This window comes from Arvicanthis niloticus, chromosome 11 (genome assembly GCF_011762505.2).
Source record: "Arvicanthis niloticus isolate mArvNil1 chromosome 11, mArvNil1.pat.X, whole genome shotgun sequence".
Classification (NCBI taxonomy): Eukaryota; Metazoa; Chordata; class Mammalia; order Rodentia; family Muridae; genus Arvicanthis; species Arvicanthis niloticus.
Genome location: NC_047668.1, coordinates 33,588,716 through 33,660,804, shown reverse-complemented (window position 1 = coordinate 33,660,804; position 72,089 = coordinate 33,588,716). Strand labels below are relative to the sequence as shown.

The 72,089-nt window shown below is 41.2% G+C and overlaps 1 protein-coding gene and 1 non-coding gene across 2 annotated transcripts; one reads left to right on the top strand and one right to left on the bottom strand.

Annotated features, from left to right (window-relative positions):
* Window positions 1–15,604: 15,604 nt before the first annotated feature.
* Window positions 15,605–15,748, bottom strand: LOC117717388 (small nucleolar RNA SNORA48). The gene has a single exon (XR_004607885.1). It is a non-coding gene; the product is annotated as a small nucleolar RNA SNORA48 (small nucleolar RNA).
* Window positions 15,749–28,149: 12,401 nt separating this feature from the next.
* Window positions 28,150–68,091, top strand: Nampt (nicotinamide phosphoribosyltransferase). The gene is made up of 11 exons (XM_034514067.2): window positions 28,150–28,456; window positions 38,037–38,193; window positions 40,984–41,087; window positions 42,980–43,108; window positions 51,352–51,510; window positions 52,200–52,336; window positions 55,787–56,012; window positions 57,584–57,703; window positions 61,295–61,435; window positions 63,001–63,135; window positions 65,094–68,091. Exons 1-11 carry the CDS (start codon window positions 28,400–28,402, stop codon window positions 65,202–65,204), a joined length of 1,476 nt encoding a protein of 491 aa, XP_034369958.1. The 5' UTR covers window positions 28,150–28,399; the 3' UTR covers window positions 65,205–68,091.
* The last annotated feature ends 3,998 nt before the right edge of the window (window positions 68,092–72,089 follow it).

Here is a 72,089-nt window from a genome sequence, read left to right as displayed (position 1 = left end):
TTATCCACTTATGTCTAACATGTTCTGCTTGGGGTCAGGGTGTATTTACATCTAAAAGACCAGCAAGCACTGGAGTGGTCCTTGGCACAGGAAGATGACCACACTGAGTATATGGACATGGCGACTATGCCTGGCTGAGAGAAGATAAAGCACATGTCACTTGCCTCCATGTGACCTCACAGCCTACAGTAGGCACGATAGTAGCTCCTTCCCTTTATTCAGAGCACTAAGAGCTATTCTCAAAAGGTAGAGGAAAGAGTGGTTAGTGAGGGGGGTGTTTGTAAATGTGTGAGCAGAGTTAGGGAAAGCAGTACAGTGCTGTGAGTCCTTCACCATGATCAGGCACCCCAGGACCAGAAGTAACAGCAAAATACAGTTTCTAGGGAGAACATGAACATACCAAGTATGAATCTCTTTAGTTCCTGTGGCACTAAAAAATGTTCTAGGGTCAAGATCAGATGTATCTTGTTCTCTCCCTACTAATTATTAAACACTACTATACATTTTAAGTTGCATATCTGGATTCTGACTTTGGTAGGATATTTTGTGGTTTTGATCGCCAGAGATTTTATGAGAAGTACCCCCTTCTGTTCCATATTATAAGTGAGTTCTGGCCTCTTACATGCACTAGCTATTGCAAGAGATTCATCCCATTTCTCTTATTGAAGAACACTGGTATCTCTGTTTTTATTTGGACTTCTTGCCTTCAAAGCCAGTGGAAAAAATGCCACTCTGAGCTTTCTCCTGGAGAAGCTAAGTAAATTGAAAAGGTAGCAATGTTGTCTTTCAAAGTACTCAATCATTCTACTTTATTCTAGGATATCTTATGTGATTAATGTGGAATAGGCCCTTAACTTGTCTTATTTGCTTATAAAGATAGGGCACCAATCTTCAGTTGCATAGTATTCCATCTTTAGATGTACTTACTCTAAAAATTCCAAGTCTTCAATCACCCTGAAGGAAGATACACTCTTGGCAGAGTGTGACTCTATCCTACGACAGGCTGCCAGCATTCACCATTTGGACAGATGCTACAACCACTGCTTGCAGGGTTAACAGTAAAGATGGTGGTGGTGCCAGATGAGATAGTCACAACGATGAAAAAGTGGGAACTGCCTGTACCTCCTCTTCCCCACTTATCTGAAATCTGAACCTGACATCAGCTGAAACACTGAATCCAGAAAAGAGAGCTATGGGAGATATAAAACAGTCTGAGATGAAAGGACTTCATCCCCTAGAAAGAACATGACACAAATGTATTTTAAAAAGAAAAGGGTCTTGCACACAGTGTTAGCATAACGATGCCAAGAGCAAATGACTTAAATGGACCTGCTCCACCTCCTTTCCATTGGCTGGAACAAAACCAGTAAACGAGACAGCTGTGGTCAATGCATATTCACCTAGGTAAGGTTTCAGAAGAAATTATGAAGCAGAGAGACATTGAATATGTGAGGACAGTGCTTTTTAGGGAAGAATGAAAAGAGGTCACTTGAGAGGAGAGCGGGCCTGCGTCAAGAGCATCACAGGGGGCCAGTTAACAAATGTCTCCTACTCTAGACCCAGATTGATTCTAAGAGCTTTCAGATATAGACTACATGAAGGGGGCTCCCAGACCAGAGTCAGCTACTTTTCACCTGCCAATGCTTACACTGATCAGAGAGGGATGCTAGAGAAACTCTCACAGAAGAGACATGAATACCAGTACAGTGTATGGTTACAGACGTTTCCTAGCCCTTCAGCACAACCCAAACTTCAATATGTTCCTCAGGAGACTTTCTTCCTCTCTACACCACAGAGATTTCAGATCTTCTTGCTCTCAATGACTGTTCTCTTTCCTCTATCTGCATGTGACATTGGTCTGAATTTTATCTTATATTTATTTATTATTTTTGCATTTCCTAGTCAAAGCTCCAAATTTGGCCTCGCGTTCATTGACCCACACTCTCTGTTCTCCCCTGGCATTTATAACACTGGGGTCCGTCCTCCTTGCCTAGGCCCACTGCAGTCTATATATATAGCCCAAATTCTTTTGATGTTGCTGTTATTGTTTTTTCTTTGGTTTGGTTTGGTTTGGTTTGGTTTGGTTTGGGGAGTCATTGAGACAAGGTCTTATGTAGCCCTGGCTGGCTTTGAGCTTCCTGTGGTATTTTGAAGGAGAATGTCCTCCATAGACTCATATGTTTAAATAGTTGGTCCCCAGTTGGTGGAACTGTTTGGGAAGGGCTGGGAGGTATGGCATTGTTAGAATAGACATGTCACTGGAGGGCGCACAAACCCTTTGAAATGGTGAGCACCAAATAAACTCTTTTTTTAAGTTGCCACGATCCAGGTATCTTATCACAGCAATAGAAAAGTAAGACAGGGCTTGACCATTCTAGCCTTATCTCTGAGCTCTAGAGTTCTATGATTACAGGTGTGTACCACCATACCTGGTCCTCAAGCCAGAGTCTTTAATTGGTTTTTCTGGATTTTTGCAACATGTTCAACTTCTTATATTAAAATAATGATCAAAGTATTATGGCGCACAGTCCTAGAATCCCAGAATTCAGTGGGGCAAGGCTGGAAGATGGTGAGTTAAGAGACCATCCTGAACTATATAGTGAGTTCCAGGCCAACCTAGGTTAACTATCAATAACTTGTCTCAATGATATTAATAGTAATAGTAATAATAACTACAAAAGAAAGGAGAAGAAGGAAGGGGTCAGGGAAATTTAAAAAGAGAATGAGAAAAAAAGTACAAGGAAAAAAGAAAGTCATTTTGAACTCACTTCTTTCACTAGAGACTCCCTTTTATCTCTGGACTCATGGCTGGGATTGATTGCATCTGCTTAGAACAGCCTCTGACTTCCTAACTTTCCCGTTGTTGTTGTTGTTGTTGTTGTTGTTGTTGTTGTTGTTGTTGTTTTGAAAATATAGTCTTCTCTCATACAATTCATTCCAACACAAAGCCTCCACCGACCACCACCCCAGCCCCACCTCCCCACCTCCATTCTCCCTCAATCTCCTCTTCAGAAAAGAGTAGGTCTCCAAGAAACAATAGCCAAATAGGACAAAACAAGATACAATAAGACAAATTGAAAGTCATCATATCAAGGCCGAACAAGGCAACCCAATAGGAGGGAAAAGAATCCCAAGAGCAGGCAAAAGAGTCAGAGATAAACCTGGGCCACTATTAGGAGTCCTGCAAAAATACCAAGGTAACAACCACAACATGAATGCAGAGGACCTAGTGTAGACCCATGCAGGCCCCTTGACTGCTGCCTAGTCTCTGCGAGCCCATATGAGCCCTGATTGGTTAATTCAGTGGGCTGTGTTCTCCTGGTGTCTTCTAGCCCTTCTGACTCCTATAATGTTTGTGCCCTCTCTTCTGTGGGATTCCCCAAACTCCAAAGAGAGGAACCTGATGGAGACCTCCAATTTAGACTTTCTCCACACTGACTGGCTCTGAGTTTCTGTACACATTCCTATCTGCTCTCAGAGGAAGCCTCTCTGATGACAACCAGACAAAGCACTTAACTATGAGAATAGCAGAATATCATTGGGAATCGTTTCATCACTATTTTTTTCTCTTGTCATGTTTGGTTCTACCCTAGGTCTCTGGGCCATCCCGTTTCTCATTCGTGGCCATCTAGGCAGTGTAAGGTATGGACTCCTTCTAATAGCATGGGCCTCAAGTTAAACCAAACATTAGTTAGCTGTTCGCACACGTTCTGAGCCACCATTGCCCCAGCACATTTTGCAGTCAGGACAGGTTGTACATCAATGGTTTTGTGGCATTCAGGTTTCTCTTTCCATAGCCTGCAGAGCACTTTCACACCCCAAAGACACTAGAATGGACGAATAACGGCTGTAAGCCTGCATCAGAGTGACTTCCCTACACAAGGAGCCATGTGGAAGTTGTCCTTGTTTATGGAGCCCTGCTCTCAGTTTTCAGAGAGTATCCTTCTATCAATCTGCGTTGTTTGGGATCTCAACCAGACTTCCTTGACCAACAGTTTATCCAAATGTAATCCAATCCAACCACGGGAAGCCTTGCCTGGCTACAAAAGATGGCCAGTTCAGATTTCACATCCTCCACTTCTGGGAGTCCTCACTAGGCTCACTCTCATAGAGTCGAGGAAATTTTCCCTGCAATAGGTTCCCACACTGCTCCCCAAATGCTCCCCAAAACCACTTGTCTCTTCCTACACTCTCTCCCTCCACCACCCTCAGCCCCCCGTCCCACATACTCCCCTGCTCTCATCCCATCCATTCCTAGTCTACCTGCTAAGTCTATTCTATTTCTCCTTCCCAGAGATATCTATGCTCCATACACACACACACACACCAGCTAATATCCACTTAAAATGAATACATACCATATTTGTCTTTCTGGGTCTGGGTTACCTCACTCAGGATGATTTTTTTTTTCTAGTGTCTTTGTGGTAGAATGAAGTGTACTTTGTGTATACTCCCATGAGTGGTTGGTATAGATGGGTAGATCAATTCCTGATTTTCTGAGAACCTGCCATATTGATTTCTATAGTGGTTGTATAAATGTGTACTCCCACTAGGAATGGAAGAGTGTTCTCCCACAAGGAGTGTTCCACATCCTTGCCATCAGGAGCTTGTGTTTTGATCTTAGCCATTCTGACAGATGTAAAATGGAATCTCAACGTAGTTTTGATTTGCATTTCTCAAGTAGAAACTTAAGGGTTCTTTGGAAAGTCCCTTGTATGGTGTTTTGCTGGGGCAAACATGTGAGGGAATGTTTAGCTGAAGTGGACACAGGTAAAAGACTAAGGCAGACTCATAAAGGAATGTTTCACTGAAGCAGACACAGGAGAGAGGATGTTCTGCTAAAGCAAGCACGTGAAAAGACACGTGATGAAGGATTCTTTGCTAAGGACACTGTGATGTAGCTTCTTACCACTTGCACAGACTTGGGCTATAGAACTGTGAGAGGCAGCCTGGTTTCTGGCTGAGCGAGATTTAAAACCCTGGTGATCCCGAAGGTGACCCCGCAGGATCCCCTGCAAGGATCGATAGGTGTTTTGCCATGCTCCTGGAGAGCCTCCATAGATTTGTGTCCTTCAGTCACTTAAGGGTAACATCCCTACTAGCCCACAGGTAGACAGATCTCCATATTAATGAGGTACCTAAAGGCCATGAGGGCTTAGCCAATTAAGTTTTCCTTCCCAGACCCTCCTCCCTGCAAAAGGTATTTAACCTCAGGCCCACCCTGAGAAAAGGGGGTACAATCTCTCAATCTACTTTCTGCCATGACAATAAAAGCCTTAAAACCATGGACTCTTTCATTTCTCTTTCATTGGGATCCCCCCGTGGGAGGCAATGGAGAAGGCCTTCACCTACAGAGCCACCATCTAACCTCCCGCAGTAGACTTCTCAGCCTTCCCAGCCACAGCGACCACCAACCCAAGCCAGCCTACCACTGCGGTAAGCCAACCCCCCCAAGCCAGCTCCTGCGGGCCCCCTCAGACTGTGCACCCCCACCCCCAGAGTGGGGTTACTATGGCTTCAAATAGCCCTACTCCCACCTGGCACTGGTGTAGGGTGAGTACAGTCAAACTTACTGCATCCTGTGTCCTGCCTCCCCAAGCAGTGGCCCTAGCCACGCCTCCTCTCCCCCCACCCCCCACTATAACCCAACATTGGGCTGCTTGGCAGAGTGATGTTAGCTGAGACAGATACACATGCTAAGGCAAGACATGTGCTGAGACAAGACCCATGTGATGTTTGGAGTATAAAAGGACTCATCAGACAGTGACAGAGGCTGAGCTAGGGTTGCTTATAGAGCTAGCTGTGCAAGGCTTGCTTATGGGTCTCTCATCTTTGCTGATCCTGAGAGAGGCACAGCCAAGAACTTTTCCTGACATTCCTTCTAGTCCCTCCTGCTGACTCATGCTGAAACAGAGGCCTGGCCGTCTCTGCTAGGTCTTGCTATCACTGCTAATCCATGTTCACTATTCCAACTCTACCAAACTGAACTGCTGGTATGTCAATGAGGTGTTTGTGAGTGGATCGAGCTGCCACTCCTGACCTGTGAACTGAACTGCCCATTTCCAGACAACACAGCTGGGAATAGCTCCAAAGAACCTTTCTGAATAGGTCAACTTCCCCTATATCCTTTCTTTTCTGCTACCTCTGGTGGGTGGTGGGTAAAAGGGAGGTTAAAGCATTTAAGAACCATCATTAGAAGTAAGACTTTGAAAAATTAAAGCTACACATTTCCCTGGCGGCTAAGGATGTTGAACATTTCTTTAAGTGTTTCTCACCCATTTGTGATTCCTCTATTGAGAATTCTGTTTAGATACATACTCCAATTTTTAATTGAATTATTTTTAACTACCTAGTTTCTTGAGTTCTTTATATATTTTAGATATTAGTCCTCTCTCAGTTGTGGAGTTGATAAAAAATATTTACCCATTCCATAGGCTGCCAGTTTATCACATTGACAGTGTTTTTTGCCTTACAGAAGTTTTTCAGTTTCAAGAGGTTCCATCTATTAATTGTTGGTCTTTGTGTCTGTCCTACATGTGTTCTGTTCAGAGAGTTGACCCCTTTGCCAGTACATTGGAGACTGTTCCCCCAGTTTCTCTTCTATCAGGATCAATGTGTCTAGTTATATGTTGAGGTCTTTGATCCACTTGGAATTGAATTTGTGTAGGGTGATAAATAAGAATCTATTTGCATTCTTATAGATGTAGACATCCAGTGTGGGAAGCCATGGCAAGGCCTTGCTCTTGGCAAACGCTCATCCTTGCCTCTCCTATCTACTATTCTTCTTTCTGCTTACCTTCCATGATTCACTTGTCAGTTCTCAGAACTTCAAACAAGGCCTCATAGCAACCCACCTTAGTAACCCTTCCTCCTGATCTCTAGATTTAGCCAACATCTTGCTAGATAGATGTTTTTAGAACCCCTGATAATGGAAAGGCTTTGTGAGAACAACAGGTAGTTAGGCCCCACACCTGTAGGTAGCTTCCTCCACCTGCAAATCCCTCTTTCCTTTCCTACCCCTCCCCATATCCTGTTTTCATAGTATATAACCTGTGTGAACAATAAGATTTTTGCCAGCTTGATCAGACTTCTTGACTTACTGTGCCGTTTTGTTTTGTTTTTTGTTTTTTCAAGACAGGGTTTCTCTGTGTAGTCCTGGCTGTCCTGGAACTCACTCTGTAGACCAGGCTGGCCTCAAACTCAGAAATCCGCCTGCCTCTGCCTCCCAAGTGTTGTGATTAAAGGCGTGTGCCACCACCGCCCGGCAACTGTGCCTTTTATTTTCTCAGTCCTCTCCACAGGGTCTAAGTGTCCCACTTGATTGTCCAGCTGGACTGGAAAATCCAGTTTGACCAGTACCATTTGTTGAAGATGCTTTCTTTTCTCCAGTATGTATTTCTGACTTCTTTTTTTAAAATCAGGTGTCCATAGGTTTGTGAATTTATGTCTGGGTCTTCAATTCCACTCCATTCATCAATGTGTCTGTTTTTATGCCCATACCATGTGAGTTTTTATTACTATAGTTCTGTAGCACAACTTGAAATTGGGGGTGGTGACTCTTCCAGCAGTTTTTGTTGTTGTTCAAGATTTTATTTTTGTAGCTATCCTTGGCTTTTTGTTTTTTCATAAAAGTTGAGAATTGTCCTTTCAAGGTCTGTAAAGAATTGTGTTGAAATTTTAATGGGGATTGCATTGAATCTGTAGATTGCTTCTGGTAGAATGAACAGTTTTACTATACTAATCCTACTGATTTAAGAGCATGGAAAATCTTGCCACCTTCTAATATCTTCTTCAATTTCTTTCTTAAAAGGCTTGAAGTTTTTAGCATACAAGCCTTTTAATTGCTTGGTTAGAGTTATCCCAAGATATTTAATATTATTTGAGGCTATTGTGAAAGGTGTTGTTTCCCTGATTTTCCCCCAGTCCATTTGTATATAGGAGAGATGAATTTTTTTTTAAGTTAATCTTGTATCCAGCCACTTTGCTGAAGGAGTTTCATAATAGAATTTCTAGGGTCACTCATACATACTATCATATCATCTACAAATAGCAATACTTTGACTTCTTACCTTCTAAACTTTATTTCCCTTGATCTCCTTCAGTTGACTTTTTGCTCTAGCTAAAACTTTAAGTACTATGTTAACGTGATATAGAAAGAGTAGGCAGCTTTGTCTTATCCCTGATGTTAGTGAAATTGCTTTGAATTTAATTTAATGCTTTGAGTTTCTCTCCATTTAATTTGATGTTGGCTATAGGCTTGCTGTAAGTTGCCTTTGATATGTTTAGGTGTGTCCTTTGTGTCTCTGATCTCTCCAAGACTTCTATGATAAAGGGGTGTTGCACTGTGTCAAAGGCTTCTTTTTTCATTAGACGGTCATGTTTTCTTTTTCTTTAGTTTGTTTACATGATAGAATACATTTCTTATGTTGAACCGTACAACAACCAACAACCTGTATCTCTTGGGTGAAGCCTACTTGATCATGGTGAATAATCTTTTTAATGTGTTCTTAGATTCTGTTTTCAAGTATTTTATTGAGTATTTTGCATCTATGTTTTTAAAGAAAATTGATCTATAATTCTCTTTCTTTGTTAAGTCTTTATGTAGTTTTGGTATATTGGTGGCTGTGTCTTCATAAAATCAATTAAGCAATGTTCCTTTTGTTTCTACTAGTGAAATAATTTGGAGAATATCGGTATTAGCTCTTTTTTGAAAGTCTAATAGAATTCTATGCTATGACAATCTCACCCTGGGCTTTTTCTGGTTGGGAGACTTTTTAATGATTTCTTCTATTTTGCTAGGAGTTATAGGTTTATTTAAATTGATTTAACTTTGGTAAGTGGTATCTATCAAAACAACTATATGTTTCTTTTAGATTTCCAGTTTGATGGAGTACAGGTATTTAATGTGTGCCTTAAGAGTTTGTGTCAATTCTCATTACTCAAACGAGTTGTTTAAGGAAAAGACATTTGGAGCACTCTTTCATTCTATGGGATCAAGGGCTTTCCAGCAACCTCATCTAAGGCTAGAGACCCTGCATAAAGACAGAGAACAGAGGAGAGGTGGGAAGGAAGAGGAGACCCCTGCCCTTGGGGAACTGTTTTGTGCTTTTCTGGCAGATAGTCAAGATTTTCAACATAACTGACAAAATTGGCATTGCTGATATGGAGACCACATTCCCCTTTCTAGGAAATTACAAACAAGAGTCTTAAAACAGTAGATGAGCCATGTTTGACACCAAGATGTGTATGATCTTGAATTTATCACTTTGCGCCTTTGTGGCCCTGAACACTGCAGCTCCTTAAACGCCTACTTCACTTACTACAGGAAACTTCAGGAAAAACAAGTAAACCATAGCATGTTTTCTTACATGGTCTCAACTTGGTTCAAGTTTTCAATCTGGTTGTAAATTACATCCTTTGAGACACTCAAATGCCACAAAAGCACATACCTCAGTCAAGATCTCTGCTTCATCTGAATAGGAAGGAGTCTTTTAAACTCTTCCAACATGGTGCATAGCTGAGACAAAAGCTAGAATATCAGAAGTTCAAGGTCATCCTCAGCTGTAGATTCACCATGTGACCCTTAATAGACATTGTTCTCCAGTACCAAACCAACACTGTCTCTGAAATCCTTTGTGTGTCTAAGGAAGTTTTCTTGTTCATGCTACAACCCGTGATTTTCCACCTCTCTCTCTCAGCTCAAACTCATTTTCCCTGTTATGGTTTATTATTTTCACACTTTTTTTTTCTAAGTATTTGAAGAAGGGAAGCAAGTAGCTCTGCTTTACTGAACCCTAACAATTTAATTTAAAGGACTACATTTCTTTGTCCTAATAGACTGTTGTTCTTTTACTCCATTCCCCCACCCCACCCCCAACCCCAGTTTACCTGTAGTATCCCTTATTAGAAATTTTACCTTCCATGTGTTCCTGGAAATTTTGTGTTTTGGGAACTAAATCTGACAATACAGAGGGCCCAGCATAGAACTCCCAAATACCTTTTGGTCTAGTTCCTAAAACATTCATAAATATGTCATTAGAAATTTTATTCTTATTTTTTTTTCTTTTTCTGAGTCCTTTTGCTATGCCTAAGGCATAGAATTAATAGTGCTCTTTATTTCTGTGGGTCTCCTCAACAGTCCAACCATCACTGACTTATTATTTATTTAGCATTTACTCTATGCCAAGTGCTCTAGTCAGTGCTAAGGCTGCAGTGGGGAGGCTGTGCCACAGAGGAATCATCTAGAAAGAAATAGAATCCATCATCTTTTGAATAGCAGGCAATAGCAGTAATATGAATAAAAGATACCAGAAGTTACTTTAACATCTAAAGGTGACTTAAACTTAAGCTGACAGTCCTGAGGCTGCTTCCCTGAAGAAGTATTGAACTGAATCCAACAGAGGAGGAGAAATTAACTAGATAAAGGTGAAGGTAGAAGCATAAAGGGAAGAAGAATCATTTGTGTCAGTGGCCCGAGTCAGATAAAAACATAGCATATTCCACAAACTGAAAGAAAACCAAAGTGCCTTATATGATCTGTAACCCTTAGTAAAAGTGAACCTGAGTTTGCTTCTGACCAATAAAACAAGGGATCATGAAGACAGCCCAGCAGGTAAAGGTCCTTGCTGCCAAACCTGATAACCTGAGTTCAGTGCTCATGCCCCACATGGTGGAAGGAGACAATCCACTCTCTCAAATTGTTGTCTGGCCTCCAAGTGCATGATCATATGTGCACACAAAGATAACTAAATAGTTAGGAAAAATATATGACAATGGGCATATTTGTTTCCTTATGTTACACTAATGGCAATGCATTTTGATAGAAATAGCCTTTGCTGGCTTTGAGGAAACAAGAAGTATATTGGATAATCCATGTGACAGGAGGTAGAGTAATGTTGATATTGGTATGGTTTGTCTTTCATAATAGAGGTTCCATCCACATATCAGAAACATTGAAAGCTATGGACCTTTAAAAGATGTAGTCAAGTGGGTAGAGGTGTAGTCTAGTCACTTTTGGCCCCTCCTTTAAGTCTGGCTTCCTTTCTAATCAGTTTAAACCATTTCTTTGTGGGGGAAAAAAAGAAGTTATAGATTCCATATAGATTCAATGGTTCCGGCACACAGTTTTAAAGCCATTATTGAAACTTGAATGTTGTTGGCACAGGGATTTTGTTGTCTGATACTAACTTATCTTCTGAGAGAAAACAGAAAGCAATACGATCGTAGTATAAAATATTAAGGAGATAGTTAACAAACTTGTTGGTTCAGTAGGAAATTGGCCAACACTTGTGTTGAGAAGATGGGGCTCAAATGTTGCTTAGACCAAAACCTTCTGTCTAGTTGCTTTGCAACTGTGTGACACATGGAAATGGGGCCTCGGGGATTCATCGGGGTTTGTCTGATTTGTGCAGAAGTAGGCTTCTCCGATTCTAGAAGACCAGTGGGGCTAACCTTGACAGGAATTCCTCTGAAGTACAAAAAACCTGTTTCCCAGATTTGACTTAACAAAGATATCTTTTTAGGACATCTCACATGGTACATCTTTCTCTGTACCTGCCAAGCAAATCTGTGATGGACAGACTGGTCATAGAGGAAACCTGCTATGCAAATACCAGGATTTCATTGTCAAGTCTGATTTTTTTTCATACTATTATAGCTTCTGTCAGAGAGACTAAATCAGTTGGTTTCCTGTTTAGAGATTCTCAGTCCTCCTTAGCCAGATCAACTTTGAGGGACCTGGAGGTATCATTTCTGAACCTGCCACGCTGAGGATTGGTGAGATGCTCTTGAACTATCTATCTATCTATCTACCTACCTACCTATGTATCTATCTATCTATCCATATATGGTGGGATTTTTTTCTTTGTTTTCTATCTTTTTTCCATACATATTATTTTTCTATTTCTATATTTTTTCCATACATATTATTTATTAGGTTTTTTTCCTCTTCTCCTCTATCTCCTCTCTTTCCTCCTCCTCCTCCTCCTCCTCCTCTTCCTCTTCCTCCTCCTCTTCTTTTTGTTTCTTCTACTACTGTAGGTAATTATGGCTGGAGAGCACAGGGTTCCTCCAGCTGGAAGTTAGGCCCGGCTGCTGTGGCCTCAAACATGAGAAAGTCCTTGGGTTTCCAAAATGGGTTTATTGGCATGATGGATGGTGGATGGATCTAGATGCACATCCCCCCACCCCCTACCCCTGTAAAACCCAGGGCAGTCCTGAGTTAAATAGCTGGGAGAAAGGGGGGAGGGGCTGGGGAAGTATGCTTAATTGACTCCACCCTCTTCCAGTACCTCATTAGTATGTAAATCTCTCTAGGGCCTGAGGCCTGTTAATCATGCCCTCTACCTGTGCCCTACATGACTGAAGGGTGTAGGTTGAATGGAGATTAGACCTCCTGTCAGGAGCCTGGGTTCTGGGGGCGTGACTGAACACCCACAACCCAAGAACCAGGATACCCTTCCACAGCCTGACATACTACCATATTTATTTATTTATTTTTATATTTTTATTTATTTGGCAGAGCTGCATAATATGACAAACCTGGAACTCTGTAAGTAGTCAAAGACAGCTGTAGTGGTTTGAATAGGAATGGCCTCCATAGACTCACGTGTTTGAATGCTTGGCCCATAGGGAGCAGCACTATTAGGAGGTGTGGCCTTATTAAAGGAGGTATGGCCTTCTTGGAAGAAGTATGCCATTGTGGGGATGGGCTTTGAGGTTTTAGAAGCTCAAGCAAGGCCTAATGACTCAGCCTTTTCCTGCTGCTTGTGGATCAAGATGTAGAACTTTCAGCTACCTCTTCAGCACCTTGTTGGCCTGAATGCTACCATATTTCCCACCATGACAATAAAGGACTAAACCTCTGAAATGTAAGCCAGCCTCAATGAAATGTTTTCCTTTATAAAAGTTGCTATGGTTATGGTGTCTCTTCATAGCAATAAAACCCTAAGGCAGTGGCCTTGAATCCCTGATCCTCCTATGGCTTCCTCCCAAGCCCTGAGATTACAAACACCACTATGTATCTGTGTAGTGTTGGGCTCATACTCAGGCTTTTATCTGTGTTAGGCAAGCACCCTACCAACTAATGTACATCCTAACCCTATTTACAACATAGAAAATACCAATATTAAATGCCCTATTTAATATTTGAATTGAATATTTGAACTATTGAATATTTGTTTACTGGTTGTTTAGTAAAATAATTATTTCTGTGTATAATTCCTGAATAAATGGACAATAGCAAAAGAAGAAAGTTGCATATGATAAATTTCTCCATAAGTCATTCATCTGAAAGAAACCCATTGATCTACCCCCCCAAAAGCTTGATTTGTATAGACTTGGTCCCAAGGTAGCCTATGATTTCAGAAACTTGGGGAGGAACCACCATGTTGTCAGCACTAGGCAGAATGGAACTGGAGAAACTGAGTGTTACAAATGCTACTGAATTAACAAGTGGCCATGATATTTCAGAAATGAGACTGAAGACTGGAAGGAATACAGATTTATTCCTGATTTTATATATATATATTCACACATATACACACCTATACACACACACACACACACATATATTTGTATTTATCCATTGGTTAACCTTAAGCATCAAGAGTTTTGGGTTTCTAGAAGGTGGATCCGCCAACAACTGGGTGGTTATGGCTGTGAAGGAACTAGTGGTTCCAGAGATGAACAAACTGGAGCTGAAGCACAGTGACTGGTTGCAACGGGGCCAGCTAGAGAGAATAGCCTGGAGGATACCCAGCAGGGACAAGGCGGCCCGCCAGTAGCCGGCATTACTGTGGGAACATGGCGGCTAAGCCCAGAGCCAGCCAGATGCCTCATTTCTACCTCCTGCTACAGATACCCATTTAGACATCAGGCGGAGAATGACAAAACCCAGATAATCATCTAAAACTCTAAGGCAAAAGGCAGTCTCACCACTGTCTAGTAGGAACCCCAAGCTTACACTGCACAAACTAAACTTCTGATTAGCTCCCCTAATCACATTGTCCACAGCTCTCTTAAGGGAACAATGGAATATTTAAAGCCAGAGTGTGAGAATCATCACTTCCCTCCAGATATCCCTCCACAAATCTCCCTTTCCTCTACCACACACATCTCTCTTCCCAATGTGTCCTGTTTCCTCTGCTTCCAAATACTTCTCATCCCCTCTCTCTCTCTTCCCAGTCCATTCCTTGGTCCAAGCCACATTATTGCCTACACAGACTACAGTAAGCACTGAACTGTTCTTTTTGGTTTTTTTTTGTTTTCTCTTAGGATTTTTTTTTTTAACTCTTTATTGATTCTTTGTGAGTTTCACTTCATCCTCTCTCATCTCCCCATCCCCTTATATCCACTCTTCACTCAACCTCCCTGCCCCCCAAAACTATAAATAAATAAATAAATAAATAAATAAATAGCATAGAAAAACATCTCACTGTGGAAGCTGCAGTGTGTCACAGTGTGTCCCACAGTACATCCCTCTGTCCACACATCTTCACTTGCAAATGTTCATTGCAATGAGTCATTGGTCTGGTTTGAGGTTTCTGGCTTCAATACTGGATTCTTACCAGGACTCCTCCTAGTGATCCTGTTGCTGTCCTGTGTCATAGAAGTTCTGTAGCTTTGGATTAGCAGGACTAGCCAGCTCGGAGCTCTAGATCTGGGCGTGGGTGGTAGCTAAGCTGGTCAACTGGAAAGGGGTAGGGCCAGCTCACCCCTTCTCATGACCCCAGGGTCATCTCTCCAGACTGCTGCAGGTGGTGAAGGGGGGAGGAGAGGGGAATCACTTCTTGCATCCAAACCATCTTACAGCAGAGTCATGGTGGGGCCAGCTCACCATCACTCTCACCCTCAGAGTTCACTCAAGACCCCTCGTCCAAGTGAGGTGAAAGGTTTGCTCTCCTAGTGCTGTCACAGGTGAGAGGTGAAGCCAGCTCTCCAGAGTGGCACAGCCAGTGAAGGGTGGGGCCAGTTCTGCACAGCCCCTGAACATCCAGATGATACTAGTGGCTGCCCGGACCAAGGGCATCCCCATGTTCTCTAGTACTAAGATGAGCCATAGACATTGACACTGACCCCTGCCACTACATAGCAATGGACCCAGACATGGCCTTTATTGACAGCTCAGGCTGGGACCTCACCATGGCCCCAGTGGGCAAGGCTAGCCACTCACCACACCTCTCCACCCTTGCGTGTCCAGATCCATCTCTCTTCATGAAGAAGCTCAAGCTCCTCCCCTTTTCTTTCTCTCCAGGCTGACCACCACGTATTTGCACATCGTGGTGGCTCCTCCTGCAGGACTGCCACACAGCTGAACAGCCAGCCCCTAGGTGACATCCTTTGTCCTATATCCCACCTGTGCTGGATGCAAGAGGGCAGGTCTGTGGATGGCATGGCATTCTGAAGGTTTCTGTCTCCTCCTCCTTTGCTGCTATACTACTTGGTGGTAGAGGGTACTCTATGTGTGTGTGGCCCACCTGTGCTGTGGGACAAAGTGAGGGTCTGTGGACATTTTTCCCATCCTGTGCTGAGTGGCTTGGAGTCTGTCTTACTCTTTTTGCCATCACACTGTCTGGATTTGATTTAATTTAATTTGATTTGATTTTTATGTGTCCTAGGCATAAAAGAGCTTTGGCCACCAAGCCAGGCATCAAGCTAGGATGAACAAAGGACTGCCATCTGCTCTGTTCCTGACTGATATGAAAGCATCACCACCAACAAGGTGTCTCTTTGCCCACTACCAGGAGGCCCATGCGTGTTTTTTAATGCCCACATTTTACTCTGTACATACCACATGGACACACAGTTGAGAGGCAACTTTTGGGACTCGTGTAGTAGTTTGCATGAGAAATGACTCCCAAAGACTTAGATAAATGTTCCCAGTTGGCAGCACTGTTTGGGGATGTTGTGGACCTTTGGGGGTGGTACTATTATGGTCTATGGCCTTGTTGGAGTGAGTGTGCCTTTCTTAGAGGAGCTGTGTCACTGAGGTAGACTTTGAGGTCTCAGAAACTTAAGCTTTGCCTATTGTGGCATTCACTTCTGCTGCCTGCAGATCCAGATGTAGAACTCTCAGCTCCTTCTCCAGCACCACGACTGCTTGCATGCTGCCACCAAGTTTCCCACCATGATGATAATGAACTAAATCTCTGAACTGTTAATTGGCCTCAGTTAAAGGTTTGTCTTTATAGGAGTTGCCATGGCCAAAGTTAGCAATGAAACGCTAAGACTGAAGTTGGTACCATGGACTGTGGTATTGCTGTGATAGGCCTGACCATGCTTTTGTTTGGAGGAATGTGGACTTGGTGACTTCAGATTAGAAAAGTAGTTGAATGCTTTAAGGGGGGATAATGGGCCATCCTTGTAGGAGCATGGAAGACAGTGGGGCTGAAGGTGATTTGAACTCTGGGTGCCTGGCTCAAGATGTTTCTGAGAAGAATGTTAGTATGTGGCCTAGAGACCATTTTTGTGATATTTTGGTGGGGAATATAGCTAGGTTTGGGGTTTTTTTTTTTGTTGTTGTTGTTGGTTGGTTGGTTGGTTGATTGGTTGGTTTTTTTGTTTGCTTTTTTCCCCTTGTCCAAAAATTCTGCCTTACCCTAAATTGAAGAGTTTTTGGATGAGTTGTATTGGGTCTAGAGACTGAGATCCAGGACAGTCAAGCTTAGACATTGAAACCATCAAAACAAGAAAGCTGGTGAAGATGAAATAGAATGAGAAGGTGATATTCCAGTTCTAGCAAGCAGCAAAATGAGATAGCTTCTGCCATGTGGTTCTGGCTTTAGAGTCAAGAATAGAAGAAAGGGGTTATAAAATCTCTCACCACTACTAAAGCAAGCCACCTACCAGGGATGTCAGGGTTGGCCTTGCATAAAGGCCCAGAGATACCATTGTGTGAAGCTGTAAAGGTGAAGCCTGGATCACCTTGGAGACCCCAAATATTAAAGATGCTGAAACTATGGGACACCTGCCAGGGAGAGCTGCTAACAGGAAGTGGAACCAGCCCAAGAGAACAAAGTGTGTTGCAGTCAACAAAGCTGAAAGGAGAGATCTGAAGAGCACTTTAACATCAGACAGGAAGATGCAGAGTTTGGAGTTTGCTCAACTGGTTTTCTGTCTTGCTTTGGTCCAGTATTTTCTTACTATGCTCCCTTTTGGAATGGTAACACATATCCTGTGCCATTGCTTGTTGGAAGTATGTGATCTGCTTTTTCATTTTGACTTTACAGAGGATTACAGTTAAGAGACTGCATGAGTCTCAAAAGAGACTTTGTACTTTGGACTTTTAAACCAAGTTTAAGACTTATAGACTATGAGGATTTTTTTAAAGATGGACTAAATTCATTTTCTATTATGGTATAGTTACAAGCCTATGGAGGCCAGGAAATTAAATGTGGTGGTTTGAATAAAAAATGACCCCCATAGGTCCATAGAGAGTGGCACTATTAGGAGGTGTGGCACCTGTACCACCAACTGCTTAGCCCCCCTGGCCAAGGTCATCTATGACAACTTTGGCCTCATGAAAGGGCTCATGACCATAGTCCATGCCATCACTGCCACTCAGAAGACTTTGGATGGCCCCTCTGGAAAGCTGTGGTGTGATGGCCATGGGGCTGCCCAGAATATCATCCCTGCATCCACTGGTGCTGCCAAGGCTGTGGGCAAGGTCATCCCGGAGCTGAAGGGGAAGCTCACTGGCACAGTCTTCCATGTTCCTACCCCTAATGCATCAGTTGTCGATCTGACATGCCGCCTGGAGAAACCTGCCAAGTATGATGGCATCAAGAAGGTGTTGAAGCAGGCATCTGAGGGCCCACAGAAGGGCATCCTGGGCTACACTGAGGACCAGGTTGCCTCCTGCAACTTTAACAGCAACTCTCACTTTTCCACCTTTGATGCTGGGGCTGGCATTGCTCTCAGTGACAACTTTGTAGTGTACTTTCCTCTGGGAACAGATCTGTACATAGAATATACTTCTGTTCTCATAGATATTTAGGGAGTTCCTACCTCATAGCCTTTGCTTTACTTAAACTACAGGCAACAACATCATCTTCCAAGAGAAGGGCATTGATTTAGAGGTAAGGATTTGAGGAGAAGGGTATTTTTTTTTTTTTTTTTTTTTTTTTTTTTTTTTTTTTTAGTAACTGCTAAGCAAAATGGGAAGAGAAGCTGGGGTGAGGGGTGGGACAGATATCAGATTTGCAGATGAAACAATGTGACTGCTATAGGTGGCTAGCTCATACCTATGTGATGTCCTCTATTAGTGCATAACAGACTGCCTACTTTAAAATGCTCTACAGTAAAGGTCTGAAGATTGGAGGACTTTGAGAGAAACCAGAAAAAGGTGATCTCCATAATATAAAGGATGGAGTCCAAGGTAGGTGGTGTTATGGGTTGAATATGAGTGTGCCCATAGGCTTATGTGAGAAAAGTTTAATCCCCAGCTGCTGGGACAATGTCAGGAGGTCCTGGAAACTATGATATGGGGCTTATGTTGAGGAGACAAGTCATTAACAGTAGTTTTAAAAATTCTTATCCTGTATCTTGTCCCCAAGTCGTTCCTTCTGCCTCACTCTGCTTCCTATCTTTCATATGGGACAAGCTTGTTCTACCTTGCCCTTCAACCATGATGAAGGCCAAGAAACATAGAATGAAGCAAGTGACCATGAACTGAAAACTTTCAAATAATGAGCCAAGATGGCACTCTCATCGGGTATCTCTTTGAGGCATTTGCTCCATGTTATAGCTGTAGCAGTGAATGACTAGCACACATGCACACACACACACACACAAACACACACACATACACACACAACTTGATGATAGGATCATTGCTGTTGTTATTATCAGAAACTTTAGGGAGTCCCACATTGGGTACCACATATTACTGGGGAATCTGGGACTTCCTTTTGTAGATTCTTAGTCTCATTTATAAAACACAGAATCAAAAGTAAAGCTTGAAAACAACCTATTAGAGTTTGAGGGGGGAAACACTACCACCAACAAGATAGAATAGCTGAAAATCTTGGCAGTTGGAGGCCAGAGACAGAGAAAAGAAAGAGAGAGGGTCCTGCCTTTTGTAAGCATCCTAATAGTGAAAATGTAGGGGTAGAAAGAGTGTGAAGGACCATGGGTATCACGGAAAGCATGCCCATGTTTTGGGAAAAAGAAGGAAAAAAGAAAGGTTCAGCTTTTCTGAATAACTCAGAAAAATCAGGCAGGCTTTGCAGAGCTGCTTGGTGGTGATTGACAGCCACTGCACAGGGGTAGGGTTTCTAGGGAAGATATGTACAGTATCTTCATTAACGAAAGAATTATTCTTCCACTTCTTAGCCTTTCTGGGGAAGGGTGGGATTGGCTCTTGGCCAGGAGAGTAACCGGTCCAGTTAGACTAACTCTTATGAAGAGACAGTCATAGGTAATATTTCAGGTTTTAGAGCAGTTCAGAATGTCATGTCTCCATCCAGGTCCAGAGGTAGATTCCATTCTTTTGACCAGGAGGAAATAGTTTCATTGAAGTCCTAATATCCATCCTCAGTGGTCTTCAAGGCTACTAAACACTGTGACTTCTACTGCCAAGACAGTTCACAAGCGTTTGGAATTAGTTTATGAAAGGAGTTTGGAAAACTGTGAAGCCTGACCATGCAATAAAAGCTTAAGAGCCATTCTATCTGGAGCTAAAGAGACCTGAATAGTGCTTTTTTTAAAAAAAAAAAAAAAAAAAAAAAAAAAAGACAAATAGTAAACTTACAAAGTTTCCTATGGGGATAAGAAATCTATTAGGATTTGAATTAGAGGCACTCGTGTTACACTGCGACAAGGAATTCTTCTACATTTTGTCCACACTGTAATAAGACTTACATAGAGCTAAGCTTAAGAACAGTGCAATGATTAATGTGATGGCAGAAATGACATGGTGATCTAGCATTCACATTCTTCTTGTTGTTGCTACTGGACACTTTGAGTAACATTTACACTGAGAATAAGAAGCACAATGCAGAACAGAAATATTTTAAAACATGTACTCTTTGAAGAAAGGGAACAAATTCAAAACTGTGGACAGGAAGATGTGATTGTTAAAGGAATTGTGAAATTATAAAGAAGCCGGACATTCTGCAATGGGGCAATAGAACTATGTCTTGAGAACATCTCAGGAATGAGGATTCACCTCAACCTGAGTTCCTGGGTATAGATGTAAAATCATTTTAAAAGATTCCACTTGGGAGGGAAGCACCAGCAGGCACCCTCCTCCCTCCTCACTTCTTAGATAGGAAGTTGTTTTCCCTGGATTCCCTTCACCTTGCTTAGTTCTCCAGGTATTTAGAGGCTGCTGCTACCGAGGTCAAAGGAAACCAGCTGCAGTAGAGCATAGGAGAGACCTTGGCATTGCCCACGTGATGCTGGTTTTATAGGTGTGCATAATGCAACAATCACAGGATCCAGAAGCTTCCACCAAATCAAGTCTGAGAAGTCAGTCAATGTGTCCTTTGGTATCATAGGTAATCCTGTGAGGATGACACGTGAAACTGTAAGAGTAAAACTGAAGATATAGTAGAGAGATGTTAGGTGCATGGGACATTTCCATGAAAAGCTGCAGGCAAAGAACACAAGAACTGGCCCAAGAAAGAAACCTTATGGGCCACAATAAGAATGGCTATCTAAGTTCAATTAGTAAAAAAAAGAAAGAAAGAAAGAAAAGAAAAAATGTTATATAGACAGTCATGTCACTACTATCCTTGATATTCACTATTGTAAGTTTATTCTTTTTAATATTATATTCATGGATAAATCATGATTTTATAAAATTAGGAGAAACAATGAGTTATTTTGCATATGTGTATCATGTGAGATGTCTTGTAAATCAGTATAAAGATTTCATACTATTAACATTTACATATAATTGCTTTGGATAACTGTGCTTACATAAATTAATTTAAGCATATAGTTGAAACAGCTATTTTTAAAAAAATATTTAAAATGTGTTAGACAAATTGTGGCATATACACTTATAACATGATGACACTGGTTCCTCTTAGGCCAGTGACAAACAGCGAAGATTTCAGGACTCTTACCAGTTCATTTCCGAGGAACAAAACAAAATGTGTCTTTAGAGATTTTTCAAGGCAGGATTAGATATTAAACCCAAGTGAGAATTACATGTGATAACAGAGGTAGGCTAAGATAGGTACCTAACAATCAATTGAGCAAACGAGCAAAGCATAATCAATCTATACAGTCTGTTCTATATAGTCTGTAGACCTTTCCATCCTATAGGAAGAACCAAATAATAACCGACACATGGCCTATACTTCTGGTTACCTTGGGTACAGATGTGGTCAAAACTTAGCCTTCATTAGGCTTAAGAAAAAGATATATTTTACATTTAATGTACATGTCAAACTATATAAATAGGTATTTTATAAACATGGACTAATGAAAGTTAAGGTTTTTAACCTTGTACTATTTAATAAAATTTATTCCATATCCAAAAAAAATGGCTATCCAAGCCTCAGAGTTTACGTCCTGCCTACATGCAACCCCAGTTGCCAGACATGAAGTTATGCAGCTATAGGATTTGATTTGTGTCCTGCTGTGTTTCTGATTTTCTTTGTTTCTATCCCTCATCTCTGTGTTCCCATTTCTCCTTTGCAGAATAGAAATGATTTTTTCTGTGCCATTATATCTTGAAAGCTAAAATTTTGTTTTAAGCTCTGCAGAAAACTTGGACTTGAAGTTTTGAGATGTTAGTATTCTTGAAGATGGACTAAGTGCATTTTATACATCAGATGGTCATGAATCCTTGAGACAAGGAGTAGAACATTATGGTTTGAATATGAAATGCCCTCTGCTGGCTCATATGTTGAAAGCTTGTCAGCTGATGGTAATATTTTGTGAGATGAGAGAAATGTTATAATTTGGAACCTTGCTAGAAGAAGGTAACCAGGGTATGTTCTTGGGACTATACCTTGTCTTCATCCCTTCTTTCTCCTTACCACCCCTATTTCTGACTTTCATGAAGTTAGAACCTTTCCTCTATCACACATTCTGCCATCCCAACTCAAATTCAAAAACAAAAGACCAGGTGATATGGACTAAACTCTGAAACTTTGGGCTAAATAGCTGTTTCCTCTTTTAAAACTGTTTCTCTAAGGTATTTCCACATTGCCAAAAATCTAACCCATGTGGTAAGAATAAAAGTTAGATGGGGCAAGTTGGGGTCTGGGCAAAGGTCTTGAGACCCAGAGCCAGTGTACAGAGAGGGGAATGGGTAAGATACAAAGCAAGGATTTAGTGATCAAAAACCAGACAACTGAAGTTTATGCTTTCACTGGCAGGAATTCTTTTGTCTGGAAAAGTAGAGGACATAGAAACTGATTAAGTGAACATTGTCCAGGTCTTAATCATTCCCCAGAAGTTGTTCCTGTGGAGAAGGGTTATGTTCACATGCAATTTTATATTGATCTTTCAAACAAATGCCAGGCTTGCTAGGGATCATGAACTCTGATTCTGTCTCCCTCCACTACAGACACCATCTACTTTACAGCTGCTAAGTAAAAGAGCTCAAGCTAATAGAAAGAAGGTCTGCTTTTGAAGCCCTTAGTGCTTCAGTGTTCGATGTGGTGTCTGTGCTAGTTGCTGACACGTTCCTTTTGGGTTGACCGTATTAGGATTTTTGTTGTCCTGATCTCTATTTAATAGTAGGAATAGTCACTCTTTTGGTATTGGGATATTACAAGCATTCAAGACTATCTTTTATATGTTCAGGGCAAAATGGTGTTTATTGCCTAATCATGCAAACTAAGCTGGGAACAATGAGACATGAAAATGAATACATAAAATCCCAGGACATGAAAAGAGGAGACAGAATTCAGAATCATTTCAAAATGGAAGGTGTTCGTACCTTTTCGTTCGTACTCAATTACCATTGAGTTTTAAACATAGAATTTATTTATGGTTCACAAATTTTAGTGTAGAATCTAGTGAATCTACTTCCCTTAATCTCAGCCTGTATAGCCATTAATCTGCTTTCTTTCACCTCTAGACTCTTTCTTTCTAGACTCTCATATAGTATTCATATAACATGTAATCTGTCATGTTCAGTTTCTTAAGAATATCCTTTATATGTCAAATATAAGCTAGGAAACATCAAAGAAAATATGTCTTACCATCTGAGTGTCCTTCATTTGGATTCATCCTAAGTAAAAACTCCTGAAGAAAAACAGAGTCTATGTGCAATGTCATATTTTTTTCTAATGTCCCTTAAAAATGATTATTAAAATTAAGAATGTCTCTCTAAATAACACTGATATGCATCTGCTATAGCATAATTGATAAACATACCTCACTTAGGAAAAATACTAAATTCAAAAGATCTTGCCATCCTCTAATAATCCTAACAGGTTTATTTTCTCAGTCATTGATTTGGATTTAGAATCTAAGCAACAATGACAACTGAACTCCATATAACATTGCAACGTGTACATGCTTACCTTTCCTTTAAAGATGAGCCTAACCATTTCAGCTGTGCTACACCTGTTCCTGTTGCCTTAGTTATTGTAGTGACAAAACGCCATGACCAAGGAAACTTATAAAAGAAAGCATTTAATTGAGGGATCAAAGTCCCAGAAGGCTAGAACATCCCATCATGGTGGGGCGTATAGCAGGGGGCAGACAATGAAGGTATTGGAGCAATAACTGAGAGCTTATAGCAAGTACAAGTCAAAGAGAGCTCATGGAAATAACATGAGCTTTTGAAACCTCAAAGCCCATTCCCAGTGACACACCTTCTCCAACAAAGCTATACCTCCTAATTTCCCAAACAATTCTGCCAACTAGGGAACCATGGGCCTATGGGGGCTGGAGTGGCTTGAGTATGCTTGGCCCATGGGAAGTGGCAATATTAGGAGATGTGGCCTTGTTGGAGTAGGTGTGGCCTTGTTAGCCTGTTGTGTGTCACTGTAAGGATGGCTTTGAGGGCTCCTAGTGTTCAAGCTCTGCCAAGTATAGAAGAGAGCCCCCTCACTGCCTTCTCGTCAAGATGTGGAACTCTCAGCTCCTCCAGCACCATGTCTGCCTTCACACTGTCATGTGATAACTTCCGCCATGATGATAATGGACTGAACCTCTGAAACTGTAAGCCAGCCCTAATTAAGTGTTGTCCTTTATAAAAGTTGCCTCGGTCATGGTATCTCTTCACAGCAATGAAACCCTAACTTAGACAGGCCATTCTCATTCAAACCACAATACTCTACTCGATATTAAAATGCAAAATGTGTTTAGTCCAACTTCAGAGGTCCCCATGATCCAACTTCAGATAGTCTTTCCAAGATTCGGTACAGATAAAAGTCCAAAGTCTGTTTTGAGACTCTGAGCAATGTAAAGGCAAATTCCATACTTCCAACAATCGATGGCACAGAATATACATTACCATTCTGAAAAGGGGGGAACAGTAAGCACCGTGAGGAAATACTGGAACCGAGCATCACAGAAACAGAGCAGGGCAAACTCTAACTCCTGTAGCTCCACATCTGAAGTCAGAGGCCTGAAATGACTCTTCCTTCTGACTTTGCTGACTGCACCACACTTCTCTCTTTGGGGCTGGTTCTACTCCCTGTCTGCAGCTCTCCTTGGCAGATATCCCACTCCTCTGGTGTGATGGTTTGTATATGCTCAGCCCAGGGAGTGGCACTATTAGAAGGTGTGGCCCTGTTGGAGCAGGTATAGCCTTGTTGAAGTAGGTGTGTCACTGTGGGCATGGGCTTTGAGACCCTCATCCTACCTGCCTGGGAGCCAATATTCTACCAACAGCCTTCAGATGAAGATATAGAACTCTCAGCTCCTCTTGCACCTTGCCACGCTGGATGCTGCCATGTTCCCGCCTTGATGATAATGGACTGAACCCCTGAATCTGTAAGCCAGTCCCAGTTAAATATTGTCCTTTTTAAGATTTATCTTGGTTATAGTGTCTGTTCACAGCAGTAAATTCCTAACTAAGACATTCGGCATCCCCAATACCATGGGATCACTAACACAACCCAGGCTTCACTCTCACAGTTTCATGAAATGGCCTCTTTAGGCCTCCATATAAGGATTCCCTGGCCACACATCTGGCTTCAGCAGCTTTCCCTAACCTCTTAACCTCAAAAGAAGATCCCACATCCCCTTTACTCCTATATCCGAAAGACTAAAACCAGGATCATACGACTGATGCTGTCAAACTCCTCTGCCTGTTCGGGATGGAACCTGAACCCCTCCTTAAAATACAATTGCCTAGCTTTTGATTTGTTGAAGCTTTGTAGACCCAGATAATTCCTTAGGCCTTTTCACAAATTGCAGGATTAGCTGGGGGCAGGGTCTCTCCCCCTGAAGGGCACAATTTGGTTTATTCCGTTTCTCCCAAACTCAGAATAAACCATGACTCAAATATTACATTTCCTCTTGTTCCTTTCCTCTTCAAACTGTACCCTGCTTCTCCTCCCCAGACAGGGTTTCTCTATGTAGCTCTGGCTGTCTTGGGACTCACCTTGTAGACTAGTCCGGCCTCAAACTCAGAGGTCTGCCTGCTTCTGCCTCCTGAGTGTTAGGATTAAAGATGAGCGCCACCACACCCAGCTTTCAAACCCTACATGTTGTGGTTGTTTTTGCCCCGCTTGCTCTCTTTCATTATAGATCTGCGTAAGCATGAGTACTAATAGCCATGCGACAGAGTCAATGTCAGTCTGTCTTGAAATCTCTGACAAAGGAATTACTTTGTCAAAAACCTTTACCCAGGGACCTAAGCAACTTAAATAACGGAAAGATCTAAGTTGTGTTCATGAAGCTCCTGTTGTACACCTGCCTCTGTGAGAGTTGTTGTTAAGTGATCAGAGTCTGGAAATGATGGAGAGAGAGGAGAGCACCCTTGTCAGGGGTTGGAGATGGGACAGGTCTACACCCACTTCTCCACTGTTGGTTTTGTTGACTTAATGAAGTGAAATTACATTAGGTTGGAATATCTTGAAATACAAAAGTATACCTAGCACAGGTTGACTGAAAAACAAGAGGAACTTGGCATCATCCACTTGGATCATAGTAAGATCCTGATCCCCAATCTCTTCTACGTGATTGACTGACAGGGACCTACCTACTTGAATCTGGGTATTTATTATTTGTGATGTGGTAATCCATGAGAAACAGTTGATTAGATCTTTTACATGCTACTAAAGGTGCCAACTAAATTCTTCTTTCAAGTTATCTTTCAGTAGATACTATTTCAAAATGAAGTCTTGTTTTTCTATCTGGTAATAATTTCATACCGCAGTTCTAAACCCCAATTCACTCAAAACCCGCCTGGTTTAAAGATAGAGTTGTGCAAGGACATGCCAAATTCTACCTTTGGCAATGCAGTTTTCTGTTGGTAACATGATTTGTGTGTTAGTCAGCTTTCGTCACTTCGACAAAACACCTGATAAAATCAACTCTGAAGAAGGAAAAGGTTGATTCTGGCTCAGAGTTTCAGTTCACAGTTGTTCAGCCCTGTTGCTTTGTGCTTGTGGTAGCATGGCACATCTCATCCAAAGAGAAAGAGAAGGGAATAAGATAAGTGCTCCAGTGTCCCCCATCTCCTCAGTTATGGAACTACCTCTATGCAGACCCCAACTGTTAAAAGTTGAACTGCTTCCCACTTGTCAGTCCACGTTAGCATATAGGTCTTTGGAGGGAGCACATTTAAGATCCAAACTCTAACAACTTCAATTGCCACCTTTTCCTCTAAAGATTGCTGTGGGGTTGAGCCGGTAATCGTTCTGCAGACACTATTCCTGAACTTATCTAGTAATGTCTGTGTGCATAGAACGTTAGCATTTTTACATTTTGGACTTTTTCATTTTTTATAATGGGAAAAAACTCAGATTGCAAGATCAAATTTTGTTTTTAAATACACTACCGTGAACAAAGACTACTTTGTAATTAGAATCTTAATTTTTTTCTGCATAAAACAGCCTAATATAGCATTCAGTTGTAGATGAATGGCTTCTGTAGCCGAGCTCTTTGATCCTTTGAAGACTGTTTGACTTTTCCTGAAGAAAAGCCTAAACAGTCCTTTGTGTCTTAAGGGGAAGTTTAAATTCAACCCTCTCAGACAATGAAGGGACAAGACCAAACTGAATCTAATATTGTTGGGAAGTAAAAGGCAAAAAGAAGCTACTAACTTGATGCAGTCTACGCCACTTCAGTTATACCAATTTCCCCCTGCTACTTATATTCTATAAAAACAAAACAACAAAACCTAAATCTTAGAATTCTTAAATGCTATTAAACATGCAAAGGGAATTTAAGTTTTATGCAAAAAAATTTTTTTTCACTATGTATGTGAAAACTGAACAAGAGGGACAGGCTCATGGAAGTTAGATGACGTCATCAGACGTCATCTCGCGTATTTGGGAGGTTACTAGCTCTTTCCCCACGATTTAATGATTTAAAGGAAAAAACAGATCCTCTGTATAAGACTTGGCTGGATGCCTTTTACTTCCCAACAATATTAGATTCAATTTGGTCTTGTCCCTACATTGTCTGAGAGGGTTGAATTTAACCTTCCTCTGAAGACTCAAAGGACTTTTCTCCAGGAAAAGTCAAACAGCCTTCAAAGGATCAAAGAGCTCGGCTACAGACAGGGTGGGGAGAAAAGCAAGTCCACGCACCAGGGGAACTCAGACCTCGAGCAGCAACTCTGATTTTAAAGGAAAATCTAGAGGATCAGGATCAACAAGACGGATGGGAACCAAAGGTTCCATCCATAGTCCAAGCAGGAGACAAAGATAATTCAGCGCGTGCGGGAACAGGGAGACGACAGTGGGTGGCTCCTTGGCTTTAGCTGGTGGCGTGACTCCAACAAGACTCTCAGGACGATCAGGGACTGGGTAGGACAAGAGGAAGGTCCGGGTTGGGGCGGGCAGAGGCTCACGGCAGGAGGGGCGAGGCTGGGAACGCCCAAGCCACGCCCCTGCATCAAACCACGCCCCTCAGAGGCAGGCGCCCAGGTCACGCGCTGGGGTGACGGTCGGCTTTAGGCCTGGGGCGGGCGCCGCTGAGACAGAGCGCGTGCCTCACGTCCTCCTCAGTTCCCCCCGCCCCTGCGTTGCGCACGCGCAGCCGTGCCCCGCCCCTTGTCCCCGGGATGGGCGGGGCGCGGAGCGGCCGGGAAAGCCGCCGGAGCGCGCTGGGCAGGGTAACGCGCTAGCCTCCGCCGCCGCGTCACGGACCTGCCCGCCCTCCCGGCCCCTCCCCGCGCTCCGTTCCCTGCTCTCCCGCCCCCTGCGAGCGAGCGGTGACTTAAGCAACGGAGCGCAGCGAAGCCCATTTTTCTCCTTGCTCGCAGCCGCGCCGGGCAGCTCGTGGCGCGGTGCCTCCGCTCCGGCCCGAGATGAATGCTGCGGCAGAAGCCGAGTTCAACATCCTGCTGGCCACCGACTCGTACAAGGTGGAGTTGCGATGGGGGTCTCAGGGCCAGGGGCGGCGGGAGCTAGGGCGGCGGGATGGGGCAGGTGGAGGAGCCGCAACGCGGTGGCTGAAGGATGGAGGCGCGGGCCGGAGGCGGGGCCTGCGCCGCGGCGGGGGCGCGGCTGGAGGCTCGGCGGGATGGGCGCACGCTGCAGCTACCGTAGCCGCCGTATCCGGCGGCCCTGGCTCCTGGGCAGGGTGGACTGGATGAGACCATGGGACGATCGGACTGGTTAGGTAACAGCCCCTGGCTCAGCAGGTACGGTCGTGCCCTGGGGAGCTCGGGGAGAGGTCCTGGCTGTGTGCCCCTCACCCAGCCAGTGGTCCCAGCGTGGAGGATAAACCCGGCCCGGGAGCCGCGTCTGATTCCGCCGTCCCACTCAGTGGGGCTGCATTTCAAACTCCCTTGCACCTAGGGATCATTCACGTGCCTGGCCCCTGGTTGCTGAGGCCAGTGTGCTCTGGCTCTTCGGGATCACTACGTGATTTCTGTGAAATGGAAAGTGAAACACCAAGAGGTAAAGGAACTGGAGTTCTTCTAACCCCGGAGAACTTGTGGGGGAGCGTAAAATGGCACATTGCTTTAAGGTGCCTATTGATTTCACTCTTGCATTAATTGAAATGCACCTTAGCAAAGAGAGGAGTGATGAATGGTCCCCCAACTAACGTGAAATGAACTGCACTGATCTTAAACTAAGTTTGTTAGCCTAGATGCTTAAAAGGTAAAATGTCAGTCAGACTAGTAGTACCCTCACTAGAACAGATTAAATTTTAGCTTTCAAGTTTAGTATTTACTTGAACATCGTGATAGTTTTGAGTGTAGCGATTTAGACGTAGTACTCCCGTGTTTTTGTTTTGGTTCTTTGCTTTTTACTTTTTTAACCCTGTACTGTGAATGTTTCAGAGTCCCATTTTGCTTACATACTAGTTGGTCCATTTTTTTTTGTAAACTATTGTAAGTAGGTAAGTTTTCGTTTTCCAGATCCAAGATTTATCAACAGGTGGTCTTTCACGTGGAATTTTATTTCATTTCATTTTAGTTTTCCAAGGCAGAGTCTCTGTGTAGCAGTCCTGGCTGTCCTAAAACTTACGTTGTAGACCAGACTGGCCTTGAACTCAGAGAGATCTGCCTGCCTCTGCCTCCTGAGTCCTGGAATTAAAGGCCTGTGCCTCCACATCCTACTTCAGATGGGATTTTAAAGTGGAAATCACCTTTGCAAGGTTATTACCATTCCTGTTGTGGTACTGGAAGCTCTAAAATCTCTGCTTGATTTAGTTCAATTGAGGTGTTTTGGGTATCCTTAGTGATTTTAGAAAATTCTCATTTTGTAAAAGTAAAATATAAGTAAATATCCCAAAAATAATTTTCATATATTTTATTGCATTGTGTGTAAATGGTTGAATGTAAATGGGAAATACAGACAGACGTAAAAGGCCAGGCTTAAGAGGGCACATCTTTGTTTGAATCCCAACACTCAGAAACCAGAGAGGCAGGTTTCTGTGAGGTCCAGGTTAGCACGCTCTACAAAGCAGATAGGGAGCAGCTGGAGCTATATGGTTTATCAAGAAGAAAGCAGTAGCTCCCCCAGCCATTGTGAAACTGCTGCAGCAGATTGCCGTGAGGTTGGGGAGATCCTTCTAGTTAATAAGTAATCTTACAGCTTTCTAATGTCCTAGCAAGCCATGTTTCTCTTCATGAATTTTAACTTGTATATAATAAATTTTATTCCTGACCAGCCTCATTGGGCTAATACAAAGTATTTGCCCTTTACTTTTTGTCTTTACTTAATCCTAGGTAGAGAGGTAGCAAGAATGCTAAACCCGAGATTACAAGTAATGAAAACTATTTTATTTGGCAATTATATATTCTTGTTGGTTCTCAGAAATTCATGGCTGTTTAGAAGAGAGCGGCTGGGTGATGAGGAGATTTCTTCAAAAATTAGAAGGAAAATTGTTTCCTAAACTACACAGAGCAGAGAAGGTGGTGGCCAAACATATAGCAACATGTGGGATACATTTTCACAGTGTCCTTAAGAAAGGGCAGGACACTCTGGGCTGGTGGAGGAGCATTTGAAACACACTTGCATTTCTGGGATCTCGTATTTCATTATGTGTAATAAGGAGCTGAGAGGCGAGTGCAGCTCTTCAGTTTCATCTTGAGTTCATTTTCCAAATAAAAAGGGCCCGCTCTTACGTCTTCAATCATTTATATTTTCAGAATCGCTTAGGGCACATTTCCTACCCCACTTTAGTGGCATTGCACTAACCCAGCTAGGGAAGATGAACGTGAGCCACCCCAGTCATCGCGGTGGTTGGATTGCATTCGGGACTTTACTGTAAAGGAGAAACGGTTTTTCTTTTAAGCTTACCTCTGGAATTATCGATTTCCAACAACTAGACAGAAGCAGTCAAAGATGATTTTCTTTTGGATTCCACAAAACTGCATACTTTTTTTTTTTAATAAACGCCTACAGCAGAGAATAGTTTTAACATTTTCAACATTTTATCTCTAGCAGATTAGCAGAAGACACTGTCATTGTGCTATGGTGGAAAAGACAGAATACACAAAAGCAGTCCTTCAGGTCTCATCACACCACTGAGAAGTGTGCCACCAGGATGACTTGCTTCTCAGAGGCTTCCTAGGCCTGTGATGTATAGGCAGTCTTTCTGTCATTCCTTAATACATAGTGAAGGTACCCAGAGGGGAACAACAGTGTGTTACAATCCAGAGTGGAGAAAGGTTGGTTTTAGGGACGCCTCCAAGAGCTGCTTAACTTCCTTGTAGCGATGAAGCCGTCAGACATTGTGTTCTCCAGTGGCTAAGGAACACAGGAAGTTGAGAATTATTGCAGAAGAGATTTGGAGAGTTGAGAATCATATGATCAGGTTGGTTCTGACTGGAACTTCCAAGCTTTTCCTCTCACTCACTGGTTCCCATTTTGTGTAATGGCCTTGTCCGTGCTTCTGAGTAAACACTACAGGAACATGGACCCATGGCACCAGCACTTACCAATGAGGAGGGACAGTGCTAGGACTCTGTGGTTTTTTTTTTTTTTTTTCTCATATCCTTAAAGACATGTATGTAACAGTCATTGACATACCTCTGTAATAATCCTAGCACTGAAAAGTAGAGGTGGGAGTCCACCCTTGGTTACATAGGAAATATGGGCTAGCCTGGGCTACATGAGACCTTGTCTTTAAAAAGAGGGTGATATTTTAAATATATTTCTTCAAGTAAGTTTTGTAAGTTGTAGGGAAAACGTGGATGATTGAAATAAGACAGTAAAGCTGGCAGCATTAGGTAAAGAAAGGTGCTGGCTCTCAGGCGGGTGCCCACGTGGTAGAAGGAGAGAACCAGCTCCTGCAAGCCTTTTATGCTTCAGAGCTAAATAGCAACAAATTATCTTCTGTGACAGCAGATTTCCAGGGCTTCACAAACTTTAAACACTCCTGAAAAACAGATGATTTTTGCTGGTTTTTTTTTCCCCCATACATTAGCTGTAGTAAGACAGAGGTCACCCAGGATGGGGATAGTAGAGCCTTCCTGGTGCCATTGGTATTGCCCATATAATGTAACTTACTCTGTGGCCTTGAATATGTTAGTTAGCCCATTGCATTTTAAACTTTGGCTCTTAATTACTGTTTCTTACCAGTTAAGAATATTGAAAAAGTGGGCAAGTACCAGTTGCTTTTGGTGATATGGTGTCAGTTTAGGAGGAAAGATCTTGAGACACTATCTCAGGCCAACCTCTGGAACACCTTAAAGGAGCACCTAGAGAAAATTACAACTAATTCAGTATCTTAGTGTTCTGTTGCTATGAGGAGACACTGTCACTGTGGCGAGTCTCAGAAAACATTTCATTGAGCTGGCTTACAGTTTATAGGTTTAATCCATTGTCATCATGGCAGGAAGCATTGCAACAAAGAGACAGACATGGTGCTGGAGGAGCAGAGGGTTCTACGTCTTGATCCAAAGGCAGTAAAAGGAGACTATGTCACACTGGTCAGAGCTTGAGCATAGGAGATCTCAGAGCTCTCACCCACAGTGACACACTTCCTCCAATAAGACCTACCTACTCCAACAAGGCCACACTTTCCAGTAGTGCCACTCCCTGTGACCAAAAATTTAAATACAAGAGCCTTTGGGGCTATTCTTACTCAAACCACTGCATTCCCCCAGGAGGATTCTGCTTACCTTAAGTAAGCCTTTATCCTTAGACCTCACTGTCATAGTGGGGCAGTGGTAGAAAATGGAATATATTCATGAAGTTGCTGGGCTAACAACCCACATTAGAGAAAGCTTCCCCTGTTAAAACATGGGGCTAGAACCTTTTTATTCTAATCTTTTTAGAATCGTTGTAGGAGGGTTTTGTTTGTTTGTTTTTAACAACAACAACAACAAAAAGCTCTGTTCTGTTACCTCTATGCATGTCCATGTACCACATGTGTGCCAGGTACCTCTGGAACTGGAATTACATACATACAGTTGTGAGCTGCCATGTTGGTGCTCGGAACTGAAATCCAGTGCTCTTAATCGCTGAGCCATCTCTCCGGGCCCCGAGCTTATCTTTTCATCAGGTAAGCAAGTGCACTGAAGTTCTGTTAAAGACTATATTCATAGGCTCCTGTGTTCTTCACAGTGCTTTTAGCCACAGGAGGGCTCTGCCAGTTCAGGGAACATTTACTAGTAAGGTTGCCTAGGAATGTGAAGAATTTTGTATTTCCCAGAACCATTGTATCTAGCAATGGAAATCAAGGCAGTGGAAAAGTTAACAGGAGTCAAGGTCTTCCTTGTCATACACTTAATTCTGAGCACATGAAACTGACTTTGTTGAAGAATGAGCTCTTGATTTTCTCTCTTATTTCTCCCATAGTCTTCATGGAGTCAGTAAATGAACCCTTTCTTTGAGAAGAAGCTGACGTAGGGTTTGCTATATAACTGTGGTTGGTCTGGTACTCACTAGGTAGCCCAGGCTGGCCTTCTAACTCAAGGCAATCTTCCTGCCTTTCCTGAGTGCTGGGATTTTAGGTGTGTGCCACTACTCCTGGTTTAAATGTCACCATTGTTAACCCAGTTGCTCAAGCTAAACTCTAGGAGTTATCTGTAATGTCCCATCACTCTCATCCAGTTCTAACCCTCCTTTACCTCCAGAAATCCTAGAGAGGTCTTTCCTTCTGACTTAGCTGTGGGCAGTAACTTCTTAAATCCTGACTCTGCTCTGAGCGTCCTGTAGTTCTTATTATCTCCTTGTGCAAGATTGATTGTCTCGTGTGTGTATGTGTGTGTGTGTGTGTGTGTGTGTGTGTGTGTGTGTGTATGGCACACACTTTCAGCTGTACTATCTCTCTTCCTGCAACCTCCAGACTGGTAAATTGTGAGGAGGGGCTAGGAGTTGTAGCTCAGTGTCAAAGCATGTACTTACCACATGTAAGAGCCTAGATTCAGTCCCCAGCATTAAAAAAAAAAAAAAAAAAAAAAAAAAAAAAAAAAAAAAAGTGTGAATCAGGTTATAGTTACCCCAGCTTAAGACTTAGTGGCTTCCATTGCACTTAATACACAATGGGAGCTCCTCAACACCTGTGCCTGTGTATGATCTTACCTGTACTGACCTTACCAGTTTCAAGGGCCAACAACACTGGCCATTATTCTGTACTGTCCTTTATGCCAAGAATTTCCTTTCTTGCCATTTGAGTCTTGTTCACATGTCACCACCTTGGAGAAATCTCCCCAGGTTCCCTTAAAGATAATTGCCAGGTCCCATTTTTTTCATAGCATCCATCTTAATCTGGAGTTACTTTGTCTGAGTATTGTTTTTCTCTCGCCTTCTCATTAGCACTATAAGAACTAGGACCATGTCAGCCTTCCCCCCTCAGCATCTGAAACCACCATAAGGCCTGGCACATAGGACAAACAGGTTATGTGTTTGTGAATGAACTGACTAGTTAAGTCATATCCCTGTTTGTGATGAAGTTCAGTGACCACTTTAGCTGAAAGTAAAGAAGGCAGCAAACTAGTAAAGCTAGAGTTGCTGCCTATTGACTGTATTGTTGGAGTAATACTTACTGAGAAACTGCTTTTAACGAGTAGTAAGTACCCTTCAGGTATTGTGTAGTCCCATGTAACTAGATCTAATCACCACTGAATTCTTCTAATAACAGCATGTTGACTGTTCATAGGTTAACAGTTCTTCGGTTAATTACCTGTCAGTTTGCATAGACATTTTACATTCTTAACTTGCATTCTCTAAAATCTTTTAAATTTCTCTTAAGATTGTAAAATATGAGTTATTTCTCCTTCCAACAGCCTATGCAACTTTGAAATAATGGCATCTTTTTTTTTTTTTTATCTTAGGAAACATTCTAAATAGTTAGGCAAAAATGGGTTATAAAGCACAATAAAAAAAAAAGTACCCTAAGCAAAGCTTTAAAAATTAAATACTTGTGGATGAAGACACGGCTCAGCAGTTCAGAGCACTGGCTGCTCTTGGAAAGGAGTTAAGTTCCCAGCATCCACGTGGTGACTCAACCCGCTGGTCTGATGCCCTCTTCTCAACCCGCTGGTCTGATGCCCTCTTCTGGCCTCCTTGGGCACTGCATGAATGTGGTAACACTCATGCACATAAAATAATCCTTTTAAATTAAGTTATCTTTTTTTTTTTTATTTTTAATAAAAGTGTAACTATGATGGGAAGTTTTGTTATACTTTTAGACCCTGGTGGAGCTAAATGAGTTAGAGATATTTCCATTCAACTTTTGTCTCTTTTGACTTAGCAGAAAAGTAATTAACTTGCTTTGTGTATTTTTATATATGTGCTTGATTGCATGCTTCTGGGCTATTCTGTTTGTATAGACGTGGTGTATGAATATGTGTGGCAGCCAGAGATTAATGTTTGATAGCTTCCTCAGTTGTTCTCCAAAATAACATTGAAGTGGGGTCTCCCTTGAGCCCAGAGCGCCACAGTTTGCTTAGCCCAACTAGCCAGTTTGTTCTATGGTCCCTGTCTGCACCTCATAATGATGAGATTGCAGTTGGGCCACCACATTTGTTTGCATTTATATATAAGTGCCAGGCACTCAAATGGTCCTCATGCCTGTCCAGCAAGTGTTTACCCACTGACCCATCCCCAGCCTGCCTTACACTTTATAAAATCGGGTAGGAGGTAGATAACAGCAGTATCTGTTAAGTAGTATATGGACTACTAAACTCAGGCCAGGGTAGATGCTGGGAAATACTGCTATAACCCTCAGTTTTATATATGATATATATATACATATATATATATATGTATGATCCAGACTGTCATTCATTTTCCTTTTTTTCAACTTCAGTACTGTGTTACATGGTTGTAGCTTGGAGGACATTGTAGTTTACATATATCTTGAGTATATTTTAAGTGTGGGTCATCTTTTTCCCTAGTGAGCTTAACTGTTACTGAAATGTCATTTATAAATATACTTACCTTGGGCTTTCTGGTTGGTTTGTTTGTTTGTTTGTTTTGTTTTTGTTGTTGTTGTTCTTTTGTTTTTTTTTTGTTTTGTTTTGTTTTGTTTTGTTTTTGGTTGGATTCTTGGTTGGTTTACATTGTGGTAGATTAGTGGGTTTAATTACTGGTTCTGTATTAGCTTTCTTGCTTAGTTTTTGTAGCTTTCCGTAAACTGACTGTGGTATCAGGCCATGGGCTCCTGTGCCTTTTATTATGGTTTTCTGCTGTGCCTAAACAAAATGGAGCTTCAGAACCCAGGCTCTCAAAGTCCACGTTTCTGTAGAGATTTACCCCCACACACCTTTGTATGCAGCAAAAGGGAGACTGTCAGCATGCCTCACTGAGGAGGAAGCACAGAGGACTGTTGTTCAGAAATGACAGTGGAAATGCATTTATTTTAGAGGGCTAGTGCTGAGTTACAAAGATTCTTTAGAATAGAGTCAAGCTTCCCTGAGATTGAGATTGAGATTGTGAGCCAAAGAAACCCTGGCTTTCCTAAACCTGAAATCCTAGCTAACGGGGAATTTGGTGTGATCTACGTTCACTCGTGAAACTTGGTTCACCGTGGCTGTCACTTACCCTGTACCTTAAATTTTAAAGTTCCTCTTTTTGTTCTTACCACTGTGCAAACACACACTACTCTAGTTGTTTATTGTCAGTAACTGTGTGCATTTATTTACTTATTCAATTAATTGCCTTAGTGTGAAAAAACACTAAAATAAAACTGAAAGTCTAGTGAGTAACTTTTTTCTTCAAATGGAAGCTGCTAAGTTTTTAACAGTGGCCTTTACCAAATTCATAGAATAGAAGCTGTTAGTTTGAAGGCTTTCTTGCTTTTAAACTCACAAGGGTTAAGATCATATAGACACTTACTATTCAAAAGCAATTTGAGAAACAACAAAATGGGAGGTTCTGGTTTTGTTTTTAGATGTTTTACTACACTTTATATTTATGTATGTGTAGGGACGTGTGTGCCTCGGTCGGTGCTCGTGTGGAGGTCAGAGAATGACCTGTTCTCATCTGCCACCTGTGTTCTAGGGATCTAACTTAGGTCACCAGGTTTATCAACAGCAAGTGCCTTTATCTACTGAGCCATCTCAACAACTCCTAAAACAAGCTTTCTATTTGCTTTTCATTATTTTTGCTGCTGTTGTCGCCTTCATCCAGGTTTCTGTAGAGCATTGTGGCAGTCAAGAGCATCCTTGGTGCCTCATAGTTGCATAAAGAGGTGGGTCACGAGGAGACACTGACTTGACATATTACATAATAATGGTATAGGTTGGACATTCTTGATCCAAACCTCAGAATGTCTTGAGCATGGATGTCCAAGGGGCAAAATTCCAAGCTTGACCTCATAAAACAAGTCACAGTCAAAATATGGAGGCCAGGAAGATGGCCCAGTCAGTGAAGTGCTCGCTGCACAAGCCTCAGGACCTGAGTTTGATGCCCAACGCCTGACATGAAAAGCCAGGCATGTTGGCACCTGCTTACAATGCCAGTGCTGGCAAAGCAGAGAAAGGAGACCTGGGCTTGCTGGCCGGCTGGTGCAGCTAAATTGATGATGAGCTCTAGGTGTGATGAGAGAAAGAGACTGTCTTAAGAGTGAAGCAGTGAGGGACTGAGGAACACCTGAAGTCACCTGGCCTCCACACACCTGTATGCACATGCACACCCACCACATAAACATGCACACAGGTCTTACCTCCAAATACAAGTACAGTCAAGTGTTCTAAAGGCCCAAATCTGAAGTGAGCTGCTCTGGTCCGTTTGATAATGGTTGTGCACCTCAGACCACAAGAAAGGCTGCACCCTAAGACCAAGTGAGGTCCTTTCCACACGAAGGGTTTTAAGCTGACTTAGTATAATCTCAATCGCTTGTTTGACTGTAAGACAAGGTATCATTAGAAGGATTTTGGTGATATGCTTGTGTCTTGCTCTATGTAGCCAGGATGGGAGGTTGACCAGTAGCTAGTGAAAAAAAGCAGAGTTTCTGATTAGGAAATAATGTGAAGGCTTGTCTGTTGTGCTTTATTCTACTCTCAGTGTTTCCTAATGAAAGTATTTTTCTCTGTATAGGTTACTCACTATAAACAATACCCACCCAACACAAGCAAAGTTTATTCCTACTTTGAATGCCGTGAAAAGAAGACAGAAAACTCCAAAGTAAGGAAGGTGAAATACGAGGAAACAGTATTTTATGGGTTGCAGTACATTCTTAATAAGTACTTAAAAGGTATTGCTCTTCCCAGTACATTTAAAACACTGCTTTTATGTGACTATTTTCTATATTGCTATGTTCTGTTATTTGAAATAACTTTTGAGTAATCTAATTTTGATATTACATTTGATTACCTCTTTAGGTGTTGTTTTGGAAGGTTTAGTTCTGCTTGGGTTGGTTTGTTTGTTTAGGTATTTTTGTTTGTTTTTTAATTACAACAACTTACTCTGTACCCCAGGATGGCTTTAAATTTGGTAAGTAGTTCAGGCTGCCCTCAAATTTACAGCAGTCTCTTGTCTCAGCCTCCCAAATGTTAACATTATAGTGTTGAGCTATCATCATGCTTAACTTCTTTTGTAAAGTTTCTTTGATCTGTTAATTTAAATACATTTAGAATTTGGGGGGAGGCAGGGAGAGAGGGAGAGGGAGAGAGAGAGATTGAGATTGATTGAGAGATTGATTGATTGATTGATTGATTTTAAGATGGAGAAAGGTTTTCTAAAACGTACATTCCCAAAGGAAGTTTAGGGCAGTCATTCATCAGTCATTGTTTACTTGTAACTTAACCATTTACAGGATTCACTATTCATCCAGAAGCTCATTTTGAATTATATTAGGTTAACTAGAATAATTTTATATTACTTAAGATATACCCTAAAGTTTCATTTTTCAAAGCTATTTAATGATAGTGGGTTTATTTCTAAATGCATTTTAAAACAGAAAAATCCCCCCAGTAATATTCAGGGGTGGGTTGTCTGTTTGTCGAGGCCATATACAATATATTGTGTAATGGAGTTTCTAGGCAGAGAATCAAATCCAAAGATCTTACACATCTAGAATAATTTCAGTTGAGTACAGATTTAAGTTTAATTTTTCTGTAAATGGTAGCTATTTTAAGGTCAGATAGGTTAGACATGCTTCATGCCTGAGAACCCAGCTAGGTGTAAAAGGTATCCTGTATGAAAAAGAGACTACAGGATATTTTAAGTAAATGGAGTAGTTTATATTTGTTTCTAGATCGTAAATTTGTATTCAGTTTTGTAACTTTTTAAGTTATTAAGTATAAATAGTATTCATCTGTGTGCTGCATTGATGGCCTGGTTTGTATACACACATGCACACATGTTGCATTGTCTACTGTGCACACAGCTGCACATATGTGCTTCGTTGATTGTGCACTCTGCATGCACATGTGCTTCATTCACTGCCTACTTTGCACACACGTGGATACATGCTGCTGTCATGCTGTGTTGCCTACTTTGCATGTGTACACAGGTGTATACACATGCGTGTGCACAGGTGCTCCATCAGCTGCCTACTTTAGAGTGCTGCTTCTTAAACTTCTACCATTGGCAATTCCTTCTTAACCCAAGGAATGTTTGCACAGTCCTGAATATATAAGTATATAAAACAGATATACAAAGCAAACATTAGCTGATTAAAAAAAAAAAAACTTCATAATGCATCTAATGTTACCTTTTATTAAGGACTAAACATTGATGTACCTGTACTTACTTTTACCTAAAGATTTCAATCTTAGCTGAATAGGTGATATGGAAGAATATAGAGAATTTTGAACATATTAAAGTCAGCATTTTGATTTTCTAATCACCAGCTAAGACTACCACTTCATATAAATATGTAATACAAGTGGCAGAAGTATATTTTAGGGTCATTTCATAAATTGTTGGGAGTTCTGTCCTAATCCCAAGCCAAATGCAGAAAGAATTTTTTATGAAACTCAGATCAGCAATTTAAGCAACAGTTGTAAAATCAAACACTGTAACACAGTACAATACAAACATACACTAGCTTAAACTGCATACATAGGGGACGCAGTAGGAAAACACTAAAAGTCATTTTCTTAAACCGTTGTGTTTCTGTAAGGGCAAAGAGTATCGTATATACAGTAAAAATATTGCAGTTTGTTTCAAAGCTGAGCAAGATATTTTTAGGCAGCACTTGTTAACCTTGTATGGTGTGACAGCGTGCACACCGCAAATTGCACTGGATGAAGCTGCAGGATCCAACACAGGTGAACACTGTCAAAAACCACCTTGAATTCATGACGTTTGGTTTTAAATTAACTTTTGGTGCTTGTATATTCAGAAGGTTTTACTGTTGTCAAATCTTTATTAAACTACCTACCTACCATTTAGTTTCCCATCCCTATCTGTACTTGAAGAAATTACTCCAGGACGGTGTTCTAAATAGCTGTGTATCTTAAGCCATGTATTTCTTCTCACCATCCTGTAAGTGGGTACTGTACCCCATCCTCATTGTACAGACGGGAAAGCTAGCTAAAAATGAGACTGGGCAGGCATTTACTAATTGTGAAAATGACTGATTTCCCAACCTCAGAGACATTGCTGAAGAAAGTTCACCTAGTAAAGAACTTGTGGCTTTTTTTAGGTTTAAGGATCTCTAAAACATTGTTTATTTTGTTTTGACACTATGTAACAGTTTTCGGTTCTTCTCTTGCTGGTTTTAGTTTTCCAGGACATAATCTCACCATGTAACCCAAGCTGGCTTCAAAACTCATGACCCTCCTGCCCTGGCTTCCCAAGTACTTCATTTATGAGCCTGAGTCACTATTCGTGGCTGCCCCTGTGCTTTTAAAGTAAATGAACACTTGTGCTTAGGGTGAGCTCCTGGAAGTACAGTTCTTTTTCTGCATCTGCTCTTGACCTGGTGGTGTTGGCTCATCCTCTCAGTACCTTTCAGTCATGACGGGTGAGAGAACTGGAAACGTTCTCTGGTGACTCAGCAGTTCAGAACGTAAACACGACCTTTGTGTGCTTCCAGGTAAAGTAGTGACCAAAGAGAAAATCCAGGAGGCCAAAGAAGTGTACCGAGAACATTTTCAAGATGATGTCTTTAATGAAAGAGGATGGAACTACATCCTTGAGGTAAAAATGGCTGTCAGTTTTTATTTGTTTTGGTTTTGGTTTAATTCAAAATTTTCTGCCATGGAATTTGAATAGAAAATTCAGCTATAAAGCTTTTTGTTGATCTCAATATAATGGTTATTTTTAGATATACATGTAAAAATCTGTAGGTAACATTTGGTTCTCTCCTGTAATGTGAATCACTAACCAATAATTTACAGTAGACCTAAGTAATATGCTATGTGACTTAAATTTTCAATAACTCATTTTTTGAAAGATAATTTAATATATTTCTGGAAAACATGCCTTAGAAATGGGAATAGACTAATAATTTTTAAAGGATATAGTTACTTGGCAGTCTCAGAATAGATACTGTAAATTTATTACAACATAATTCTGGGAATCGTCTCTCACCAAGTAGTCAGAATTGTTTGCTGTGGGTCCGTGGAGTTGATGCTTGTTCTCCACTTTACCATAATGTACTGAACTTCCAGATACTGGAAATTGAATTATTTATAAAACAATTCTTAGTCTAGTGTTTTCTGTATTGCTATACTACACTAAAATTAGAATATGCTATACAGCATAGCTAATCCATAGTATTAGAAATACTTGTAGCTTGTAGTAAAATGAGTTTTGTGCTTTTGTTAAAATGAGGTACCTGTGGGTCTTTGATAAAGTCAGAACCGTACCACACTGCATATCTAAGTAAGCATGCCCACTGAGCTAACATGTTTGCCATCACTCCTTTCTGGGAGGGTCTCTGTGAGGATAGCATGCAGTGGTGAGCCTGTAATTCCTAGTGGCCAGTCTTGATTATGTATGCAGGCAGTCTTAGGGTTCGCTAGACATAATCTGGTCTGGCCCAATTTACAGTCAAGTCTAGAGCTGTTAAATGACTCCCCAAGGTCTTGCAGATGAATTTGAGATCAAACCAGGATGTGTAAAGCAGCATTCTGCTACATCATGATGCCTCCATTGTTTTTCATTGCAAATAGTTTTTTCTCATTTAAATGTTGTGCCTTGAACCACATAAACTCTTGGGATTTCCTAAAAATTTGCCTTTTACATGAGGGTTAACTGTAGCTCTCAGTTTGAGAAAGGATGTGAGGGGGCCACTGAGTAGTTTTCTGTTGCTGAGTAACAGAAGTAAGACACCGTGACCAACACAACTTGTAGAGTAACAGAAGTAAGACACCGTGACCAACACAACTTGTTGAAGAGTTTATCTCGGCATACAGTTTCAAAAGTTGAGTGTGTGACATCATAGCCAGGAACTGATGGAGCAGGAGCTAAGAGCTTACTTACATCCTTCTCCACAAGGCAGAAATGTCCATCCCACCCCTAAGTGACACACCTCCAACAAGACCACACCTCCTGATCCTTCCCAAACAGTTCTGCCATCTGGGAACCAAGTATCAAATACATGAGGTTATGGGGGCTATAACTTACAATTCTTCTATAATTAGTGATTGCTCTTCTGTATGTATTCTCTAACACTAGTCTGTAGTTGCTCCTCCTCTTTTCATCTATGGAAAGGACCTAGGCTGAGCAGGTTATTTTGTAGGATAATTTTAGAGTATGTTAGAATGAACTTAACGCTGACTTTTCTGAACTAGTGGGGGAAATGCTTTTTGATCCGTGTTGATTGTCAGTGGTAGGTGTTCTTAGCAGAAACAGCATGAATTTAAAGAGCTGGATTGGTGCCTAAGTTGTTAATCATTTTAACTCACTTTAGAAGCTGCAGGAAACACTCACTAACTAGATTATTGCTAATGATTTAACAACAGCTATACTTTCTGCAGTGCCAAAATTTAGTTTCCATAAAATGTTAAAAAAAAAAAAAACCTCAAAATAACAGGCAGTTGAATATCGCCTGTCAAATGAATGAATGTATTGTTGCCTCCTGCCAGAAATATGATGGTCATCTCCCAATTGAAGTAAAGGCTGTTCCTGAGGGCTCTGTCATCCCCAGAGGGAACGTGCTGTTCACAGTGGAAAACACAGACCCAGAGTGCTACTGGCTTACCAATTGGATTGAGGTGAGTAGGGTGTTTCTTTTTTTCCAGAATTTTTCAGAGTTCTGATTTTGTTGTTGTTGTTTTGGTTGGTTGGATTGGTTTGGTTTGGTTGTTTTCATTTGTGTGACTGAAGATCATTGAAGTGGGAATCTGGTGAGTTTGCTACTACTGGTAAAGCTGTGTAATCGATAGTTCTCTCCTGTTTCAGCTTCCTCATCACTAAATGATACTTTTAGGTCCTTTAATGAACTCTGATCTTAGGAGATTCTGTCTAAATCAGACGACTGATACTGGTTACTTAAAGCTCAGTTGACATCTACTTATAATTTTTCATGTGTTTCTTTTGGCACTGCGAGGGCTGGAATCCAGGGCTTACTGCACACTAGGCAACTCTCCCAGGAAACTAAAAGTCCAGCTCTTTTTTCAAAAAGTTTTTTGAGACAAGGTTTCACTAAGTTACCTTAAGTGGCAGTTAAGGCAGACCTTGAATTGACTGTCTTCCTGCCTCTGCCTCATGAAGAGCTGCTACACCAGCCAGCTAATCCCTTGTCATTCTCCATGTACACTAGCTTAGAACAAAATGAAACAAGTAGCCAAGTTTGTTTTTAATAACTACAGACTCTTCTGGTGGGCATTCTATTCTAATTAGAGTCAATTCATTCACTGATTTTTGAGAGAGAGAGAGAGAGAGAGAGAGAGAGAGAGGAGAAGAGAGAGTTTTCAGCTTCTAAATATAGATATGATGCTGTTTAATTTCTAAATCTAAGAGAGGGGCATATATGTAGTCTTAGATTTTTTTTTTGCTGGGGGAGGCTGTTCCTTAAGTGGTTCTACACTGCCACCGTTTAGTTTTGGTGATGATAATACTGGCTTCTTGAGATAGATTATTATAAAGTTATCTGTGGGGTAAATAGCCCAGCAAGCAACAATAAAACACCACATTGCTGGGGGCTGGAGAGATGGCTCAGCAGTTAAGAGCACTGACTGCTTTTCTAGAGGTCCTGAGTTTGATTCCCAGCAACCACACAGTAGCTCACTACCATCTGTAATGGGATCTGATGTCCTCTTCTGGTGTGTCTGAAGACAGCTACAGTGTACTACTCTTATATATAAAATAATTCTTGAAAACAAAAACAAACCAAAAAACCCCACCACATTGCTGAATGGTGTTTACACAGTTAACACCAGCATTTCAGTATTGATGAAAGAAATTTGTTATGCTGTATAAAATAAGATTTTGAAAAACTAAGCCCCAAGAATATGTTTAAAATATATTTTACAAAGTTGACAGAGAATTTAAAATATTGTTACACTCTTGATGGGCCATCAACTTATGGCAGGCCTAAAAAAGCTAGAAAAAAAGGTACAGTAGGTTAAAATATAAGTTTTAATTGTCTATACTATTTAGTAAAACTTTGAATTAACTGTTATCTGGAAGTCAATGACAGGGAATCTTAGTTTGTGTTCAGAAATTTTGATTTTGAAAGACTATAAAACTACAAAAGTAAGAGAAAGGTTTGGGAGATTTGGTTTTGGAGGTACAGAGATGGAACCCAGAGCACAGGGCCTTGTACCTGCTAAACACATACTTGTTGCACTAAACTGTATCCCCCACCTTCTAGTAGAATGGCTCTCAACCACTGTCTCAGCTTGTACATTCAGACTAGCATTTTATCTTCAAAGCCAACCAAGCACATGGATCACTTTTAGTTTACAACTGAGTAGTCCATCAGTAAGTCCTGTGATTACTCGGACTTCCCCAAAGGTAGGTAAAGAGTAGAGGAATGGGAGCTGGAGGGCTTAGTGTTAAAGTGGTTACCTCACAGTCTTAAAAACGTGGGAGTTCAGATCCCAAGAACCCGTGTAAATGCTAGGTGGGATTGAGAGCCCACCTGTAATTTCAGCCTTGGAAGGCAGATACAGGGAGTCCGCAGAGCAAGTTAGCTAGGGAGACTAGCTCTGGGTTTGATTGAGAGACCCTGTATCAATGAATAACATGAAAGAGCAATTCTGGATGATTGCCAACATGAAGCTCAGGTACCCACATGCATATACACACACATACTCCACATACTTGAAAAATTAAAAAGGGGGGAGGAGGGGACATGAATAAACAGTGCGCCTTCCCCTTTAGAGCTTTCCTTTATTGTCTTCTGAGAATGACTATTTGGTGTATTTTACTAAGAAATTACAGTGTGGAAAGGGAAAGAAAAAAAATCTATCAGTCAGCTTAGAGTGGTGGTTAATAAGAGTATCTGCTGCTGCACCAGTGTGAGAATCTAAATCCCATTGTCATGTAACCACACAAAAAGCTGGCAAGGCTATGCACACTGCAACGCCAGTGCCGGCTAGAGGTGGGGGTGGGGAGGATGGACAGGGAAATTGCTAGAGTTTGTTGGCAGTCAGCCTCACCCAAAATCAGTGAGTTCCAACTTCAAAAGAGAAATCTCCATCTCTTGAAGGGGACAAAGCAGAGGATAGAAGAGGTCAGCCAGCCCCGCCTCTTGCCCCTCCACAAAGGCACACACATTGCTAAACCTAAGTGAAGTCACTGTATCTTTGAAGAAATTCATCCCTACTCTCACCAGTCCTCAGCTTAGTTTCCCACTGTGTACTTAAAATCTGTTGCCAGTCGCAGCAAACACTGCTTACAGACTTGAACATGGTCTCCCTTAAAACATTTAACATAACACCAAAGACGTTCAATTCTGTTTTGGAGCGTGTGTTTGAAATAATGAATAACCTCACTGACTGCTACTCACCTGCATGAGCGTTGGTACCAGGAGAAGTCTTAGTCCTTTCAAACCAGATACCCAGCTTAGTTTAGGGAAGCTAGGAGCTCTGCAGACCATCCAGGCATACAAAGGGGCCGAGGAACGAACACATTAGGCCAGATACTCCCTTCTGACAAAAAAAAAAAAAAAAAAAACCCAGACTGAAACATTTCTGCTACTAAAAGATGATTTCAAAGATGGAGAAACTGAGGCCTGCTAGGTGACCAGATAGAACAGTCACACCATTTCAGTTAACGTAAGTGACATGGTAATAAGCACTTCTAAAAGAAAAGTGATCAAACAGTCTTGATCTGTGTGGGGATGTTGCTATTTGCAGAAGCTGCCATCAAGGCCTGCCTACATAGCAGGCTTGGATTAGCCCAAACTAACTTGCCTTCCTCACCCCGCTTTGCCTCTTCCCTCAGGGTCTTTTGTAAAGGGGGTGGTTTCGCAGCAGTGTAGTCTAAGCTGGTTTTGTTGTTCTGTGCAGGAGCACTGTATGATAGTACTTTCTCTCCTTGCAGGGCAAAGGTCAGTCTTTGTGGGATAACACAGAGTTTTTCAGGCTGTGCTTTATTTATCTCTGTCATATTTCTGGAGATAACTGACTACTGAGCTTAATTAAAATACAGACGTAAGCCAGGTGTGCCTTTAATCCCAGCACTCGGGCCTCTGAGTTCAAGGCCAGCCAGGGCTACACCACAACACGCTAGTAAAAAACAAACAAATGTCGAGCTGATTAAATTTGATTCAACAAGTAAATTAAATCCATCTATCCATCTATCACTCAACACAATGCTTGGCACAAAAATTAGAGTCAGATATACCTTATTAAGGCCCTTTATGGGTGAGTTGCAGCTTGTTAACTAACCGTGAATATGAGTATCATGGAAACTGTCTGCTGAGCTGGTACTAGAAGAATGGGTAATTCTGTCCTAAGAATTATAAAATTGGGGGTGGCTTTTAATAAGGGGGAGGCAGAGCTGAGGGACATAGTTCAGCAAAGGTGGCAGTGTAATGAAAGCTACACTGAGAGGAGTGCTTACGGTGGTAAAATGACAAGATCAGAAGACCTCCGTCCATTTGGATTGTCGTCCCTTCTCATACCTCGTGGAAAGCAGGCGAATGGTAGTTAACCCTTGTGAGGAGTGGACATGGTGGCAGAGGCAGGAATGTAGCAAGCTCAAGGCCGACTTGGACAACACGGGGAGATTCTGTCTTAATTGAAAGTAACTAGTTAGTAAATGTTGGGGTTCAAGAATCGCTACTCAACCATACAACACTGATCTCAGTTAAACAAAAGTAGTCGTTGAACACACCGTAGTAATACTGAGTGTTCAGGAATGCAGACGGGACTAACTGTACTACTGGTCAGCTCTCATAAGCTTTCTATAGGAAAGCCAGGTCCAAAAGTTAAAGAGCAAGGAGGGGAGCAGGTAGCTTACTAGGCAAAGGATTATCAGCTAACCTTTAAACTGGTTGGTCCTGAATAAGGAAGCGGGTTGGTGGATGGGTGGTGAACAGGGAAATCAGAACATTGGGATAACAGAGCATGCGTATTATAATCACAATCTTTTGTCTTATTAGTAGCATTCTTCAGTGTCAGCCACAAGAACCACGGTGAGCGCATACATAGGTGTAGGAAGTGCTGCCCAGTGGCCAGCTCTGACTCAAGATGTTTAGATATAACGGTTCATATTGACCTTTAATTTGATGGGTCCTACATAAAGCTTTGTGGAATTTCTTAAGATTAGCAGATCTCATACAGAACATTCATACAGAACAAGACGGGATGTGGTCAGGATGTCCTTGCTCTAAGCCAAGTCACTTCTCTGTGTCAATGACTAGCAGGCATGTTACAGCATCTATATGAAGTAGCTGGCAGACAGGGAAAAAAATGGCTACAGGTATTGGGTGGGGGTGTGGTGGAGAGGGGGTAGAGGGGGAGTGAGATCATAAGAGTGAAGCATGATAGAACCTGCCTAAAGCCCACGTTGGAATGATATCCAGTGACACTGTGAAAAGCCCAGGTCACAGAGGCTAGTACTTGGAGTTAGGAAGATCGTGATTGGCAGCGGGATCAGAGGAGCCATTCTGAGAGCAGATGGGTCAGAGGTGAGAGTTGCATCGGCTTTGTTGTCTAGCAAAATTTCCCCGACTTAGTAGTTTTACACAACTACTGCTCCATGTGGTCTTATGATCCCCAGATGTTCCTCAGGTCTTGCTTGGATTTAAACACCTGCATTCAGCTAATCCAGGCAGCCTCTCAGGCAGACAGGCATGGGGAAGGAAGGGACAGAGGGATGGACAGAAACAAGAGGTAGACATGGTTGATCACAGGATAGCCCAGAATCACGAATGAGGACTGGAGCTTCAGATGGGAAGAGCCTGGAGGCCATCTTGATTTAACCATAGGAGTCTAAAGCCACAATAGTTTAGGTTTTTTTTAGATGAGCAGATTGTCGTGTCTAGGATGAAATAATCTCTTTCCACTTGTTTACTGATAACTTATATTTAGTAAGTTTGGTTTATAAAATTTATATCAGAAATGAACTCTTTTTTTAATCTAGCTTAGAAATCATTACCATTTTAGTAATACCTTCTAGCTTTTTCTAAAGTAGATTGGAAGCTGCGTCTAATAGTACACTATCAGGCTTAGAACATAAAAATGGAAATTCTAGAATGAAGTATAATAAATTCCCAAGCCAAATTCACTAGTATGATTCCAGCGGTTACACATCAGCCTGAATTTGGAGTTATTTTCCTGGCAGTCAAAAAAAAAGTGAAACTGAAGAATAGATCTTACTAGAAAGTAAGAACCTAACAATTCTAATACTTCCTCACATAAATACTTCACACAGCTTTCTTATAACAAGCTTTGATGAAAGCTAAGCATGTGTCTCTAAGTAGAACTCTCTAATATCAGTAGCCCTGTTAGAACAAAGTCAGTCTAAAGGAGTGAAGACATGACTACTGTAACTAATTACTTAGTAGAGTCTAGTGCATAAGTCAGAGCTGGTTTGTAGGCCTGTTTGGTGCAGGTCCACACAAGTAAAGAAACCAAGAACAAGCATTAGGGACGTAAGACAGTGTAATATTGCCTTAATATTAACTGATCCCTCATCAGACATTCAAAATATGATTTGCTTCTGTGGAGCTTTGAATCAAAACTTTTGTTTGGAGTTGTCTCCTTGAGGCTTAGAGAGTTCACTTGTCTCTGCTTACAGTGACTGAGCAATGGACTACATCTGTAGTGCACACCCTGTCTATCTCCTCAGATGACTACATCTGTAGTGCACATCCTGTCTATCTCCTCAGATGACTACATCTGTAGTGCACATCCTGTCTATCTCCTCAGATGACTACATCTGTAGTGCATATCCTGTCTATCTCCTCAGATGACTACATCTGTAGTGCACATCCTGTCTATCTCCTCAGATGACTACATCTGTAGTGCACATCCTGTCTATCTCCTCAGATGACGACATCTGTAGTGCACATCCTGTCTATCTCCTCAGATGACGACATCTGTAGTGCACACCCTGTCTATCTCCTCAGATGACTACATCTGTAGTGCACATCCTGTCTATCTCCTCAGATGACTACATCTGTAGTACACACCCTGTCTATCTCCTCAGATGAAGACATCTGTAGTGCACACCCTGTCTATCTCCTCAGATGACTACATCTGTAGTGCACATCCTGTCTATCTCCTCAGATGACTACATCTGTAGTGCACATCCTGTCTATCTCCTCAGATGAAGACATCTGTAGTGCACACCCTGTCTATCTCCTCAGATGACTACATCTGTAGTGCACACCCTGTCTATCTCCTCAGATGACTACATCTGTAGTGCACATCCTATCTCCTCAGATGAAGACATCTGTAGTGCACATCCTGTCTATCTCCTCAGATGACTACATCTGTAGTGCACACCCTGTCTATCTCCTCAGATGACTACATCTGTAGTGCACACCCTGTCTATCTCCTCAGATGACTACATCTGTAGTGCACATCCTGTCTATCTCCTCAGATGACTACATCTGTAGTGCACACCCTGTCTATCTCCTCAGATGACTACATCTGTAGTGCACACCCTGTCTATCTCCTCAGATGAAGACATCTGTAGTGCACATCCTGTCTATCTCCTCAGATGACTACATCTGTAGTGCACATCCTATCTCCTCAGATGACTACATCTGTAGTGCACATCCTGTCTATCTCCTCAGATGACTACATCTGTAGTGCACATCCTGTCTATCTCCTCAGATGACTACATCTGTAGTGCACACCCTGTCTATCTCCTCAGATGACTACATCTGTAGTGCACATCCTGTCTATCTCCTCAGATGACTACATCTGTAGTGCACATCCTGTCTATCTCCTCAGATGACTACATCTGTAGTGCACATCCTATCTCCTCAGATGACTACATCTGTAGTGCACATCCTGTCTATCTCCTCAGATGACTACATCTGTAGTGCACATCCTGTCTATCTCCTCAGATGCCTACATCTGTAGTGCACACCCTGTCTATCTCCTCAGATGACTACATCTGTAGTGCACATCCTGTCTATCTCCTCAGATGCCTACATCTGTAGTGCACACCCTGTCTATCTCCTCAGATGACTACATCTGTAGTGCACACCCTGTCTATCTCCTCAGATGACTACATCTGTAGTGCACATCCTATCTCCTCAGATGAAGACATCTGTAGTGCACATCCTGTCTATCTCCTCAGATGACTACATCTGTAGTGCACACCCTGTCTATCTCCTCAGATGACTACATCTGTAGTGCACACCCTGTCTATCTCCTCAGATGACTACATCTGTAGTGCACATCCTGTCTATCTCCTCAGATGACTACATCTGTAGTGCACACCCTGTCTATCTCCTCAGATGACTACATCTGTAGTGCACACCCTGTCTATCTCCTCAGATGAAGACATCTGTAGTGCACATCCTGTCTATCTCCTCAGATGACTACATCTGTAGTGCACATCCTATCTCCTCAGATGACTACATCTGTAGTGCACATCCTGTCTATCTCCTCAGATGACTACATCTGTAGTGCACATCCTGTCTATCTCCTCAGATGCCTACATCTGTAGTGCACACCCTGTCTATCTCCTCAGATGACTACATCTGTAGTGCACATCCTGTCTATCTCCTCAGATGCCTACATCTGTAGTGCACACCCTGTCTATCTCCTCAGATGACTACATCTGTAGTGCACATCCTGTCTATCTCCTCAGATGACTACATCTGTAGTGCACATCCTATCTCCTCAGATGACTACATCTGTAGTGCACATCCTGTCTATCTCCTCAGATGACTACATCTGTAGTGCACATCCTATCTATTGCCTCGGAGCCCACTAAAGTTTCTAAGAGTCCAGATGTACAGGATGTTCCTTCTAAGAAAGCTATGATTTCCCCAGAAGGAGCCCAATATTTTATGTTAATAATGTGGTTATTTTCTTTACAGACTATTCTTGTTCAGTCCTGGTATCCAATTACAGTGGCCACAAATTCAAGAGAGCAGAAGAAAATACTGGCCAAATATTTGTTAGAAACGTCTGGTAACTTAGATGGTCTGGAATACAAGTTACATGACTTTGGTTACAGAGGAGTCTCTTCACAAGAGGTAAGGAACCAGGGAGCCTCATGGAATACAATTCAGATTGTCAGTGGTGTATTAGCTACTTCTGTTGCTGTGAGAAAGCGTCAGTACCAAAAGCAACAGATGGAAGAAAGGTAGGAGAGCCTGTCGTAGCAGGAGGTGGAACAGCAGGAACAGGAAGCCAAGAGCTTACAGCTTCAAATACAAGCATGAAGCAGAGTGAGAAAACTGGAAATACCATGAGGCCTGAAACCATTGAAGCCTCCTGCAGTGATGCACTTCCTCCAGCAAGGCAGTACCTCCTAAACCTTCCCAAGCACACCACCAATTGGAGACCAAGTGTCCAAATATCTGAACCTATATGGAACATTCTTGTCTAAACCATTGCAGTGAGAGGCCACTTTCAGCTTCCAGAATTATCACTGGGACCGAGCTTGCTTTTAAGTAGGCCATTTCCTGCAGTTCTGGAGGCATAGCAACAGATAACTGCATACCTATTGTGTGTCATCCTTTTCCCAGTACATGGAATCTACCTCTCAGCACGTGTTCCAGTTTTTATGTATTAGATGGAGGGGTAGACAAGGGTGCAGCAGACGCTGGTGCAGAACGGCACAAGTGCCAGGGTAAAGACACTGGGAGAGGTCCAGAAGTGGGTGAGGCAAATGGGATGTTACGTTCCTGTTCTGAATTTCAGTTTGTGGTTGATCTTCCAGACTGCTGGCATAGGGGCCTCTGCTCATTTGGTTAACTTCAAAGGAACAGATACTGTGGCGGGAATTGCTCTAATTAAAAAGTACTATGGGACAAAAGATCCTGTTCCAGGCTATTCTGTCCCAGCGGCAGAGCACAGGTAAAACTGCGTTTGTTCTCATCCTCCTGTTTGCTATGTGAACCCTTGCCTTGCATGCACAGGGCCCTGGGTTCTAGCTCTGGCCCTACCAACAAAAATTGCTTTCTAAAACTTGTTTGAAGTTGTTATTTGTAACTCAGCAACACCTTACTTGTCAGCAGAGCCAGATGCTAAATCAACTTTCATGGACAGTTGGATGCACACACTTTTTACAAAGATTAGTATCCAGCAGGGCAGGAATTCCAAACCCTTCTAGTAAAAGAATTGAAGACCTTTCCTAACACTTAAAAATTGCCAGATTGGTTTTACTTTAAGGAATGGTTTTTCATTTGCTATACTGTGTATGCAGGTAGATTTTTCTACATTAAATGGAACCTGGGGCCGCCATGAGTACTGTTTACTTTCCCTGCTTTTCTATGTGATCTCACCTATCTCTGCCCAGGAAATTGTCATCTGGACCCTGTATCTTCAATTCTAAATAAAAAAGCTATTTTAATAATAATAATTTAAAAGGAAGTTATTATATAGCCATTATATATACTTAGTATATCTTATATACTGAGCGTCATCACTCTGATACATATTAACTCACCAGCTTTCATGTACAAGGCAGTCTGCTTGGTGCAACAAGGGACAGAAAGATACAAAGCTGACCCTCTCAAGATAAAAATAGTCACTGGTAAGAGTCTGCTCTGTTTGCTAAGCATTTTTATTTAAAGAAGCACAATTAGGGTGTAGTAGTCTCAAACAAGTTGAAAAAGGTTTATATCCATTGTCCGGGTCAAAAGAGCTCTTATAGGGACAATATGTAGAATCTTGACTTCATTAGGGAATAATAAAATTTGGTTGAACATTTTCTGAGCAATACTTTTTCATGTTTTCTTGTCTACCAAGCATTATGATAGTGTGTATGCATGCTTTAGGGACTAAGGGCTGAGACAGGTATATTAAAAGAGATTGAGATGTTGGGTGAGGGTTAGTTTGTTAAGAACTTTAATGTTGAATGTTATCTGTACACACCATGCTTGCTTGCTTGCTTGCTTGTTTGTTTGCTTGCTTGTTAATACAGGGTCTCCTGTAGCTCAGGCTGGCCTTGAACTTGTTATGTCAGGAGAGCTCCCGAATCTCGTGTCTCCATTTCCAAAGTGCTGTGATTATATTCAGTTCCAGCTTACTATTAGACATTTTCAAAATGAAGTAGATCCTGAAGTTTTGACCAAATGATATATTAGAGATAGATTTTAGGTCATTTGGATAGCAGGAAAATAGAAAACCTAGAAGCTAGGATTTCTAGGAAGTGTAGTGTAGGAAACGGTGGTCTAAGGTTAGGTCTGGAGCTGGGCAGTTAAATGAATGCAAAGAAGTTGATAGCCGAGATAGAATTACTAAGATAGAATATTTGAATTATGATACAGAATAGATTCTCAGCTAACATTAAGGACATTGCTGTATAGGAAGGCACCTTGAGTCATTTTTCATTTTTCATTTTTAAGATTAAGCCACAGAAAATTATGGGTGTTAGCTGATGAAAGTTATTTGTGTTTTTATTTGTTTATACCCACATCTCTTAAATTTTTAATGTAGTAATCATATATTTGGCTATTGAGTAAATAAGTTTTGAAGTAATAAGCTTATGAGTATATTATGAGTCTAAAAATAAGGAGAGTCTCCTAGGGTTTCTTTCTGGGTTAAATGAAAAGGACACTATATGCATGCACAGGATGGAAGTCTGGTGTGTTTTATGATCCTGTAATATTTTCTGTATTTGACTAAAAGCCTGCTTGACTTACCAGCTGACACTGGGTAGCCTTGGACGCACAGTTTATCTCTCTTTCCTTCCGTTCCTCTATTCAACCACACAAAAGGAAAAGCTACTGTTTTACCACAGAAGGCCTTTAGAATAAATGCTCTAACATCTAAAATAGCTCTAAAGCATTACTGCTGCTGTAAACCGTGATTCAGTTCGGTACCTTCTCCCCTCGGCTCCTGGAACAGTGTCAGCCTAATCTGATGACAGGAGTCTGGGGAAATGCCATCAGCAACACAGGGCTGTGATCATAGAAGTGCTGTCCACACAGCAGGTCTGTGGAGTAGCTAAAGAGTTCCAGTCTGTGACAGAGCCAGGCTCCTGAGTAGATGAAGGAGAATGGAGAGCAGCAGGGCGATGAAGAAATCCCCAAACTCCTCCTGCTGACTGAGACTGACAGGGTAAAAGGCCTGTACACATGAGTAGCATGTGTACAGTCTTGGACTGCTGAGACTCAGTCAGACTGAGCTACATCAGCAGTGATGCCCGACTGGAAGAGTTGGTTCCTATGTTGTGAATCCCTCCAGGGTTGGTGATCACTGAGCTTAATTCTCTGACTTAAATGTCCTAGGACAGGAGCAGTTCTGATGAAAGTGGGCTTCTCATCTGTGTGGTCCCTATAGCGTGCAGACAACTCCATGAAATAGACATGTGATACGGTTCCCGGTTTGTTAAGAAGACTTCATTACGACATGACTTGTATAAACAGGCCTTTCTCAGTTTCAACGAGTGTAGTCTTATAGTCCTCAAATGCACAATACCAGCTACTGCTAACAGCCGTTGACAGGGAAAAAAAAAAAAGCATTTACCTTAGTTAGCTCTTTAGGATAAAAAGAATAACATAAAATAACAACTTCTGAGTTAAATGAGTGTAGTTAGTTCTGTTAGTTGGCTTTCCATCCTCACCAAGGAATGCCTGAGAAAATCAACTTAAAGGATGAACAAAATATGGCTTCCTAGTAGAAACTTTTACATTTTGCTTTCTTTCTTAAATTACATTATATTCAAACTAACTGTTAAGATTCTTGTTCCTTGAGCACAACTAATAAGCAAAAGACCTATAGGTAAACTACATCGCTGCCTGTTACTGTACATTTTAAGATATAACAGGTAGAGTTATTGAATGTATATACTGTGATAGAGTATTAGATAATTGCTTTTAAATAAAAGATTTAGCAAGGTAAAAAAAAAAGACATACGTCTTTTGGTATACAGTTCAGAAATTTATAAAAAAGAACCAAGTGCTAGCATTGCCAAGCTAAAATGGGAGTGTGTATTCATCCTGTTTAACATCTGGCGTGAAATATGGAAGACTAGCTGCACATGCTTTTTAGCTCACTAACTTTGAGTCGATCGAAGGATTCTGAAACCAAAACCAGTTTATTACTGATTAACTATTGATTTAAGAACTAAGCAATACTAACTCCTAAGCTGAATATAATAAACTTTTAATATTAAAAACAAATTGGCCAAGGAGTGCTTTGGCCCAAGTATTTCATTTGCCTTCTGATGTACACTTACTAAACTGGATCTCCTTCCCTGTAACACTGAAGATGTGGTATAATGAACAGGTGGTTAGTGATGCTTCAGAAATAGGTCGTATGTCTGCCTAAGTAAGTCTGTCTCTTCATTTTGTCTTCTAGTACCATAACAGCTTGGGGAAAAGACCATGAAAAAGATGCTTTTGAACACATAGTAACGCAGTTCTCATCAGTGCCTGTGTCTGTGGTCAGTGATAGCTATGACATTTATAATGCGTGTGAGAAAATCTGGGGTGAAGACCTGAGACATCTAATAGTATCGAGAAGTACAGAGGCGCCACTAATCATCAGGCCTGATTCTGGAAACCCGCTCGACACTGTGTTGAAGGTAAATTGTGATGTGTCTCACTAGGAAGCCTGGACACCAGCTCTTTCCTCCTCATTTCCATAGGCATTATTTCAGGGCTCTCTGGAAAAGTCTTCAAGTTTTCAGAGTTTTAACTCAGAGAGGGAGAGCAAAAGATTTGCCCAAGGTCACACATTAATTGATTGCAGAGAAAGGATATAAAGGTTAGTTTATTTATATATTGTCAAGTAGACAATTAAAGGCTGTTTAATACTTCCTTACGTGCCTTCAGAATTGGTAGCATTACCATCAGTCAGACCGCTCGTGACTTAGTCCATTTATTAGACATCATCGTTACAACTTGGAAGTTGTTAGTACAGAAGCATGTGTTCCGGGTAATAAGGAATACAGATAATTCAAAACTGCTTTTCAAGTTATATGTGACTGGAGATAACACTGCTTCTTAATAAGGAGAGGAAGGCCTTGGTGTTCAGGGCCTGATTTCCCTTTTTACAAAGTGTTTGTCACAGCAGGAGTTGATTGATGCCTTTTGTTAAGAGAATTGTGTGGTGCTTTACACCAAAATGTTAGCTTTGATCTTATCCAAAAAAGAAGGAGGAGGAGGAGAGAGCAAGAGCAAGCCTGCCTGCCTGCCTCTGGTAGCTTTCACCATCTCTGTTGTAAAAAGGAAATGACCTGCCAAGGTTGAGAAACGTGGAACGGGGTCCTAGTGTCCAGTGAGGCCTGTCAGCTAATGAGCAGATGGCATGTCACTGTTCACCTGTAGGACATGGGAGCATAGATTACCGGAGGTCTTTTTTTATTCTGTAAACAGCCCAATGTCAATGCCTTAGCCTGAAGTATTTCACTTTTGACAAACTAAACAGCTTTTACATTTCCATTGTGATTCTTTATAGAATAAAGAAAGCCATTTACCTGGATTTTTTTTTTTTTAATTAGGATCTTTAAGCAATTTATGTCAGGGAGTAATTATTGTCTGAAGGGCTGTGTCCAATAGGTCTTTTCTGTCTGACCAAGTTTTCCTGAACAAGTTCAAATCTGTGTTAAGTATTTGAGTGCTGTACAGTCTTAAGCAGCAGTCATTGGCTTAAGTAGTGACTTAAATATTACATGAGTTAGCATTAGGGAGCCAAGAGCTTTGGGTAACTACACATTATATACACTTTGTTCATTCTTAATGTGATGGTTGTATTTCTCTAGCATTGTGACCCAAATGTCAGACACAGGTAAGCCAAGCAGAACAAACCCAAATCAAAGGCATAATTATGAATTTGTTGTGTCATTCCCTACATTCTTCTTTAAATATGTGTTGGTTTAATATTACAGATTTTCTTTCTTGAATCTGGTAATTTGAAAGATGTAAAGGAAAACAAGCATGTTTGTGCGACTTCAATGACATAAATTAACTAGGAAAGAGAGATATTAGGAACAAACATTATATAATAATTTTATACATGATTTAAGATTAAGTAATTGAATTTTTTACTTCTCAAAATTGTTTTAACAAGGAAAAGTATTTTTTTTTAGCTTGGGGAGCACTCCCTAGCTTGCCCCAGTTTTAGTTACTTATGTCATGTGTTTTTCTCACACAGGTCTTAGATATTTTAGGCAAGAAGTTTCCTGTTACTGAGAACTCAAAAGGCTACAAGTTGCTGCCACCATATCTTAGAGTCATTCAAGGAGATGGAGTGGATATCAACACTTTACAGGAGGTTTGTGTTTTACATGAATGTCCCAATAACGAAATCCCCATTCTTGAAACAACTCTTTTTTATTCATAAACAGCCCATTAAATTTTAAATGCAATTGTCTTATTTAAATATTTATAATGGTAAATACTTTTGGTGTAATATTTAAGGTTTAGAAATACTAGTAGCTTAAAATACTAAACAGCAGCCAAAGCCTATTTCTCCAGGCCTCACTGGCTACCTTCTGACAGGACTCTAAAGAAAAATAAAGGCTGTAGTTTGAAGAGCCCAGAGTATATATGAGAATTGGTGTTCATTGCTAGAATGACAGACTCTAGCTAGATTCACTTGGGAACAGAGTCCCAATGAGGGATTATCCAGGTCAGGTTTGTGTATGAAGGGGGGGGGGGGCGTATTTTAATCACATTCATTGAGGTGGGAAGACCTACCCATTGTGGACCATTCCCTGGGTTCGGGTCCTGTGCTTTCTTGACTTCCCAAGGTGAGGGACTGTAACTTGGAATTGTGAGCCAGATAAATCTGTCTCTTTTAGTTCCTTTCTCAGGGTGTTTTCTTACAGCAGGCAAAGAAACTACAAGGTAGTGTGACTTCAAGTCAGTATCCAGATTACATCAATTTCAAAAGATTGATTTGAAAATGAGAGCTTTGATGTATAATATTTTTGTGGTCTCCTGTGTTCCAGAGTGAGGTCTCTGGAGTTTTGCGGGAACAGAATAAAAGTGTTTCTCCCTATCCTCCCAGACTAGACTACCTCGCTTAAGTGGAACTCTCTCTGCTTCAAGACACTGGGTCTTTGGACATTAGAAGCCGTTGTGTGAGGAGGACTGGTAGGACAGCCTACAGGGGATGGTGGAAAACCTTGAGTATAGAAATTGGGGCTGGCACATTTACTTGTTCTAAACCCCTCCTTCGGCTACCTTTCTCAGTATAGCCCAGGCCCATCTCTCTGTGAATGGTACTGTTCACAGTGTGACGGGCCCTCCTGCATCAGTTAGCAGTTAAGAAGATGTCCCACAGACCTAGCCGTAGGCCATAGGCAATTGTTCAGTTGAAGGTCCCTCTCCCTGTAACTCTAGGCTTGTGTCAAGATGACAACTGAAGGTAACCGGCTGTGACAAGTAGTTTTCTGTTGATGCAAATACATTTACAGGTACAGGAAGAATATCTTAAATTGGTTCTCAAAGCACAGCAAGTGGAAGAAACCCACACGTAGAGGATAGTGCCTGAGTTTTTTGTTGGAAATAAGTCTCGTGCTTTTAGACACAGGAAATGGTATTCATCTTAACAGATTTTTCTCAACATACGCTAAACAGATTCTTTAATTTTGGTAAAAACGGGGAAGGGTGCTTTATCTAACAGTGGCCTTTCCTGGACTGCTAACCTCACTCTTAGATTTTCATGTCAACAGTCATTTCTCCCTGCAGCATCTTGCTCTAGCCTCTACTATAAAGAAGCCAAACATCACATTTATAGTAGACAAAATACAGTGTCCAGTTTCTGTTCTTGGGGCTTGATCTCCTTGGCTGCCATCAGGTTCTGTCCACTAGAATGACTTCCTAATGTCATCATTAAATAGTACTGACTCTTCAAAGTTCACAAAAGACTCCTTTTCCTAGATTTCTTTGAAGTCTGACAGTTTCCCAAGGCTTTTATTCTCTAGCTGTTACATCTGCACTATCAGGTCAGTGCGGCTCCCTTCCCTTCAGCAGTCCCGAGTCCTTATCCTGGAACCCTTCTGCCTACAGCTCCTGGATGTCCATATGCATTACAACTTTGATACAAATGCTAAGAACGAATTACTTATTTGACATACATAAATACATAACATGTGAAAAGCACTTATACAATGGAGTAAAACTTATGTGAATGATAATTAAATCCTAAGGGTTCCTGAGCCAACCTAAATATGTATGAAAGTTCTGTATGAAATACGAAAATGTGTTATGAAATAAGACTGATAATTTGCCCATTTACCTACACTTTCATTTTTTTTTCTTTTGTCTTATTTATGCATGTTTTTTGACTTTTAATAACTGAGTGGAGAAACTTTAGCTGGCATACAGTAATGTGAAATTCAGCTCTCCTTTTCATGGTTGTACTCTGGGTAGTGAGTCTTAAGCCATTTACTCTCCTCCTGCCTCTCCATGGGAAGCAGTCTTCTCCCTTTTCTGCTTGCATTTCTTTTGTATTGAAATTCACTCCTTTCATGGTCATCTCAGTGAAAATTCTGTTTAGAGGCCTTGGATACCTTTGGGTTTGGGTAATGGGGGTGAGGGGTGTTTGTGACCCCAGAGCTTACTGTAACTCTCAGGAGGCAAGAAGCTAGATCAGTCCAGCACAACTAAGTAGTTGTTGATTCAAACTTCAAGAGTCTGACTCTGAGTATTTTAGGCCTTATTTAAGTACAGCACAATTTGGGTAAATTTTTTTCTGGCAATACTAACTCAATCTTGTGCGTACAATAACACTTAAGACACTCTTTGTAAAGTGTTTGTGACATCTTCTATACAGATGGGATCTATAGATTGTCATAAAGATAAATTCTATAGATTGTCAAGCTTATAAGGGTCTGAGAGAGGCTCCAATGTGGTCTCAGCCCCACAGGAAATGCAGAGGTCACTAGGCTATGAACCACATCTGCCCCTGGCCTCTGGGCAGAAATGACGTGATGTCTCTCTCTCCCTTTGAAGAGACAACCCTGTGTATTTCCGTGCCTGATTCCCTAGTGCTTCTCTGTGAGCACAGGACTTCCTCCTGAGAGCACAGTAATAAATACACACAAGACCAAATTTGTATAAAAGCTGAAGTCATCACTTTAGTAAAATCAACTATGTATTTACCTTCGTTCTTACTGGAAAACATTCAGTTTTTTTTTAAATCCACAGAAAAAAAATAGATGGTTGGAATTTTAAAAATGATTGTGCTTCTGTGTTGGAATACTAACACATGATGTTATTTGCGGTTTCCATTTTTTTTACAATGTTGAAAATCAAGAGAAAAGACTTAGTATGTTTGGAGAACATACAAATGACATGTGGGGAGAACATGAAAATGATTCATTTTAAGGCTGTAACTGGACCACCGGGCAAGTTGAAATGATTTGGCCATTGTCAGTACTATTACCTACAAGTACGTATTCTATGCTCTTGCCGGTTACATATCCATTACCTGTGGCTTATAATAACTGTTACACATAGTGACACAGTGCACTGGGATTTATTTGTGATGATTTGAAATCCCTAGTGTGTTTAGTAATTTGGAGCAAATATTTCAGCCTTGTTTACGGTGTTGGGTAGTGATTTTTGAGGTGGTTAGGAAAGAGCTCACAGAGCCTTAAGTGCATATAGCCAGTCTTCTTGCGCCTCTTCACTCCCACATCCCAACCACAGTGGCCACTGCAACTAAAATCTTCTCCTTCCATGCACCCATGTTAACGCCGTTCCCATTTGAGTGGGACTTTAGGAAGAGAAGGTGTTCTGTTATGTGCCTAGGCCTGTAAGTATCTAAGCATTGAGTGATACAGAACAGCTGTAGGAGTTTCACAGTGTTGTCCTTTGAGAATAACCTCCAGCATCTTTGTTTTCAACCTTCTAGATTGTAGAGGGAATGAAACAAAAGAAGTGGAGTATTGAGAATGTCTCCTTCGGTTCTGGCGGCGCTCTGCTGCAGAAGTTAACCAGAGACCTCTTGAATTGCTCCTTCAAGTGCAGCTATGTTGTAACCAACGGCCTTGGGGTATGTCCTTCAGCTTTCCTTCTCCTTGCCTGTGCGTATCTAGGACGAGTGCAGTGAGTGCCACAGTCAGAGGACAGCATGCTGCTGGCTGTCAGCTGTTGACGGGCACTACCTGACTTAGAAACTGGGAAGAAAGGTCAGCTAGTAGCAAAGAGAAAGGGAACCAATAAACTGAGTGATGTAAGGGAAAGGGTATTGTATATACCTTTGTATGAAAAGTTGGTTCTGTTTGGGTAAGATTAAGATTGTCAGCTCACATGGCCATCACATACTAAAGATGATCAAGTATGTCTCTGTCGAGACCCTATTATGAGGGTGGAGTTTGAGCTTCTGCTTTTGATACCAGAATCTTGTTCAGTGGCTGAAGTGGCTGAAGTATCTGGGCAGCCACTCCTTTCATCGCCTCTTAAAGGCTGAGTGAGGAGTCTGGAGTAAGGGTCGGGGAAAGCTAAGAGTCCCAGAGAAAAGAGCAGGCACGATGGCTCAGCAAAGGCTCTTCTTCCCATGCAAGTTCAATCCCCAGGACCCACATAGAGGTGGAGGAGAAAACCAGCTCCACAGAGTTGTGCTTTGAGCACCTTCACATACGTAACTAGTAATTATAAGTAAATCCTGAAGAAGCCCTGTGTGCTGCATCTACCTTCCGTTGGAGAGTCCCGAGACTGTCTTATTTCTTGCTCCTCCATTGCTGGTGCCATCTGCTTAGTTTACCTCCTACCTTTCTGGTCCTAAAATAAACATTGTACTGTCTTCAGATTCTTGAAGTCGTTTTTGTTACTGTTCTAAGTCAGGGTCTTGCAGTGTGACCCTGGCTGGGTCAGTGAGTCAGGGTCTTGTGGTGTGACCCTGGCTGGGTCAGTGAGTCAGGGTCTTAGTATGAGCTAGCTGGGTCAGTGAGTCAGGGTCTTACGGTGTGACCCTGGCTGGGTCAGTGAGTCAGGGTCTTAACGGTGTGACTCTGGCTGGGTTAGAATTTGCAGCAGCCCCTTAGTCTGTGCTTCACATGTCTGTGCCACCATGTCCAGCAGGTTCTCCAGCTGTGTGCGTGTGTGTGTGTGTGTGTGTGTGTACACTGCCTCATTCATGTTAAGCCAGCACCCCACCTCTGAGCTGTATCCCAGCCTCTTACTAGGATAAAGGTAAGAGGTAATGAAAGAGGAAGGTTATATGACAAGGTGTCTTTATCTTAAACACCCTAGTTCTAGGTTTGTGAACACATCTGTTATATAAGAGCAACTTGATACATTTCTCTAAATCGTCCTATAAAAGATAACCAAGATATGGGTTTCCACAGCATGACTGTTTTGAAGGAAACAGGCTAATTAATGACTTGTGTTTCTAACAGCCAGTTGTAGACTGGCGTAGTTACATATTCAACACTATAGACTTCTAAAACTTGTATATAATACACTTTTTACAAAAACAAAAAACTTGAGTCTAGCTAGTGGTCCAACCCAAGGCTTTGTGTGTGCCGGTGAGAGCCTCCGAATTGAGCTGTATCCTTGTTTTTAAAGACATTCAGTGGGAGATGATTTATCATTTTTCTCTTAATTTGGATTTCTCAGGTTAATGTCTTTAAGGACCCAGTTGCTGATCCCAACAAAAGGTCGAAAAAGGGCCGGCTCTCCTTACATAGGACACCAGCGGGGACCTTTGTTACACTTGAAGAAGGGAAAGGCGACCTTGAGGAGTATGGCCATGTAAGTGTCCATTGATGGGGATTTAACAGCAGTGAACTGGCTTTGCAAATTAAGAAAAGGGAGGGAGATTTGTGTTATTCTTTCTCTCTCTCTCTCTCTCTCTCTCTCTCTCTCTCTCTCTCTCTCTCTCTCTCTCTCTCTTTTTTTTTTTTTTCCCGAGACAGGGTTTCTCTGTGTAGTCCTGGCTATCCTGGAACTCACTCTGTAGACCAGGCTGGCCTCGAACTCAGAAATCCACCTGCCTCTGCCTCCCAAGTGCTGGGATTAAAGGCATGTGCCACCACCACCCGGCCTGTGTTATTCTTTCAAATTGTTTTAAGAACAGTTGTAATGGTGAAATAATTTTTTCCCACAGTGACCGTCCTAGATATTGATGGCCTTTAACAGGCTTTTGTATATTTGGTCTTAATCTTACTGTCAGTTAGCAGTGACTAATTTCTGGAGAAGCATAGCAAAGAATACGATTAGATGTTGCTCTTGGACTTCACATAACTATCTGTATTATGTAAAATATTGTAATTTCATAATAGACTAGTCAAATTTCAAACATTTTGAAGGGAAATGTTTCTTTAGAACTTAGTGATAACCACTTCAGAAGGTTTTCTTTAGTCTTTATTGATTCTCAGGGAATTCTGAGCTTAAAAAAATAACTAGATAAAGCAAATTGTCTTAGTATTGTAGAAATGGAGTGGGTCACTCAGATCACATAACTGAGTTCTGATCCCAGTTAACCAAACTGGAAAGAACAGAGAGTATGTCTGCTGAAATAGGCCATGTGATCTGATGGTTTTCAGCATAAGTACACTTAACATTTGTGTACTAAAAGGTTAAAAGATTACTGATCTCTAAGCCACTAGATGGGAGGGGGGCTTCAGTTTAAAAGGAAAAACTTTTCATGTGTACATTCTTCAAATATAAGTACACACTTACTGCTGTTGTGGTGCTTTAATACTGTGCAAATCAGACTGCTTACAACAGTTACCTTTATTTCATTATGTCTTTTAAGACTTGGGGTTGGAATAAAATAATCTTTCTATGAAAACCATGTGAACTGGTAGATCAGGCTTTTAGAATTAAATCTCATTGTAGTCCATCAGCAATTCTTTGAGTAGATTTTACAAAGCAGTTGGGACTGCCAAGGCTCTGCTGTATTGGGCCACCTCAAATGAAGCAAAACCAGTTGAGACTAAGTCAAAGGAAACATTGATTGAACAGTGCTCGAGAACATCTGTCCAACCTAGTGTCCAGTCATAAGCTTGATGGTAGTCTCTGTGATCATCAAGACATTGTGGTTAACTCCTAAAACCCAGCATTTTCTGGTAGTTTACATTGAAACTTAGAAAAGAAAATGCTACATCTAGAACACTAATTTGGAGCACACATGATGCCAGCTAACATCATGTATACTATAAGAAAGAAAATTAAGATGAAATAAAGCAGATTTTACATATAGAAACTAGACTGTACAGGGCCTTGGGGAAAGTGAGTCCTCATCCTCTGTTGAGTCCTGTCTGTGACTCTGCAGTTACAGTCTGTATGTAATTGGTCACTATAAAGGAGACAAAAATCAATATCTGCTTTTCTGTTTCTGTCTTGGGTTGGGTTTTTTAGATTTTATCCATTTTTAAGGCTAAAATTTAATGGCTAACAAATTTATTAAACTTGTAGATTGGCAGGTCTAAGCAATATTGAGGCGTTTGGCCAGACTCTGAGTAATAATTATCAGGGCTCCTTGCAGTTCTCCCAGGCAAACATGTTTCTTCAGCAGTAGAAAAGATCAGGCATCTGGGGTTTTGCTTTTTTAAGAAAACCAGTCTAAGAGTGTTTATCATAATCTCACGGTGGGAGGTTGACACTCTCGGCGGCTTTGTGTGTTTGACCTCTTAAGTAAACTGGTCAAAGCATGATCTGAGTATTTGGTAGATGGTCTTTATAATAACAAAATTTACATTCTGCAGGATCTTCTCCATACGGTTTTCAAGAATGGGAAGGTGACAAAAAGCTACTCATTTGATGAAGTCAGAAAAAATGCGCAGCTGAACGTCGAGCAGGCCGTGGCGCCTCATTAGGCTGTCTGTGGCCGGGTTGTTATGTGTGCAGTGTGTGTACAAACATGCGCGTATGTGTGCGTCTGTGCGTGTGTACTAACATATTCGTTGTACAGATGTGTGGGTTTGTGTTTATGATACACTGCAGCCAGATTATTTGTTGGTTTATGGACATACTGCCCTTCTTATTTTTTCCCGGTGTTTAGATGATCTCAAATTAGAAAACACTTATAACCATGTACAAGATTAATGCTGAAGTAAGCTTTTTAGGGTCCTTTGCTAATAGATAGTGACTCAATCTGGTGTTGATCTTTTCACAAATAACAGAACCAAGAAATTTTTATATATAACTACAGATCACATAAAACAGATTTGCATAAAATTACCATGCCTGCTTTATGTTTATATTTAACTTGTATTTTTGTACAAACGAGATTGTGTAAGATATATTTAAAGTTTCAGTGATTTAACAGTCTGTTTCCAACTTTTCATGATTTTTATGAGCACAGACTTTCAAGAAAATACTTGAAATAAATTACATTGCCTTTTGTCCATTAATCAGCAAATAAAACATGGCCTTAACAAAGTTGTTTGTGTTGTTGTACATTTGGAAATTATGTCAGGACATATACCCAACAGAGTTACTAACATCACTGCCCTGGTAGAGTATGCAGTAATCATTCTCCATTGAAGAGAATAATGGTTCTTACTCGAATGTTTAGGCATTGTACAGTTCTGTGCCCTGGTCATTGTATTGTACCAGTGATGCCAAATCCCAAAGGCCTGTTCTGAAATTTTATATGTCGGATATTGCCTGTGGCTCTAATATGCACCTCAAGATTTTAAGAAGATAATGTTTTTAGAGAGAATTTCTGCTTCCACTATAGAATATATACATAAATGTAAAATATTGAAAGTGGAAGTAGTGTATTTTAAAGTAATTACACTTCTGAATTTATTTTTCATATTCTATAGTTGGTATGACTTACATGAATTGCTGGAGTGGGTAGTGAGTGTACTTATTTTAAATGGTTTGATTCTGTTATATTTTCATTAAGTTTTTTTTTTTAATTAAATTGGATATTAAACTGTATGGACATCATTTATTAATTTCAAATTAAACCCTCAGTAACTAATACTTAAGCACGTTTTTAATGTTATCCCCAGTGGAACGCCTGACTCATAATAGAAGAATCTTACTTAATGCAGAAATGTAGCTAAATTTAAAATACTCATCCTCAAAATGTTTATAGTGACTTACTGCTAGGGCCTAAGTCAGCCATCGCACTCAACAAGACACAAGTTTCTTTGAGGTGACTCCTAGGTCACCTGTAGGTGACACTACACAGTTCTAAGCCAGGGTTGGCCAGCCTCCCCTGCTGGCCAACTTTACACTGCTTCTTCATTTTTAATTACACACTGTCTAAGGCTGCTTCCCACTTTGGTGGCAGAAATTGAGTAGTTGCAATAGAGACCAAATAGTTCTCAAAGCCTGGAATGTTCACTAAACACAATCACAGAGAGCTCGATAGCCTGTGCTCTAAGAAAAGGAGTGTGCTTCTGCGTTTTAAGAGAGATGTTAGTTTTTCTGGGAAGGGAGAAAGTTGAATTTTATGGAGTTTCTCTTGTTCTTTCTCATTTAGGAATCTGATACTAGAAAACTGATTTTAAAAGTTTCAACAACTTGACATTAAGATAGAGTATTAAAAGCCATAAATCATGTAAAATAATTTCATGAGGAAGCATATGAGGTGAATTAGAGGGGTTTGCAGGTGATCCTAAAACAACAATAAGCATTACTCATTTTCAGTATGTTTATTCAGTAATACATGAAAAAAAAATCATGTCTTAAACTGATTTTTAAAAACTGGAACTTGAGTAATGTGGTCATGGCATATTACATGCCTGTAATCCCAGAAATGAGGTGGACACAGAGGGATTGCAAACCAACATTATACTTGACTACATAGCAAATTTTAGGCTAGCCTGAGCTACCTGGCTCAAGAAAAGTAAAATGTACCTAAGATTAATAATACTGCAGAGACATGTCCTGGGTGGGTGTAGGTGTAGTGAGTACTTGAGAATATATACACAGGAGGTTTGTTAAGTTCAAAACCAGCCTGAGCTATATAGACCCTTGTGTGTCTTTCCAGAAAGGATAGGTACTGCTTCACAAAGGCTTGTAGAGTACTACACAAAACTCACTGGTGTCACACTTCAGGCAGTGTTTTTGTGTTATGTGAATTCCACCAGCTAGCTGCACATGCTAATTTTGTCTTGAAACATGTAGTATAAACTAGTAGTTTCCTATTGTGCACAGCGTGGGTCCAGAGATGGAATGAGTCATCTCTCTTGGCTCCGGTCCCCTCAGAACGGATTAGTTTTGGATTTCTGTCACTTAGCAGTATTTGGCCATCCCCACTCTGCGTACTAAACGGATAACATGAATGTCCGATGGAGTTGTATTTGCGTGTCACCCTTAGATTGGACTAACCCTTAAGACACTAGATTTGCAGTTGACATTAGTCCCCTCAATTCATAACTTTTAAGTAGGCAGTAGAATTTTGTGTTGAGACTTATTTGTACCCTATACTTACTTAAAGGTTTTTTATGAGTAGCCCTTCCTTTCTTGAAATGAAAAGAAAAAAAAAAAGCTTTTATAGTGAAATCCATCTTGGAAGATTAGAAAAAAATAGCAAGATGTCTGTTGTTGTATTTACCATACCTTAGAACTCACACTTAAACTAGGATTTTGTAGTTTTACATTCCTTTTTAACTCATTCAAGTAGAAAATATCAGACTTTCTCCCAAGTTGTATGTTAAGTCAATTCTAATATGTACTCAGCATCAAAGACAAACATGTAATAAACATGGAAATAAAGTTTAGTTCTGTTAGTGAAATGTTAAATTTGACTGTGTGTGTCAGATGCCATTTGCAGACCTACCTCTTCTAGGTATCTCTCCAAAGAATCAGGATGAGAGGAGGGTGTGGTGAAGATGGCTCCCTTTCCGCCTTCAGCAGCTCTGGCTGGCAGTTTCTGGCTGGGAGGATAACAGGCTTAGGGGACTTGGGGTCATTTAAATGCAAAGAGTAAATAGGTATCTGGAGACTACAGAGTCGGATACAGAGGGGCCTCCCGACGTGTACAGTGTGGTGTGATGTGTGGGTGTGGGTGTGGATGGGTGTTCATTGGGGATACACAGGAAGAGACAGCTTTAGAGTGTGGTCGGCACACCCTGGGGACACGCTAGAGGAGACAGCCCACCCCCACTGCTGCCAAGTCCATCCCACTATCTGGTTTGTAGATAGTTTTATTGGAAGGTAGCCCTACCCATTCACTTACTAGTGGTCACCGTTGATTTCATGCTATAGCAGCAGAGCCTGCAAAGCTGAGATAGCCCACTACTTGACATTTCTAGAAAAGGAATATCAAGCCAATAAAGAAGGACCCAGGAGATGAACTCTGGAAGGCTGGGTGCAGAGCATAAGCAAGCAAAGCTTGCTGGTGAGTCAACTAAAGAGAAAGGAGTCAGTAGAAGCATAGGAAAGCTTTATCTCAGGAGGTGGTAAGAAGGTAGTAGGTGAAGGGCTTGCTGCACAAGCATGGGGACCCAAGTTCAAATCCTCAGCACTCAGAATAAGACTGGATAAACTCGGCACATGCTTATGACATCAACTGGATAAACCTGCCAGTCAAGATAGTCAGGAAGCTGCAAGCATGGTTAGAGACTCTTGGCTTTCCATTCTTAAGCTCCTGAAATAGTTTCTTAAGCATATAGACGAGGAATAAAACTGGAACTATATGTCCAAAATTACTTTGTTTGAAGTTCAGCAGTTTTTAACGTCTCACAAGTTACAAGTTGTGGGTTTGATGAAACTTGGGACTCTTCATAAAAATTCTTGGGGATGATGGCTCAGAGATTAAGAGTACAGACTGCTCTTCCAGAGACCCTGAGTTCAATTCCCAGCAACCACGTCACAGATCACAACCATCTGTAATGAGATCTGATGCCTTCTGGTGTGTCTAGAGACATTGACAGTGTACTTTTATACATTAAATAAATCTCTTTAAAAATTCTTACTTGTGAATAAACACAATTTACAAACTTTCGAGATTTCCTGATTTCACTGACACATGCCTCAGATCATAGCCATTAGGAATGGAAATCAAGGTCCAGAGTTGAAAACAAGAAATCTGGAAGCAATACATTGGAATCTCAGCACTAAAAAGGTGAAGTGGGAAGGCTACCTAGTGAAATCCTGTCTAAGCCTCCCCTTCAGAAAGGAAAGAAATCTGACCAAATGATGTGGGAAGACTCAAGAAACCCGGCATCTGTGCAAATAAGCTGAACCAAGCTTTGCATGATTTTCTGAGTACTGAACTAGAAGAAAGAAATTACCAGGTCAAAATCTAGGTAATAGGTGAAAGGTTATCAAACAGCAAAGGCACTTTTGCCTAGTGATGTTCACCAAAATGGAGACTGTGAAGTCAGTCTTGAGGGCCAGGATGGATATGATATACAGAGATGACACTGCTCTAAAGCAGGCTCCCCGGAACTCTACCCTACTCTTTAGGACGAAGATGAGCCAGTAGACCCTGCAGCCCCTGGGACACTCCAAGGAAAGCTGCTTATACTCAGAGAAAGGATGGATGGATGGACAGACAGACAGACAGGTGACTGATAATAAATAAGTAAACTTAAGTTGCCATTGTAGTCCAAGTCACATTCTTGCATATTATGAGAACATCAGTCTAGGAACACAGGTTGACCTAGATGGGCAGAATCCCATGTGTGATGGTAGAAATAAAAGCATAGCCTTGTGAGTCGTAAAAATAATGCTCTGAGAAATAATGAGCAGCTCACAGAGTAATCTCAAAATACCGGAGTCTGGAACAGGAGTTCTAGAAAATGTCTTGGGTCAGCCGGGCAGTGATGGTGCACGCCTTTAATCCCAGCACTTGGGAGGCAGAGGCAGGCGGATTTCTGAGTTTGAGGCCAGCCTGGTCTACAGAGTGAGTTCCAGGACAGCCAGGGCTACACAGAGAAACCCTGTCTCAAAAAAAAAAAAAAAAAAAAAAAAAAAAAAAACAAAAAAAAAAACAAAACAAAAAAAAACAAAAAAAAAAAAAGCAGGGCCTTAGAGTTATGACAGACTAGTCTGTTCTTTAAATTTTTTGAAGACTTATTTACTTATTTAATGTATATGAGTACACTGTAGCTGTCATCAGGCACACCAGAAGGAGCATCAGATCCCATTACAGATGGTTGTGAGCCACCATATGGTTGCTGGGAATTGAACTCAGGACCTCTGAAAGAACAATCCATGCTCTTAACCACTGAGCCATCTCTCCAGCCCATGTGCTTTAAAATTAAAAAAAAAAAAAAATTTTACTTTGAAACAGATGCCAGGAATGAGACTTTAAATGGTGTAATATTTGAAAATAAGATTGGTAGAATATGAGAATTTTTAAATGCACATGCTATAGAAGAGACCAGTGACTTAGAACGTGGTTCTGAAGGAATTGCTCAGCATAGGAAGAAGTGGAATTAACTTTGAAAAAAAAAAAAAAAAAAAGCAAACAAACTGAAAAAAAAATCCAACATTGGTCTTAAGGATGTTCTAGAAGCAGGAAGAAAGGTAGAAGATATTAAAAACTTAGACTTCAGCAAAACTGGGGGTGACAATACAGGCAATGCATACACAAACAACACATACATGCATACATACATACATACATACATACATACATACATACATAAAAACAAACACAGGCAGACATACTGACACAACAGACTAATGGGATAAAATTTAGAATCCAGAAATAAATCCATGCAGTACCTGATTCTCCAGTGAAGAAAAGTCAACCTCTTCAACAAATCGTCTGGGAAATGTGATGCCCGAGTGTGGGGAAAATTGGAATCATATTTCCCAAACTGTATAGAAATAAACTAATGGATTGAAGACCTCCACATAAGAGTAGGAATGAAACACTACATGATGCGGGCACAGACATTAAGTAGGACTTAGGAGCCCAAGAAAAACAGCAAGGATTGCATGGGACCTACAAATGGGAGCTCTCGGCTATTCATCTAACAGGAGATGAATATCCAGAATATGCAAAGAACTCAGAAAATAAACAAGAAAAGAACTCCCCACAGAGTAAGAATTGAACAGACTTTTCAAAAGAAGTGGAAATCACCAGTAAATAAATGCATGGGGGAAAAGACAGTGTTCTTGGCCGTTGGAGAAATACAAAGTGAAGCCACGGTGAGAGTCCATCTCACCCCAGGAAGAATGGTTATGATCAAAGATACATTTACAGATGGCGGGGGAGAAGGAGAGGGGAGTCTGTTCGAGGGAATAAAAGTTAGTGCTGCCACTGTGGAAGGCAGTGTGGGAGTTATACACTTTTTTTTTTTTTTTTTATAGAAATTACCAGTCAGGTATATAATCAAAGTCACCATTATTAATAAAAGGTACTTGCACACCTATGTTTATTGCTGTACTGTTTACAGCAGCCCAGCTATGGAATGATCTTGGGTGTTCCTTCACAACAGATGTGGTATGTGTGTATACACAATGGCTTTTGGTTCAGCCATGAAGAGCAGCAGCCATCAAGCAGGAAGATGGATGTAACTGGAAAGCATTATGTGAAGTGAAATAGATCGGGCTTGGACAGATAAGGAAAGTTCTTTCTCATTTACAGAATCGAAGTCCGGACCTTGTTTTCCATAAGGCTTCAGAATTCACCTGAACTGGAGGAGGCAGCAATCTAAAGATTAAATCTCAATGAATCTTCAGCAAAATAAAAGTCACATCCAGACAAGAGTGAAGAGCAGAGGGTGTCTGAGGGCACAGGATGGGGTGTGCAGATCTGAGTAGAGGACAGTGATGAGCACCCG

What these genes read in the sequence shown, in the direction of transcription:
- Nampt (XM_034514067.2), top strand. Translation starts at nt 28,400, where the DNA reads ATGAATGCTGCGGCAGAAGCCGAGTTCAACATCCTGCTGGCCACCGAC. An exon ending in ATATCAACACTTTACAGGAG is followed by an intron (nt 57,704 to 61,294) that starts GTTTGTGTTTTA and finishes TCAACCTTCTAG; the next exon opens with ATTGTAGAGGGAATGAAACA. An exon ending in ACCTTGAGGAGTATGGCCAT is followed by an intron (nt 63,136 to 65,093) that starts GTAAGTGTCCAT and finishes TACATTCTGCAG; the next exon opens with GATCTTCTCCATACGGTTTT.